Raw genomic sequence first — 72,089 nt, 5'->3', positions numbered from 1 at the left:
TATGGATAACAAACTCTTTTGGCCATAAGTAATGTTGCCAAACTTGTAAAGCCCTCACAAGTGCATGGAGTTCCTTGTCATAAGTTGGGTAGTTAAGCTGTGCTCCATTTAGCTTCTCACTAAAGAACATGATTGGCCTTTTTTCTTGCATCAAAACAGCTCCTATACCTATCCCACTTGCATCACATTCAATCTCAAAAGATTTGTCAAAGTTAGGCAAAACAAGACAAGGTGGATTGCTCAATTTATCTTTCAATTCATTGAATGCATTTTCTTGCTTTTCTTTCCACTCAAATTTAGCATGCTTCTTAACAAGTTCATTTAGTGGTGAGGCTATGCTACTAAAATCTTTAATAAACCTCCTATAAAAACTAGCCAACCCATGAAAAGACCTTACCTCGGTTGCATTGGTGGGTGTTGGCCACTCTCGAATAGTCTTTACCTTTTCCTCATCAACTTTCACCCCATCCTTTTCAACAATGAACCCTAAGAAGTTGACTTGGTCTTGACAAAAACTACACTTTTTGATGTTGGCATAAAGCTTTTCTTCTCTAAGTTTTAGTAAAATTGTCTTGACATGCAAAATATGATCATTCAAGCTTTTTTAGTAAACAAGAATATCATCAAAGTATACAACAACAAATTTTCCAATATATTCTCTCAAAACATGATTCATTAGCCTCATAAAAGTACTTGGTGCATTAGTAAGGCCAAATGGCATAACAAGCCATTCATACAACCCAAACTTTGTTTTGAAAGATGTTTTCCACTCATCTCCCACATGCATTCGAATTTGATGGTAACCACTTTTAAGATCTATTTTTGAAAACAGATTAGCACCATGTAATTCATCTAACATGTCATCCAATCTAGGAATAGGATGTCGATACTTTACCGTGATTTTGTTGATGGCTCGACAATCAACACACATCCTCCATGTGCCATCTTTCTTGGGTACCAAAATTACCGGAACTGAGCAAGGACTCATACTTTCTCTAACGTAACCTTTCTCCATGAGTTCTTCCACTTGCCTTTGAATCTCCTTGGTTTCGGTGGGATTGGTCCTATAGGCAGCCATGTTTGGGAGAGTTGCACCGGGTATAAAGTCAATTTGATGTTCAATCCCTCTAAGAGGAGGTAAACCCGTAGGTGCATCTTCATGGGGAAACATGTCATTAAATTCTTGCAAAAGAGACTTAAATGCACTTGGCAAAACATCATGAGATTTTGGTTCAATTGCTATGCACATAAGCATAAAATGTGGCTCTTGGGTTAACAACACATTTCTCAATTCACTCTTTCTTACAATCAAACTCACATTCTTTCTTTTCAACTCATCTTTTTTTTCTTCTTGGTTTTTACTCTCATTTTGCCTTTCACTCTTATCTTTTTTTTCACTAGTCTGACTTTTGCTCTCTTCTCTCCTCTCTTTTTCTTCAAATTCTTTTCTTTTCTTCTCTAATTTCAAGTGGTCACAATGTACTTCAAATGGAGACAACGGAAGTAAAGTAAATTTCTTTCTGTTCAAAGTAAAACTATACTTGTTCAACAGCCCATCATATGTGACCTCTCTATCATATTGTCATGGTCGGCCCAATAGTATATCCCCCGCATGCATAGGGACAACATCACACAGGACTTCATCTTTGTATCTTCCCAATGTAAAAGGAATAAGAGCTTGGGAGTTTACCTTTAGTTCTCCTTTGTTTGTCAACCATTGAAGTTTGTATGGTTTTGGATGTGGACGTGTAGCAAGTTAAAGTCTCTTAACAAGAAAACTACTTACCACATTTGTGCAACTTCCACTATCAATCACCAAGCTACACGGATTTCCTTCAATTAAGCATCTTGAGTGAAACAAGTTTTCCCTTTGATCTTCAACTTTCTCTTCCTTGATTTGTACACTAAGTACCCTTCTTGTTATCAAGGATATGAAGTTACCTTCTTCAATATACTCTTCATCACGTTCTTCAAATTCTTCATCATGTTCCTCACAATCATCATCCGAGTCAACTACGCCATTTCTTATCACCATAACTCTTTTATTGACACAATCTTTACTCATGTGTCCAAACCCTTTGCACTTCCAACATTGAATAGAACTAGTCTTTTCCCTTACCTCCTTTGGAGCTTCATTCTTTTTAGTATTGGAACTTTCTCCCTCCATTATTTTGGCAGCTACGAACTTTCCTTTTGGTTGCATTGATTCATTCCTATTCACAAAACCAGCCTTGTTCCAAACATTAGAATTGGAATATGTATTAGCTTTATATGTGTACCTTTTTGAATACTTCTTTTCTTCCTTCAATTGATCTTCAATTTTGACAGCATAATGGTACATATCTTCTAGGTAAGGCGGTGGATTTCTATCAACAACATGAGCAATTTCTCGATTCAAACCTCCAAGGAATCTAGACATGGTATCTTCCTCTTCTTCTCGGATTTGGGTTTTTAGCATTAAGGTCTCCATCTCTTGATAATACTCAGCAACACTTTTCGTTCCCTGCCTCAAAGCTTGCAGTTTAGTTTTCAAATCTCTTTCATAGTGTTTTGGAACGTACCTCCTTCTCATGGCTTCTTGGAGATATTCCCAAGTGTCTAATGGATCCTCCTCCTTCCTTCTTCTTTCTAATTTGAGATTTTGATACCATTCACCGGCATGATTGGTGAATTCAGCAATGGCGAGTCTCATCTTCGTATTCTCACTATACGTATAGCAATCAAACACATGTTCTATCTTCCTTTCCCATTGCAAGTAAGAATCGGGGTCCGCCATTCCACTAAAGGGTGGATTTTGAGTTTAACTCTGCCATCCCTATTTTCATTTAATCTTTCCAATCTTCTAGGTTGCATAGTGTTGGCAAAGTTATTTCGTCCTCTTCCTCTCCCATTTCTTCTTCCTCCAACTTGTCTTTCTTGTTCAGCAAGGTCAAACACATCATCTTCTTATAAGGCTCGTTCTTCTCTTTGCTGTTGCGCTCTCCTTTCTTGTCTATCTTCCATCATCATTTCCATCATTCCTTGAATTGCTTGAAGAATCACCGCGTTAGGATCTTGCGGTACTTGTGGTACTCCATCCTGTGCCATTTTGTTAGAAACAATAATAATGATAATAAGGACCTTACCACTCTTCTCACCAAGATTCCACTCAAGGACACTCGTGTTTATCAGTCAAGGGTAGGCTTTTGGTACTAGGTCAAAGATGTAAGGGTTGGCTTAAATTTTGGTGCAATCTTGCTTAAAGCTTGATATAACTAATTCAATGATCAACTCTCACAAACTAAGGCTACAGCAACTCAATCTTAGGATAAACAACTTGATAATTTAAACAAAACACAACATAATGAAAAGAACTTTTCGTGTGCCTCGGATCTTCGAATGCATTCTTTTTTCTACGGTTTTCATTCTTTTTGCTACTGTTTTTTTTTCTTTCTTTTGCTTCTGTTTTTTGTTCCTTTTTTTATCTTTTGCTTCTAATTTTTTTTTCTTTGCTAATGATCCGAAAGCAAAATACAGGAATTTCAAGACAAGTTATGTCTTGTTACACTTTGTAAGAAACTACTTTCGAAAAAGGAAAATAACAGAAAAATAAACTTACATAAAGTAAAGATATTTCACCTATAGAGCCGGCCAAAGGATGTCGACCAATGCTTTGATACCAAATGATAAGCGCCAAGGTTGCTCGGGTTTACAAAGCTAGAGGTCCTTCTAGGATCCTTGCAAACATTCACAAAAACGACTAACTTACCGAATGATTCCAACCAAGAGTAAGGTTAGAAGATGAATCACTCTTAGATCGGACTTAGAATCTACGATGGTCACTCCTAGATCCTAAGACTACTCACTCCAGAATTAGCTTGATCGAGACTAATCCAATGAATCGGTTTAACATCAAACCTAAAGCAAGATTTGAAAGAAGCAACACCAAAAGTGTTAAGGAACAAAAGTTCTTGAATTTCAATATGTTTAATCTGTCAAAACAAGGTGATTACAAGCCTTTAAATAGGCCAAACGGTCGTTCAACATGAGGAACACCAAAAGTCTTTCAAATCCTATTTAATGCAAATTGTAGAAAATAAGACATGCAAATTAAAACATGATTGCACATCAAACTAGACAACTAAATGTGAATCCAAAAACGTAGAATTGCTTTAAATTGTCTTGGAATTCACATGTAGGAGGCGCTTTACGTTTCGATGAGATTTGACAAGCTTTGACATCACAAACTCCCAAGAGGTGCAATCTGCAAAGGCACCTGTTCACCAATTTGCACACTTTTTTTTGTCCTCCGTGCCATCTCTCAAAATAGACAACTTTTCCCGTGCCATCTTTGCTCCATTCTCTTCTTGACTCATTAAATTAACATTGTAAAGAATTTTGGCCTCAGAAATCTTTGTCTCCTCGTGTGTATTAGCTAGCCTTTGAAGATGTATTATGAAAACCTCTTGAATCTTCTTTGCTTTGCTTCTTGTAATTGGTCCCTCGGGTACATTCAATGGATCTGTGGTTGGATTTGCATCACGTGGCTCTCTCCCAAGATACCCAAACATGTTTAACCCCAACTCCCGTTGTAGACTAAACAAGCAATACGAACAGTTTATAGGCACGAAAGGGTGAGTCTCATCCATGAGTACTCACCATTCTACTTTAAAGTCAGAAATCTTACGGAAATAGAGGCAAACACGAACTACAAAGACTTTTCCAAGCCTCAAGTGAGCATAGCAAATCAATAATATTGGCCAAACAATATTAGTGGGATGAAAGAATAAAAACACCTCTATTAAATCAGTATAAATATATATGAGTTACTAAAGCATAAATAAACGAGCGCTACAACGAGCTCATCCTCCCCTCTTGAAGATGGGGTTTAGTTCATGTTAAAAGAAAATAAAAGAGTGGGTAGAGAAGAAATGTAGCCCATTGAGTAAGGAAGCTTCAGCAGTAATGAATTTTCCTCCAGCTCAGTGAAGACGCAAGGTTCTGCTTCTTTTTCGTCGACTTCTCTTCGAAATGGAAGAGGAATGTTATCTAATTTCAATGCCCAAATGGATTTTCTGTTCTGGGCTCTATGTGGCGGGCAGTTCTCCTATTTGAATCGGGTCCTTAAAATTAGGGCAGCACCTGGAAGATGTATGGACGTGGTAAAACTGGTGCAAATTAGTTACTGCATAGTCACACGTTTTAGTGAATCCTGAGTCGCTTCATGCCCCAGCATAAATGCATCTTCCTGCTATGCTCCAACAACACTTTCACAGCCTTAGAAGCAGTTGGCTTGTCCTAAACAAATTCTCCAATTCCTACACAAAACATCCATAATTAAGCATAATTCATTCAAAATGAGGGAATTGAGAATTCTTACAGCTTAGAGACCTAACTAAATGATTTCTTCTATTTTCCACGGTCTTTTGATAAAGACTTTCACATTTACACACCAAAATTGCCCAAATTTTACCACAAAACACTCTCTTATGTAGGGGTGATCATCGATCGGTCGGGGTCGATTTTTGGCCAAAATCGGTGCTGAACCAACCTTGTCGGTTTTTAGAAAATAAAAACCGACTTTTTTTTAAATACTGATTATGTCGACCGCCCGAATGGTCTGTTCGGTTGGTCAATTTGTCGGTTTAAATGACTTCTCTCGTTTTTTTTTCATTATGTTAATTCATTTTTCTATAAGATGAATAAGAAACTCAGAATAACTCGAAGAAAAAGGGGAATAGAGAGTAACGAAACGAACTCAAAATCAGAAAGGATGAATGATAAGGCAATCCTAATTCTCAGCCCAATGATCCAAGCTTTTGTTGAGCAAGAACCCTTGAATCAAAGAAATTAACACCTCCTTAAACAAGTTAGAATCAACCAAGAGAAAGGCTAGAAATTGATTACCTCTATGATCAAAGATCTAGAAGCAAGAATTGAGATCTTGTTCTAGAATAAGTCATTCCACAATCAAACTTGATCAAGGCTGGATTGAATGGCTCAAAATGCAATCTATCACAAGAATTGCAAGAAACCTTAGAAATGGCAATGGGATTTCTAAAGAAAATGTCTCTTGAGAGATCAAATTTCATTCAGCTAAAATCTGCCTTTTACATAGCTTGGATGGGGCTTTTTATAGCCATTATATGAGTGAAACCCCCAACCCTTCACTTTCCAAAATAAAACCCATAAGTAGTAATGACCACAATTGGTCTACTTAATAACCTCTCAGAATTGAACTTTAAAGTTGAAACCATAATTTGGAAGACCAAAAACTCAAAAATTACAAGCAACATTTGATGACTTAGAAACAACAATTCAATCTTTAAAATGTTGGCACAACGTCAATCTTGTAAACGTTGACCTTCACAACATCGTCCTCTCTTGGATTATTTTGCAGCATCTGAAATAAAGGTTGAACTGAGCCTATCCAATTTTGTACGTGAATAAGCAATGCTTGTTGAAGCTTCTTAGCCTTGGCTCGTGTAATAGGTCCAGTGGAGACGTGCGGAACACCATGATCCTTATCAATGACGAATGATAATGACGCAAAAATTCTAAAGACAAATAACAAATCAACACAACTTGAGGGAGATTTAGGGAGGGGGATTTGATGCACATGTGATGTGAACCAAGGAAGTGATGTGAACCAAGGAAGCACCATTGTCATGTCTCAAGGACCCATAACGAGATCAAGAGCCAAGAAGCTACAACAAGCTTTACTTTCTCATGTTCAATACTTGGTGAGCTCGGCTAGGGATGATCAAGAGAGAGATGGAACTTTTCAAGTCAATATCTTCCAAGTAGAGCTTAAGGGAGGCGTTGCACTAAATGAACTCTAAGTTCATTTAAAGGAGCTGAAGTTGAAGTGGAGTTTAACTCAAGTTGCATTCAATAAAGCCAAGTTCAATTCAAGGAACTCAAGTTGCATTAAATGAACTTAAGTGCATCTCAAGCTTCATTTATTGCAAGTTATCCATCAATTAATGGAACTACATTTCAAACTACTTCAAGTGAAGCTTCATTTATAATTGGGAGGTTACAAAGACTTTGAAGGGTGACCAAGACTTCAATTCTCGGATTTAAACCTCTTTTTATTATATTTTTAGTTTTAAACATTTCATTTATATGTTTTAAGTTACATTTTAGCTAGTGGATGTTATGGCCATCATGTAATTGGGAGTTACAACCTTTCAAATGCTTTAGGTTACTTTTAGGGTTGTTTTGGAGGCTATAAATAGTCCAGCTTGTTTTCTTTGAAAGACAGATTTTGATGATTAAATGAAGTTGCTATTTTGCTTCAAAAAGCCTAGAGCTTGTTTTTCTTTGCAATTCTTGAGTGTTAGATTTGCATGCTAGAATCATTCAAGTAATCTTGATCAAGCTATTTGTGGAGTGGTTCGAATCTTGAGTTTATAAACAAGTTTTCTCTACTCTTGATATTGATCATCAAGGTAAATCCGTTCGAACTTCTTCCTTGGGTTGACATCATCTCGATTTGGGGGTTTTAGTATTTGTGATCTAGGGGTTTGCATAACCATAAGGGTTCTTAGATCCAATTGGCTATTGTTTTCTTATCATTTGGTATCAGAGCTCTAGGCTCTAGATCGGATATATGTTTCCGTTTTCGTATTGTTCTTCTTGATCTTTGTTTTGAAATTTTTGTTCTTATTGTTCATCTCGTTACATTCTGTCCACGTATCTAAAATATAAAAAACGTGTCATTTCCATTCTTCTTTTCGTCTTGTTGTCATCTATGAGTTTGTAGATCTCTGTCTTATGTACAACTTTGTCTTCTAGTATATCTTCTGATTCAATTTGCTTCTGAGTGAAAAGTTCGAAAATTGACATTCTATTCTGGAAAACTGCTATACCCGAGAGCATGTGTTATTCTTTGTTCTTTACATTTTTACTTCCAAATCATGCTAGATCTGAGTTGTGCTGTTGAAATTGCCTATTTTTGTTAATCTAGCTGTTGTTAATAACTCATATCAATTATGTTTTGATTTATTTCCACAACTAACCGTTACTCATTAAATTTTTGGCGGTTACAATTGTCTCAATTAATTTCCAGCAATTTGTTTTTCATTTCTCATGATGTTTTTCTTGTGTAACTCATATCTATTGTCAAGGCTAAATTAAACTCCATAAATTCTCAAAATAGCCTAATTCTTCAAGAGTTACATTTTCTTGTCTTTTGAACTTCTTGTTCCATCTTAATTATCATGTTCCAATTCTGTCACTTTCTTCTTTAGCTTGTTTCTAATTTGAGTTTTGAATTTACTCCTATATCAAGTTATTTGAGTGTTTTATTTGTGTGTTTTATCTAATCACATGAGTTGCAGTCTTGCTCATCGGCTTACTTTTCAATATTGGAGTGTAATTTGCTGAGAGGGTGAGATTGAGCGTTTGTGAGGGAGTGATTCATTGTTTGAGTGTTAAACACGAGTTAAATTCATTAACGAGTGGAAACACGTGAGGGAGTGCCTGTGAGGTCCATTTCTTGTTAGCAAGTCCGTGGAGCAAAGGGACACGGCGCAAAAGCTACAAGTGTTGAGACAAGGTAGCAAGTCCGTGGAGGACTATTACAAGGAGATGGATTTGATGATGGATCGACTTGATCTTGAAGAGGATATGGAGAATCTCATGGCACGATTTCTGAATGGCTTAAACAAGGAGATTGCTGATAAGGTTGATCTACAACCTTACTATAACATAGAGGAGATGTTGCATATTGCCATAAAGATCGAGAAGCAACTCCAACGAAAGTCCCAAAGGTATTCTACTAAACCTTCTTCAAGTACTTCTACATGGAAAAGGGATAGTAAGCATGCTGAATATAAGTCTAAGACCCGAGAGTTAAGTGAGAAACCTAAGGATAAGGGAGAGACTTCTTATAAGGGGAAAGAAAAGGTTGATGAGACTAAGGAAAGAAATAGAGACATTAAGTGTTGGAAATGTCAAGGGGTTGGTCACTATAGTAGAGATTGCCCTAATAGGAGAACTATTGATACGAATCCATTTGTGACCAATTACATATATCAAAGGAGCAATTATTACAAGAAAGGCAAGGAAGATTCAAGAGGCTTTCACACTGCACCTTCAAAAGCTTGTTAATGCACAAGAACCAACAAAGAGTTTTGAGCCCGAATTTATTCATAATGTTACTTCAATGAGTCAAGAAGAGAATGGAGCAAAGATGGCACCGGAAAAGTTGTCTATTTTGAGAGATGGCATGGAGGACAAAAAAAGTGTGCAGATTCGTGAACAGGTGCCTTTGCAGATTGCACCTCTTTAGAGTTTGTGAAGTCGAAACTTGTCAAATCTCATCCAAACGTAAAGCGCCTCCTACATGTGATTTCCAAGACAATTTAAAGCAATTTTACATTTTTGGACTCACATTTAGTTGTCTAGTTTGATGTGCAATCATGTTTTAATTTGCATGTCTTATTTTCTACAATTTGCATTAAATAGGACTTGGAAGACTTTTGGTGTTCCTCATGTTGAACGACCCTTTGGCCTATTTAAAGGCTTGTAATCACCTTGTTTTGGGGGATTAAAAAAACATATTGAAATTCAAGAACTTTTGTTCCTTAACACTTTTGGTGTTGCTTCTTTCAAATCTTGCTTTAGGTTTGATGTTAAACCGATTCATTGGATTAGTCTCGATCAAGCTAAATCTGGAGTGAGTCGTCTTAGGATCTAGGAGTGACCATCGTAGATTCTAAGTCCGATCTAAGAGTGATTCATCTTCTAACCTTACTCTTGGTTGGAATCATTCGGTAAGTTAGTCGTTTTTGTGAATGTTTGCAAGGATCCTAGAAGGACCTCTAGCTTTGTAAACCCGAGCAACCTTGGCGCTTATCAACTATGGTCCTTAGGGAGGGAGAGTTGGTGACGGACGATGAGGAGGAAGATGAGGTAATAGAGAAAGAAAATGAGGATTGTGATAGTGAGGAGTATAGTAAAGAGGACCCTACACATATGTCCTTAGTCACTAGGAGAGCTTTAAGCACCCAAGTTAAGGAGGATAGCTTAGACCAAAGAGAGAATTTATTTCACACTAGGTGCCTTGTTCAATCTGTACCTTGTAGTATGGTGATCGACAGCGGTAGTTGCACCAATGTTGTGAGTTCAATTCTGGTCAAGAGACTTAATTTAGAGACTAAACCACATCCTAGACCGTATAAGCTTCAATGGTTGAGTGATTGTGGGGAGGTAAGGGTGAATAAGCAAGTTCTTGTTTCTTTTACCATTGGAAAGTATGCTGATGATGTTTTTTGTGATGTTGTCTCAATGCATGCCGGAGATATTTTGTTAGGGAGACCATGGCAATTTGATCGTCGGGTAATGTATGATGGATATGCTAATCGTTATCATTTTACTCATAATGGTAGGAAAACTACTCTTGTACCTTTGTCTCCAAAAGATGTATATGTTGACCAATGTAAACTTGAAACGAAAAGGCAAGAGGTCGATGCAAAAGCAAAAGAAATGAAAGAAAAAGAATTGAGAGAAAAAAAGAGTTTGAGTGAAAAGCAAGAAAGTAGCAATCGACCTAGTGAGAAAAATGAGAGAAAAGCCAAATGTGTGAGCTTGTGTGCTAGAATGGGTGAGGTTAGGAATGCTTTGATTGCAAAACGAAATATCCTTGTACTTCTGTACAAAGGATCTCGTTTCCTTACTAACGAGCTTAACTCTTCTTTGCCTAGTGTTTTTGTTGCCCTTTTGCAGGAATTTGAGGAATTATTTCCCGAGGAGATGCTAAGTGGATTGCCACCACTTAGGGGGATCGAGCACAAGATTGACTTCATTCCGGGAGCAACCATTCCAAACCGTCCGGCTTATAGGACTAATCCTAGCGAGGCCGAAGAGATACAAAGGCATGTGAATGACCTCCTTGCCAAAGGGTATGTACGCGAGAGTTTGAGTCCATGTTCTGTTCCGGTTATTCTTGTACCTAATAAAGATGGGTCATGGCGTATGTGTGTTGATTGTAGGGCTATAAACAAGATAACTATTAAGTATAGGCATCCAATTCCTAGATTAGATGATATGCTTGATGAGTTGCATGGATGTAGTCTCTTTACTAAGATTGATTTGAAATCGGGTTATCATCAAATTCGCATGTATAATGGGGATGAATGGAAAACTGCTTTCAAAACTAAGTATGGTCTTTATGAATGGTTAGTTATGCCTTTTGGATTGACTAATGCACCTAGTACATTCATGAGGTTAATGAATCATGTCTTGCGTGAATACTTAGGGAAGTTTGTGGTTGTATATTTTGATGATATTCTTGTTTACTCTAAGTCATTAAATGAGCATGTTGAGCATGTACGTTCTGTTTTGAATACTTTAAAAAAGGAGTGTTTGTATGCAAACTTAAAGAAATGTAGCTTTTGTATGGAAAAAGTTAACTTTCTTGGTTTTGTAGTTTCATCTAAAGGTGTTGAACTTGATGAGGAAAAGGTAAAGGCTATAAGGGATTGGCCTACACCTAAAAGTGTAAGGGAGGTAAGAAGTTTTCATGGACTTGCGGGTTTCTATCGTAGGTTCATAAAAGACTTTAGTACAATTGCTTCACCTTTGAATGAACTTGTTAAGAAACATGTTACTTTTGTGTGGGGAGAGGACCAAGAACGTGCTTTTACCACTTTGAAAGAAAAATTGAGTTCCGCTCCACTACTTGCATTGCCTAATTTTGACTTAACTTTTGAAATTGAATGTGATGCTAGTGGGGGTAGGTATAGGTGCTGTTTTAATGCAAAATCAAAGACCTTTAATGTTCTTTAGTGAGAAGTTGAATGGTGCTTCTTTGAAGTATCCCACTGATGACAAAGAACTTTATGCTTTGGTTCGTGCATTACAAACATGGTAACATTATCTTTGGCCTAAAGAGTTTGTTATCCATACTGATCATGAAAGTTTAAAACACTTGAGAGTTCAAGATAAGCTCAATCGTCGTCATGCTAAGTGGGTGGAGTTCATTGAGACATTTCCTTATGTCATTAAGTATAAACAAGGTAAAGAGAATGTGGTTGTTGATGCTTTGTCTCGAAGGTATGCTCTTTTTAACACTTTGAATGCTAAACTACTTGGATTTGAGCATATTAAAACCTTGTACCATGATGATCCTTCTTTTGGTTCTATTTTTGATTCTCTTGAAAATGGTATTGTTTTGGATGGGTACAACTTGTTTGATGGATTTCTTTTTAGGAAAGGTAAGTTGGCATTCCAAATTGCTCTATTCGTGAATTGCTTGTTAAAGAAGCTCATGGAGGAGGATTAATGGGGCATTTTGGAGTAGCAAAAACATGTGACATGCTTTCTGAACATTTTTATTGGCCTAGGATGAGACATGACGTTCATAAAGTTTGTGAGCATTGCATTTCATGTAGGCAAGCTAAATCTAGACTTAAACCGCATGGCTTATATTCTCCTTTGCCCGTTCCAATTGCTCCTTGGTTGGATATATCAATGGACTTTGTCTTAGGTTTACCAAGGACTAGGAAAGGTAGAGATAGTATATTTGTGGTTGTTGATAGATTTAGTAAAATGGCTCATTTTATTCCATGTCACAAAACTGATGATGCTAAAAACATTGCGGATTTGTTCTTTAGAGAGATTGTTCGATTGCATGGCATTCCTTACAGCATTGTTAGTGATCGGGATGTAAAATTCTTGAGTCATTTTTGGCGTGTCTTATGGAGAAAGTTAGGTACTAAGCTAGTCTATTCTACTACATGTCACCCTCAAACGGATGGTCAAACTGAGGTAGTAAATAGAACATTGATTACTATGCTTAGGGCTGTTATTGATAAAAATATCAAATCTTGGGAGGATTGTTTGCCATTTGTTGAATTTGCTTACAATAGGGCTGTCCATAGTACTACTAAGTGCACTCCTTTTGAAATTGTTTATGGCTTTAATCCTATAACACCTCTTGATTTGCTACCTTTGCCACCTACTGAATTTGTGAATTTTGATGCTAATGCTAAGGTTGAATACGTTCATAAGCTACACAAGGAGGTCAAGGAGAGGATTGAGAAGCAAAATGCCAATATTGCTTCCAAAATTAATAAGGGACGAAGGCATCTTATATTCAACCCAGGAGATTGGGTGTGGGTGCACTTTCGAAAGGAGAGATTTCCCGTCCAACGACATTCTAAGCTCAATCCTGAGGAGATGGTCCATTTCAAGTTCTCTAGCGCATCAACGACAATGCTTATAAAATTGATTTACCAGGTGAGTATGGTGTTAGTGCAACGTTTAACGTTGCTGATTTGAGTCCTTTTGGTGTAGGTGATGGCTATGATTCGAGGACGAATCCTTCTCAAAAGAGGGAGGGTGATGTAAACCAAGGAAGTGATGTGAACCAAGGAAGCACCATTGTCATGCCTCAAGGACCCATAACGAGATCAAGAGCCAAGAAGCTACAACAAGCTTTACTTTCTCATGTTCAATACTTGGTGAGCTCGGCTAGGGATGATCAAGAGAGAGATGGAACTTTTCAAGTCAATATCTTCCAAGTAGAGGTTAAGGGAGGCGTTGCATTAAATGAACTCTAAGTTCATTTAAAGGAGCAGAAGTTGAAGTGGAGTTTAACTCAAGTTGCATTCAATAAAGCCAAGTTCAATTCAAGGAACTCAAGTTGCATTAAATGAACTTAAGTGCATCTCAAGCTTCATTTATTGCAAGTCATCCATCAATTAATGGAACTACACTTCAAACTACTTCAAGTGAAGCTTCATTTATAATTGGGAGGTTACAAAGACTTTGAAGGGTGACCAAAACTTCAATTCTCAGATTTAAACCTCTTTTTATTATATTTTCAGTTTTAAACATTTCATTTATATGTTTTAAGTTACATTTTAGCTAGTGGATGTTATGGCCATCATGTAATTGGGAGTTACAACCTTTCAAATGCCTTTAGGTTACTTTTAGGGTTGTTTTGGAGGCTATAAATAGCCTAGCTTGTTTCCTTTGAAAGACAGATTTGATGATTGAATGAAGTTGCTATTTTGCTTCAAAAAGCCTAGAGCTTGTTTTTCTTTGCAATTCTTGAGTGTTAGATTCGCATGCTAGAATCATTCAAGTAGTCTTGATCAAGCTATTTGTGGAGTGGTTCGAATCTCGAGTTTAGAAACAAGTTTTCTCTACTCTTGATATTGATCATCAAGGTAAAGCCGTTCTAACTTCTTCCTTGGGTTGACATCATCTCGATTTGGGGGTTTTAGCATTTGTGATCTAGGGGTTTGCATAACCATAAGGGTTCTTAGATCCAATTGGCTATTGTTTTCTTATCAACAAGCCATGAGCCAAACCACCGGCACGAACAAATGCTAGAGGAGGTGAGGGATTGAGATTTGAGGAGGGGTTCATGTAAGAAGTCGTGAAGCCACAAAAGTGTGGGGATTGAGATTTGGTGGAGGATTTGAGAGTTTTTTCCTTCTCCATCTCTTGATTCTTGGGGTAGGATGCGGTGCAGAAAGCGATATCTAGGGATGCGGCGCAGAAAGAAAAAAATTAAGGGGATGGAAGAATGTGCCATAAGCTGGTTATATACCAAATAAAAAAAAAATATTTTAATATTAAAATCGGTTGGTCGGTCAGTTTTTACAGGATCCTTGTGAACCGATCGACCGATTAATCGATTCTAAAAATTCAGAACCAACCACTGATTGACACCCCCTTAAAACCGACCGCCCGACCTTTTTTCGGTCGGTTTTTGTCGGTTGGCTTGATTTTTCGGTTGTGTTTGCTCACCCCTACTCTTGTGGAGAGTTATCACACCCTCAAACTTAAAACCTTCCTTGTCCCCAAGCAAGATTGAATCTTGCATCCGTAAAATATGAAAAGAACCTACATCTCATGAACATACATCTTGCTTCAAGCACTACTTTCTGCTTTCACACCTACTGCCAGAACATATTCTAGCCTATGAATTTGTTTTCGCTAAAAACATCTACAAGAGAGCAGCTAAATTATTGTTCCAACTTTAGTAAAGGTTCTTTCCTACTGCTATAGCATCATCCTGCTTTCCTTCTCAAAAACTTCAACTCACCTAGAGATGCACTTCTCGAACTCCCTTTCACTCGCCTAACCACTACCCTTTTAGGGCCTCTTCAAGTTGTGCATGTTTATCCCCACAGAGCTATAACAGTAAATGAGTTAAAATCTAAAAGAGAATTCACTGTTAACGGGCAGAGACTAATCATTATTGAGGAGAAGGTTTGGAAAGAAATGCTGGAGCACACTAGCTTACCCCTGCCTAGAGTGTGGAAAAATTCAAAAATAAAGGAGCTCAAATTTAATTGCATCCAACATTAGCTCACTTTGATTTTATTTTATTGCATTTTTAGCAAGTAGTTTTTAATCTCTATAATTCTGGTTTGGTTTCAATAAATGGGGTTGGTGAAGATTTGTGGGATATTTAATTTACAAAGGAAGAAAGAGAGAGAAAGGTAATGATGTGGCAGACGTGTTGAGCTTGAATAGAGAAGCTAGCAGGCGAATAAGGGCGCAACAGAAGGGTACCCTACCCAATTAAGGAAAGGTGGTAGGTGAAATTAAAAGAGGGGCGATAAAAATAATTTCAGTTATGAGGTAATTTTGAATTTCAAATTAAAATTAATTTGAAGAATGTGGGGAAGTGGAAAAATCACGAGGGTGAATTTTAATTTCTCTATTTAAGACCCATTCCCCGAAACCAACCATCCTCGTTTCATCTTCCTGTTGCCCCTAAAAATATGTTCCAAACCCTTCCTCTTCTGCTTTAAATCCCACCCTTATCCTTTTTGCCTTACCTTAAGCATTCCCCAATACAAAACAAAAGCAAACAAAAAGAGAGCTATGGAGCTTCCCTTATCTGAGAGCCCTTTAGAGGACTTCGCCGACGCCTATGACCAATCGGTAGCAGCGGAAGTCTCTAAGACTCTGCAAGCCTCTAGTCAAACCACCCTCGACGATGCCCCCTTCCCCTAAATCCGACACCAAGTAAGTCCCCGACGACCATTCTGAGAAAGAAGAGGCACCGGCCAACCCCACCCCTTGTTGGGTTTTATGCCCTAAACTCATGGTTTGTAAACATAAAACAAATATTCATTTAATAAAGTTGTTATTGATAGAATTGCATTAACCCAAATCCAATAAACTAACATCCGAGCTAATGTCATGTAACTGAAACAGTATATAACAGATATACAGTATATATTTAATATATAGCGTACATATTTGATATACAGTGTATATATATACAGTATATATTTGATATACAGGTGGATAATGTTCTAGTAGTAACCTAGATGGTCTATAGTATATGGATAAGGTTGGGTATCTTATCCTGCTAACACTATGGATACGGCCCACTTTGTAATAGTTATAAATGACTTGATCCAGGTCATTCGTGTGGAGACATGAGAGTGGAGGTATCCTACACAATGAGTTTGTATAAGACCGAACCACGAAATAATTAATCTTTAGTTATAACACCGTTAGCTAATAGATTAACATTTCAATAAGATGACCAGGTAACTCGATCTCAATCTTGAGTGAGTTATTGACTCCTGTCTGTTTGGGCTCGTCCTTTGATTTGTATGGGTGAGAGTGGCTCGAGTCGCCGACTCAATATGCCTATCATTTTGGGGATGAGACTGAGTGGGGATCTGGGAACATAACTAAACAAGATGGAATTCACTCCTTCCCGACTTCAGGGTAAGTAGATGAGTGTTCTCTTGAGTGCTAACTCCGGTACTTAAGGTACTTAAGGTACAAGATGTAACACAGGGGTAAAACGGTAATTTGACCCAACTGTGGGTCTTTAGTGGAGTGACCGACAGTTAACGAATGTTGATTAATTTGGTTAATGAGTTTAATAAATTAATCCTGTATCGTTGGAGCTTCTGATTTGTAGGTCTATTAGGTCCCCTTGCTACCTCGTAAAGGATGGTTAAGAACATTTAGTCTTTAAAAGAATTTGAATTGTTCAAATTGGTTAAAGAGAATTAAGATTAATTGTATGAGATGCAATTAATGTAATGTATGTTGATACATTATAATATAAAGTTAATTTTGAATTGGGTTCAAAATTATGAGACAGAAGGATATTAGAATTTGATTCTAATATGGTTGATTAATTTAAATTTAATTTAATTAAATATGATTTAATTAAATTAATGTGATATCTTAATTTGGTTAAATTAAATTAGATTTAATTTAATTAAATAATTATTATTTTATAATTAATTAAATTGAATTTAATTAATTATTAATTTAATTAAATAATAAAATAAAATAAAAAAGAGAAACAAGGGGAAAGTGGAGTTCCCAGTAGGAAGTAGGGAAATGGTGGGAAGTGGGGAAGTGGGGAAGTGGTGACTTCCCCCTCACTCTTCCTCCCTTATATAAGGGAGGATCTCCCCTTCCGTGGTGATCCGATGGCCGGTTGGACGAGTTTCGGAAACTCTAGTTTGAAAATTGCTCTCTCAACCTCTCAATTTCCTTTCAATTACAAGACGATTTCCACAAAAACGAGTTCTTAACTTCTAGAGGATAGCGATGAAGACTTTGTGGTGTCGTTGGTGTCTACATTGAAGAGGTGTCTTCAAATGTATGTATCACTAACTTCCTTCTATTCATGCTTATATGTTTTTTCTTTGTTATAATTCTAAGACAAGATCGAAGCACACGCGTTCACGTGCTTCCGCTGCAGGATCCGATCCCTTCACCCCGTACTACCACAACTACCCCTCCCCTCCCGTTCATGAACCCACCTGTTAAGAAACCCTTGAGAGTTGGATCTAAGAACCTTGCTAACGAACAAGACCCATAGAACTCAATCCCAAAAACCCCGAAAACAAGTATGGAATCAACCCAAGGAAAAGTTTTAGAACGGATTACCTTGATGATCAATATCAAGAGTAGAGAAAACTTGTTTCTAAACTCGTGATTCGAATCACTCCACAAGAGGTATGATCAACACCGCTTGAATGATCCTAAGATGCAAATTCTAAAGACACAAGAAATTGCACAAGAAATGGGAGATAAATCTCTCAACCAAGCTAATGAGAAAACTCACTTTTCATTCAACTTCAAATTGTGTTACAACAAGACATCTCAAGGCTATATATAGCCATCCTAACAAGCCATATGAAAAGTCTTAAGCAAATGAAAAGACTTGTAACTTACAAGAAATGAAAAGACTTGTAAATGAAAAGACATAACTTACGAGAAATGAAAAGACAAGCAAATGAAAAGGTTAAGAACATGGAAAGCCAACCAAAATAATTGCAATCCCGTCCATAATGAGGGATGTGAGTGTTTGACTTGGTTTTTGAATTGAATGAGTTGACTTTGACTTGTCTTGATGGAGTTGACTTTGACCTTGACCAAGTGGACTTTAACTTGCCATAAAAACACTTAAAAATGCATAACTTGCACCAAATTGAAGTGCATAGTTCTAACTTCTTGCACATCTTCCTTTATTTCTCTTGTCGAGTTCAAGAACGCTTGGACACGAAGTAGCAAAGCTTGTTGAAGTTTCCTAGCTCTCGATCTTGTAATCGGTCCATGAGGCATAACAACGGTAGCTCCTTGGTTCATATCACCACCCTTACTCCACTCTCCACATCCACTCCACCACCACCATCCCCGATACCACCCACTCAAACCACTAGTACCACAGCTATCAATGACCCACCCCCGCCATAAATCCCTAAAAAACCACCCCAAGCCTCCTAAACCTCTTACATCATCTAGACCGGCCTCCCATATGAGAAAAACAAAACCCCACCGAGTCCTCCACAGCTCCCCCTCCCAGTAAGAAAGCAAATCATCTCCTTCTTTAAAGCCTCTGAAACCAGCGTCGACCCTATCTTCATATGATTCAAATGGGAAGCAGAAACAAAAAACGGTCAAGATCATTTTCTCATCATAGAGGAAACGACAGCCTTCTGTGTCTTCTATGCAGATACAGGCTACCCCGCTTCCCCTTGGTAACAAAAAGGCCAATTCCATCGCCCCCCAAGAAGCCACATTTCAGCAATTTCATTCGACGGATGCTGTAGAGGCATATGAGAAGCTACAAAAAAGGGACTTTTTCGTCGAAAAGGACTTCCAACTGGCACAGCGCCCCATTCATCCAGAGGGTTATCGGTAGGAATGGCTGGGCATATTTCTGCAGACCGCCCGGGCCCTTGCTCCCAAGATTGGTAAAGGATTTTTTTGCCAACCTCGATGCTGACAGCATCGGGAAGATAGTGGTAAGGGAAGTCGAAGTCGACTGGAGCCTAGAGAATATCAACAAAGCCCTATATTTGCCCACCAACCCTACTGCAGAGTTCAACCGGATGCTCGAGCGCCCAACAGAAAAGCAATTTGCTCAAACACTAACAATTTCACTCACCTAGGAGCATTTTGGAGCATCATCCAACAAGGAGCCAGCTCTCTGCCTTCCAATTTTCTCACTCGAAGCCAGTACTTGGCTTTATTTTTTGAAGAGTCAGATCATGCCCATAATGCATGATTCCTCCGTGACGAATGAAATGGTTCTGCTTCTGGCATGCTCGAATGAGGGAAGGAGGATTGATATCGGCCAACTTATCCACAGGGAAATTGCTCAGTGTGCATTCAAAAGAATGGGGCGCTTGTTTTTCCTGAATCTCATCTCTAAAATGTGTATAAAGAACAACGCGTCTGTTGTTCATAAACAGGTAATGACGGAGAAGTGGTTCATCGATAGCCCCTACTAACAGATTGATGGCCAACTACATCTACCGCTGCAACACTATACTAATTGGGGCCATCAATGAAATGATGGCCCACCAGACCCCTATTTCGCTGAGCTCGTTGAGGTCAAATTAATGGTGGCTGCCCTAGTCAAGCAAATCACTGCCTGCGATGCTGAACTCAAGAGCCTCCTAGACAAACTGGTGAAGTCGGATGCCCCAGCTTCATCTGCTCCACATCATGCAATAGACTCATTGCTGGAGCATAGCTCCAATTCGGTAAACGATGAGGCGTAGCAACGCAAAGGCTCAGAAGAGGAGGAGAGCGAAAGTAGCTCTATATAGCCAGTGGATGCCCCTTCGGAAACCCCACCCACCAATAACCAATCAAATCAAATGGAACTTTTAATTGTAGATCTCTGATCATCATGTCTCCCCCCCCCCCCCCCCCCAATATTTTGACAGTAAAAATTGAATAGAAATACGACAGTTCTACATCTGCTGTGTTTTCTCATTTTACAAGAGCATCCAAAGTTTTGAATTTAGTTTTAGGCTAAAGCATCCGCTTGCGGGCAGCAACAATCTTGTTTTCTGACATAGCATTAGCCCCGATATGAAAGCCCTCTTACCTGTGAGTACAATTAAAGAACAGAGAGCACCTTGTAATAACCTTCAATAACTATCCTATCAAGGCCTACCTTTACCCTAGTATTTCTGATTAATTATCCATTGTAATTTCACACCAGTCTAACTAAATTCTTTCAACGGAGGCTGCAGGTCTAGGAAGGGCTAGTAGCCCATAGTAAGAAGCTAGAAGAAAATATCAGGGTAAAAAAGTTTAGGCGAATGAAAGGTGGTTTGAGAAGTGCATTACTAGGTAAGTTGAAGTTCTTGAAAATGAAAGCAGAATAATGTTAGAGCCATTGGAAAGAGCCTTTGCTATAGTTGGAACAAGGATTTAGCTACTCTCTTGTGGATGTCTTTAGAAAAAAAATCACTGGCTTAGTGTATGTGCTCGCAGTAGGTGCGAAAGTAGAAAGCAGAGTTGATACAACATGTATTCTCATTGGATGCGGTTCTTGTCATATTTCTTGGATTTTAGAGTAGTCTTGCTTGGGGACAAGCAAGATTTTAAGTTTGAGGGTCTGATAACTTTCTATGAGATAGTGTTTTGTGGTCTAATTTGGGCATTAAATGTGTGAAAATGCAACCCTTGCTCGTTTTCTTTCTCCTTTTTGTAACCGACGTGCACTGTTGTTTTCATGCCACCGCATACGACAATTGTAACCCCTTTTTCATAGTGAATAAAAAGAAGTTTTGTTGTTTGCATCTTCGCTGCTTTAACTCTTGCCTATACGCTTGTTTTTTCTGTGCTCCAGCCCCATCCCGATGGTGTTTGCAGTTGTTTTGTTGTTTTTTCGTGCTCCAGCCCTCATATTTTGGTGCAAAGTTCAACCACTTTGTAAGCTTATATAAAGGAGCCTCTCCTCAGTAGCTCATCATCCCTTTTTCATCCCTTTTTCATCCTCATTTGTTTCAATCTCAGCTTTAGTTTTCGTTCTTTAGCTTTAGAGTTTGTTGGAGTTATTTTCTAGTTGTTATTTCCTTGTATTTTCAAACTTCTACTTATTGTATTACTTTTAATTCAAGTTATTTCCTTTATTCTTCATTTATCTTTTTTCTTTAAAGTTCTTAAGCGAGTTTAAACTCCCTTCAAGCTCGAAAGAGATGAAGGTTAAGATAGAACTCCTTGTTGGGACTTTCTCTACCTTCAGAAAAGATTAGAGACTAGTGCAAACGCACACGGTCACAAGTAATACTCGGAAGTAATACAAGGTCGAATCCTCAAGGACTTGTTGCTTTTCAAAATCAAGTAATATCATGAAATGGTTCAAATATGCAATTGTGATTTAGGATGAAAAATGTGATGAAATGTTGTTGTTTGAGATTTTAACTATCAAGCAATTTAATAAATCTCAACCTCTTTTGATAAGGCAATTCTAATTCTCAGCCGAATGATCCAAGCTTTTGTTGAGCAAGAACCCGTGAATCAAAGAAATTAACACCTCCTTAAACAAGTTAGAATCAACCAAGAGAAATGCTAGAAATTGATTACCTCTATGATCAAAGATCTAGAAGCAAGAATTGAGATCTTGTTCTAGAATGAGTCATTCCACAATCAAACTTGATCAAGGCTGGATTGAATGGCTCAAAATGCAATCTATCACAAGAATTGCAAGAAACCTTAGAAATGGCAATGGGATTTCTAAAGAAAATGTCTATTGAGAGATCAATTTCATTCAGCTAAAATCTGCCTTTTACATAGCTTGGATGGGGCTTTTTATAGCCATTATATGAGTGAAACCCCCAACCCTTCACTTTCCAAAATAAAACCCATAAGTAGTAATGACCACAATTGGTCTACTTAATAACTTCCCATAATTGAACTCTAAAGTTGAAACAATAATTTGGAAGACCAAAAACGCAAAAATTACAAGCAAAATTTGATGAATTAGAAACAACAAATGAATCTTTAAAATGTTGGCACAACGTCAATCTTGCAAACGTTGACCTTCACAACATCATCCTCTCTTGGATTATTTTGCAGCATCTGAAATAAAGGTTGAACTGAGCCTATCCAATTTTGTACGTGAATAAGGAATGCTTGTTGAAGCTTCTTAGCCTTGGCTCGTGTAATAGGTCCAATGGAGACGTGTGGAACACCATGATTCTTATCATCTTCCCCCTCTTCAACAGGATTCGTCCTCGAACCAGATAAGTCATCACCTACATCAAAAGGACTCAAATCAGCAACATTGAAAGTAGAACTTACTGAAAAGTCACCTGGAAGATCAATCTTGTATGCATTATTGTTAATTCTTTCAAGAACTTGATAAGGACCAGCCCCTCGTGGATGTAACTTTGTGTTCCGTTTCGAGGGAAAGCGCTCCGTGCGAAAATGTATCCAAACCCAATCACCCGGTTGAAAAATCAGTTCTTTCCGTCCTTTGTTAATACGTGAAGCAACTTTCGAATTCTGTTCTTCAATCCTCTCTTTGACCTCTTTGTGTAAGGTTTTGATCAAATCGGCCTTACTTTGTGGCTGCATCACTCACAAATTCATTAGATGGAATAGGAAGCAAATCAAGGGGTGTAAGTGGATTGAATCCATAAACAACCTCAAAAGGAGAACAATGAGTGGTACTATGAATTGCCCTGTTATATGCAAACTCTACAAATGACAAACTTTCTTCCGAAGAGTTAATATTCTTAGAAATAATAGTCCTAAGAAATGCTCCCAATGTTCTATTAACCACCTCGGTTTGCCCATCAGTTTGAGGATGACATGTAGTTGAGAACAACAATTTAGTACCCAACTTACCCCACAACACCTTCCAAAAGTGGCTTAAAAATTTAACATCCCTATCACTAACAATAGTTTTAGGAATGCCATGCAACCTTGCCACCTCCCTAAAGAATAAGTCAGCCACATGCTTTGCATCATCTGTCTTGTTACATGCTATGAAGTGAACCATTTTACTAAATCTATCTACCACAACAAAAATACTATCTCTACCCTTTTTAGTTCGAGGCAAACCAAGAACGAAATCCATAGATATATTAGTCCAAGGTTCATTAGGTACATTCAAGGGAGTATACAAACCATTTGGATGTGATCTAGACTTAGCCGATTTACATTTAAAACATTGGCTACAAACCTTATGCACATCATGTTTCATCTTAGGCCAAAAGAAGTGTTCATGCAACATATCATAAGTTTTATGAATCCCAAAATGTCTCATCAATCCACCCCCATGGGCTTCTTTCACAAGCAAATCTCTTATAGAAATTACTTCAATGGAAATTACTTCTCTTATGTTTTCGTGTAATTTATTTCCTTTAATTACATACTAATTTAGTTTTCAACCTCTCTGTGGAATGCCTTAGCCAAAATAATTTTTATTTTCAACATGCTTGAGAAATTTCCTAGAAAGCGCCTAGCGCATAGTTGGATGGGCTTCTAAAAACTTCTCTTTATATATTTTTTTCCATTTGGCCACTAAAAAACTGATTTATGCACCAAAGCCCAACTTTGAGAAGATTAGGTTAGGTAAAATAATAGGAAACCAATATGGGATGAGACTTAGACATAAGCACATAAAACACAGTCTTAGACTGATTAAACTTTAGACATGCACAACGGAAGCTAAGGATCATAATACACTTAATGAAGCAATTTAACTAAAATAAGCATGCTGGAAAATATGATGAAAAAGGTAAGAGGAAGTGATTAACTTTATACCTTTGAAGACCTCCACTATAACTTCTTCCCCTAACTCAATCGGACCACCAACGACAAATCCGTGCTATCCTCGGGTTGATGAACACGGTTGTGGGACCGAATTATGAGTGAAAGCAAACCCCACTAGCATGTAAAAGATATGTGTCATTGCCTTGAAGAAACACTTCAAAAACCACTAGTTAGTGGGAAAATCCAATTTTGAAGTTGGATTTTTCCACTTACTTGTTTTTTTAAATAAAACTTTTATAAAACTAATTTTTATAAAAACAAAAATTGAAATATCAATTTTATATTAAAACAAAAACCAAGCCAAAGTAATATCTCATATTAATTGGTCTTTGACACCTAAGCTTGATTAACCACATTAATCAAATTATAACTCTTTTTCATGCTTTAAACTTATTTAAAACTAATTTAAATAAGTCATACTCTCCATAATAATTAATTGAGAATTATTAAATTATATATTATATCTCATATAAATACAATATTCCCTAAAAAACCGAATTTGAACACTTTAAATCCTTGCTTCACTTAGTTCATCAATTTTATCCTTTATGAGCTAGCATGGAGACCCGATGGACCTACAGATCATGGGCTCCAACAATTCGAGACTAATCGGTCAAACTCCTTAAATTAGTTAATCAACATTCGTTAACTAACAGGACTGTACACTATAGCCTGTAGATGCACTCCCCTCACTGTAGTTATATTTGTGTCCATTCGATATAACCGACATCAGTAAGTTGATCCTTCACAGGCCGTTCATAACCTCAGCTAGGTCAAAAAAATCATTTTACCCCTGAGTTACATCTTTTCTCCTTAAGTACCATTATCCCTCTGATGAACAATTGATTTATGAACAAATCACTAAATCCAATTCCTCTCAGCCAGTGAGACGATGGGGCCCCTTGTTCAAGACCTGGGATCAGCCCTTAAGGGAACAACCTCTCTACTATCCCTAAATCAGGTAGGAGTGAATTCCATCTTGCTAATTCTATGTCCCCAGCTATCTACCCAGTGTTATCCCTGAAATGAGAGGCATATTGAGCTGCGCTAAAGAGCTTACTCTCACCTATGCAAATCAAGGGAGAATCCTAAATAAATAGGAGTTCATAGATGGCTCAGGATTTAGATCAAGTTATCTAGGTCATCGATAAACGAAATTAATCAGTGTTATCCGTAAACGGTGTTAATACGTAACAGTGATTATTTCAGGGTTAGTCTTACACAATCTCATTGTGTAGAACACCCTCGCTCACATGTTTCTACATGAACGAATCAGAATCACTTCGTTTATGATACCTTACAACATTTGTAACAATCATAAAACGGGTCGTATTCAATAGTGTCTCCAGGAAAAAGTTCCCAACTTGATTCATGTACTATAGACTATTTAGGCTATTTATTTGAACTTTATCGAGTTTATGTCTCCACATAAAGTCCAAGTACTCATTATAATAACCAAGGGTTCGTAGTTTATTGGATTTAGAGTTATTAAAAAACAAATTCACTTTCATTTAACAACACTTGTGTAAATACCTCACATTAATGTTCACTGTTTACAAAACTACGAGTTTTATGACAAAATACCCAACATAGACATAGACCCTCTGACCCATAAATGAAAATAAGTTGATAAATATATTTTAGGATTGTACTCACACATAGAAATATGATTGTAGGTTACCCTAGGCTTTGCAGCAACTTACAGCGGTTCGTGAAAGAGTAGAACTAATATCTCCAATTATAGCCAGAAAGTGACCGCGTTTTTTCCTCAAAGTATGTATCTTCCATATTTTCAATCAAAACTAAGGTAGGAAGTAAAAAGGTTGTGTTTTATAAAAAAGCTTGAGATTTGCAAACCCAGACAACAAATTTTGTCACCATTTTCTTCATAAATAACAATTGCATTTTGATCAATTTCACTTTTTAAAATCCATTTTGAAAGCAAAAGTCCCTGAGGATCCGACCTTGGAATTATTCCCAAGTATTACTTGTGATCGTATATGCTTGTATGTGTCTGTTATCGTTTAAGGTACAGAAAGTCCCAACAAGTTTTTGGCGCCGTTGCTAGGGACTTAATTTCCAAGACCATTTTCTTTTTAAGTGAATTGTTTTATATTGTGATTGTTGCATGTCTCTGTTCCTTGGGATCATTTGTTATGTCTAATATTAAAGGGCAATGTTTTTTAGCACTAAGACATTCTTGCAGGAGTCTCTAAGGAGGTTAAGGTGAGAACACAGGTCAAGAAAACAAAAGAAAAACTAATAAAAGAGAGGGAAACGAAAAGTAGGAGAGATTACTTGTCTTGAGCCAATAACTAGCATGAGTGTTGAAGTGGATCCTCAATTTATGTATAATCTACCAATGAGAATTAGAACACCCATAGCTCCTGTTAATCAATTATGCTGTTTATATTGTGGCGATAGTCGTCATTCAATTGAATATTATCCATCTAATCCTTCAACTTTTTATTATCTAAGTCTGCGAGGAAACAAACAAGATTTCGATTCTTAATCAAATTAATACAACCAAATTGGAAGGATCATTCGAATTTCTTTTGGGGAGAGCATCAAGTGAAAAGTATCCCTCCATACGAGCATGCATTCCTTCAAGAATTTCTGACACAACCTCAATAGGATTACGAACAACCATGGATGCCAGAGCAAATACAATCGTAAAAAATTTCTAGCCTTCAAGAGATAATGATAGATTATATGGCGAGAAATGATGAAGCAGTATGCAGGTTGAAGATCAAAATTGAGCATATGGTCGATAAGTTGGGGAATAGTCCACCAGAAGCATTGTCTAACAATGAGTTGTTGGGTGTGTTGCCCTAAACTTGTAGTTTGTATTTATGTAAAAACAAACTTATATTAAATAAAGTTATATTCAATAAATTTGTTATTGAATTCATAGCATTGCATTGTCCAAATCCAATAAACTAAACATCTAAGGTTATAATCCTATCACTGGAACAGTATATATACTGGGTATATATTTAATATACCCTCGATATACAAGTGGATAATGTCCTGGGAATAACCTAAAGGGTCTATAGTAAATAGATAAGGTGGATACCTTATCCTGACAACACTATGGATACGACCCGCTTTGTAAATGTTACAAACGACCTGAATCAGGTCATTCGTGTGGAGACATGCAAGAGGGGGTACCCTATACAATGAGTTTGTATAAGACCGAACCACGATATAGCCAATCTTTAGATGTATCGCCGTTGACTAACAGATTGCTATTTCATAGGATGACAAAGAAACTCATTCTCAATCCTGAGTGAGTTATGGATTCCTGCCCGTGAGGGCTCGTTCTTTGATCTGTATAGGTGAGAGTGGCACGAGTCGTAGAGTCAATATTCCTACCATTTTGGGGACAAGATCGAGTGGGGAGCTGGAAACATAACTTCACAAGATGGAATTCACTCCTCCTCGACTTTAGGGGAGTAGATACTCTAGGACTTGAACAAGGGGCCCCACCCTCTCACTGGCCTGATAGACACTTCCAGTTACTGGTCGGACCATAACCAGATTGTTAATTAGAGGAGTAGTGGTATTTAAGGAGTAAGATGTAACTCAAAGGTAAAACGATAATTTGATCCAGCTTGAGTTAAGAGCATTCGTGAAGGATTGACTTGCCATTAATGGTTGTATATCTATGGACACGAAAACAATCTGCAGTGAGAATAGTGCAGCTGCGGGTCTTTAGTGGAGTGACTCGTAGTTAACGAATGTTCATTAACTAGGTTAATGAGTTTGACCGATTAATCTCGCATCATTGGAGCTTTTAATGTGTAGGTCCATTAGGTCCTCTCCCTAGCTCACAACGGGTCAAACAAGGATCAAGAATTATGAAATAATTTAAAATGTTCAAATTATATAAGGGATTGTATATAATGTATGTTGATACATTATATATAGATATATATTAATTTTAGATAAGGTTTCAAAATTAATACTATATATTATGAGAGAAATATTTGAATAAGATTCAAATAATAATATGAATTGGATTCATATTAAAACAATAAGTTGAAATTAATGTGCATAAGATGTACACTAAATCTATAGGTTATACAAGAAAGAAGCAAATTAAATATGTGATATTTAATTAAATGTTATATAATTAATTGTTAATTTTTTAATTATTTACTTATTAATTAGAATAATAGTTAATAATTAAATTTAATTAATTATTAATTTGATTAATAATTATTTAATAAATTAATTATATTAATTTTAATTAATTAATATTATTAATTATTAACTCCCCTACATTTTAGCAGGGGAGTGGGGAGTTGTGACGTGGGGTAACTCCCCACATCACTTGTCAATTAAATACAAAACATGTATGTAGTTTGCTTCTTCTTCTCCTGCAAAAGGAAAGCAGAAGAATAGTTATTGTTTTTTTTCTCTCTCTCAAATCCCTGTATTTGTTATTGGTTCCCACAAACTGGATCTTCGCTGGAGACATAGCAAGGAAGATCGTTTGGTGGTGTCAATTGGATTTAAATTGAATAACTGTTTATCAAAGGTAAAACTCATTCCCCAGTATTTAGTTTATATGTGTTTTTCAATTTCAAAAGAAAAATCGAAACAAGCGATAAATCGCTTCCACTTAGGATTCAATCCCATCAATTGGTATCAGAGACAATGTTATTGTTCTGAGTTTTCTTTTGAATTACACAAAATATTGGTGGGTTATTTCTCTGCATTTTGATGTATGGGTTTTGTGGGTTTGATGGTTTTGAATTTTGAAACTTTAGATTGTTTTCCCATTTATTTGATGTTTATAAGGGCCTGTGTTTTGGGCATTTGTTATTAAATATCGAGTCTGTCAGTCCGTGTCGCTCAAATTTTGTTCGTGGTAGCGGATTTGGTGAAGAAATTAGCGGTTTTTCGAAGAAAATGTTGCAGACCTGAGGCGGAGGGTTAAGATGCGGAGGAGCTCCTCAGTGCTGTTCATAATCTGGAAAAAAGTCACACTGGGGCGTCGTAGCGTTGAGACGCTGTCACAAACGTCTCAACGCTTTCCCCATTCCATACGCATGCTTCAATCGTCGTAGTGTTGAGATGCTATCACAAGTGTCCCAACGCTGTGCTTTGTAGCGTCTCAACCCTGTCCAGAGTGTCTCAACACTGTCCAGATGCAACACCGAAGGTCATGGGTTCGACCATCCACAGAGGCATTTTTTTCTGGTTTTTCCTATATTAAATTAATATACGGTTGGTTATGTTAATTTAATATAAGGTTTAGGATGCCAAAATTCGGTCCAAGTTTGCTATTTAATTATTTTATGCATTTTGAATGTATATTTGAATTAAATGTATATTGCATAATGTACGCCATATAGTTTTAAAATCTCACTATAGACTACATGCATCATATGTATATTTGATATATAGTATGTATGTATAATAATCATGCATGATGTAGTTATAAAATATTATAATGTATGAATGCTTGTTTTATTTTCATGATTAATTAATATAAATATTGTATTAATTAGATGAAAATAAAGTTGCATTGAGCATGACATTACTTTAGTTAATATAATTGTTATATTAATTTATGCTATGTTTAATTTCTTGAATTTTATAACAGTTATAAAATTTTGGGAGATAGAAATTAAAATCTATAATAAAGAGTTGCATGCAAACGTAGGGTCTAAGTTAATTAATTTTAAACCTTTAAAGGGGTTTAAAATTAATTAGACCTTAGGTTATATCTTCTAATATGATTAGGGGGTAGTCTTTTATTTTGTTTTAACTAGGTGTAAAATGAAATAAGACTAACTATAAAATATTGCTTATAAGAGAACCTTGTCTAAGCAAGGTTCATCTACGTTGAGGTACTTAAGCTGACCGTAAGGGAATACCTCTACTTGGGAACCAAACTGGGGGTTGAATTAGTCAATATTTTATATGCATACATGTAACGCCCCGCGTTACTCAGGTTAGTTATCTCGAGTCCCCGTACCTTTTTTTTTCTTAGAAATTTCTTTTTATTTAATTTCATTGTTCATTTCATTTTTTTTCGAGCCGCTGTGGTTATTGTTATAGTGTGAAGTGTACTTACGTATCAAATTATTGTGTAACGAGGAAATTGCTTTCTCTATAATTGTTCCGGTCCGTTGGGCCCAAATTAAGTATCTAAGTAAGTGAGCCTTTCTTGTTTTAAAACAAGAGGGAATGAGAAAAGGGCCTAGCCCAAGTGGGTCCCTTCTTGTAAAAAAAAACAAAAGGAAGGTAAGAGGAAACCCTAGCCCCCAACATCCCTTCTCATTCGTGAGCCTCTTCTTCCCCTCCCCGTTTTGGTTTTCGTGTTCCTTCTTCTACCGGTGCCTCAACCCTCACCGAAACACTCGACGGACGGCGACCACCGGCGACAGCAACGGGCAGCAGCTGCGCGTGGGTGACGGCAGTAGTAGTTTGCGAACGACGGCAGCAGCGGTGCGCGGGCGTCGGCAGCAGCGTCGCGCGGGTTCCGGGCAGCGGCGAAGGTGCACGGCGTGTCGGACAACAGCAGTGGGCGCGGGTTTTTATAGCAGCAGGTCGTGGCGCAGGTTCTTGCTGCGCGCAGCGTTGTGGGCATCGTTTGATGAATTTTTACTGCTAAATTAGTCCGGACAGAAGCAATTTCCGATCCCGGCACCTACCCATACCCATTTGAGGCTTGATTTGTGCAACCCACAACCATTCGAGTTAGGCCTGAGTTACCCACACCTAGACGAAGTCGATTTTTGGCGGTAATGAACATTGCAAAATCCCTTAGAGTGAATTTAGATGGCTGGAAATTTTGTATTATACTTCATTGTCTATTGTTGTTTAGGTGGTGAGTTGACATAGGATATAGAAGCATAGCGGTGGGTAAGTAGCCAGGGGGCGAGTGCGTGTGTTATCTTGTGTTAACGGAATGGTTTGGTGCTGATTTTTTTTTATTTATTTAGTTGAATGGATTTTGGTGCTGATTTTTATGTAGTTGTATGGTGTTGGTGCTGATTTTTAATTAGTTGAAGGGATTTTGGTGCTGATTTTTATTTAGTCGTATGGTGTTGGTGCTGATTTTTATTTAGTTGAATGGTTTTGATGATGATTTTTAATTGGAATAATTTATTTCGTGCATTAGGAAAATTGTTAGTCGTGGTTGTGCACTCACAGTAATTATCGTTGTGTTACGTGTTGTCATTTCATTGCTAGACTTTATGAGAATGCATGATTTCTTGTTGTTGGTTGTGCTTGGTTAGTCCTGATTATTGTAGTTGGAAGTAGCTAAACCATGACGTTGTAAACGTGTCGGAGACAAAATGCATGTGTTGATAGGCTGTCATATAGTTTTATATTATTTTGTTGGAAGCTGTTGAAGTGATGTATTGTTGGGTACGAAGGAGAGCATGCTGGTAAAATTTGAGTTGTGAATTGAAATGTGGAAGACTTATTTATAGGTTGTCATTGGAAGGTTAGTGGGGATTGTCACGAGCGACGGGTCGGGTTAGTGGGTTGTTGATCTGTGGGGTGTCTGAACTGAAGATGCTTACTAGTCGTATGGTTATTCAAAGCTTGAGTGGGTGCCTTGGGGATAAATGGCAAGGCCGAACAACAGGTTTCAATGGAGGGGTATTGGGGTCTTGGGAATAAATGTCAAGAACCAATACGTCGGGTAGTCGTCGGTACCTTGGGAATAAATGTCAAGGACTGGTGCACAGTTCTAGACCTTGGGAATAAATGGCAAGGTCGAACCTCAAGTTCTGGAGAAAAGTATTGGGGCCTTGGGAATAAATGTCAAGGGCCAGAACGACTCGGAGGACTAACGTGAAGGGGGTGCTTAAGGGTAACAGTTCTAGACCTTGGGAATAAAAGCCAAGGTCGAACACCAAGCGTTGTAAAGAAAGGTCGGTATCTTGGGAATAAATGTCAAGAGCCGTTACGCCTCGAAAAGTTAGACTTGGAGTACTAACATAGTGTGGGGGTCCCGGAAGTCTAGGCGTTGGGTTGCTTGTATGTAATTGTTAATCCATTAATATTGTCTCGTGCTACCTATCTGTTTGTTCTGCTATTGTCTTTGATGTGGTTGTGTTTACGAGCCTGTTGTGGTGTCTAGTTAGGGTGGGCTACTTACGGAGTAATTATGTACTCACCCCCCCTTTACCTTATTGTTTCAGGTGTGAACCGGGTCGGCCGTGGTGATGGAGGAGGTCTGACCGAGGCGGGATCACTAGCGGTGTCGGTTAGGCTAGGGAATGGACCACTAGTTGTGTCGGTTAGGCTAGGGATTAATGTCGTGCAATGAATTACACATTGGGCTAACGCCAAGAACACCTTCTCTTATTGCTTTATGGGTATTTGTTTTCTTTTTGTGTTTTTCTTCGAATTTCTGTCGTGTTGGGATTACGAGACAAAATGACTATATTCTTGACTGGAGACCTGACCACTGAGGCGGGGATTATCTCCTAGATATTCTATTATTGCGTATCTCCATTTTTTTTGTTATGTTGCATTAGAAGAACATTACTTTTCATCACTTTAAACGGGAGGGTTCAGTAAGCTTTATAGGACCGTTACTTCGTGAACCTTGCCATAAATCTGGGTCATTACAATACAATAATGTCATTAGTTTATTAAAACGTTTAATAAACTAAAACATGAATGTACAACTACCAATATAAATAGTTATATTGGGCCAACTAAAAGTTCACTTAGTTAATTTCACTTATATGTGATTTACCTAAGGAATATACCCTAGTCTTAGAATACTAAGTGAAGGCAAAAGAGAATATGTAATATACTACGTATATTTTTGATATACAAGGTATATATAACGTTTTTTTCTTACTTTTCTCCTTAATGTTCACACTATGAGTTCCATGCTCGACCTCGTGTCGCTTTGGGCGCAGCCTCCCTACGGAAGGTGTTTGCATGGTTCAATATCGAGGTGAATGAAGATAGTATTCATAGTAAGTGGAAGAAGGACTTGTGACAACAAATCCTACGGTCTCCACCATTGGTTTGCAACGTGAGATTTCATACATGACCTGGCTGTCGTCCTTGAGTGACCATCCCTACGGAGGGTTCATTGTGTAGAATCAAAACCAAGGCAAACCCCAAAAATGGATAAGAGTCTCTTAGGTTTTGCTCCAATATTTTCCTTCCCTACAGTGGGATTATTGAGGCGAACGTCTAAGGTCTGAAAATGGTGGGTCACACTTACAGAGAGTTGTTAAGTTAGTTAGCAATTTTCTGATCAAATAAACGATGACTAAAAATTTTAGGAATAAGAGTTATTCTGGTGTAAGACTTAGCTGAGAACGTCGCAATTCAGTGAAGGAGTAGTTGCCTGCCCTACGGTAGCTGCTGCTTTAAATCACTGAAGCTTGTTGCAAAATAATTTTGTTAGGGTGCTTAATTAGTTTTGCTAAAATTTAATTGGGTTTGAAGGATAGTGCATAAAATTAATATAGGTTTGTTTTTATTTTCAGCACGTCTACTTCAATAATTGCAATCTTAGCCGCAGAAAAACTTAACGGTGAAAACTATAAATAATGGAAATCGAGCCTAAACACTATACTAGTGATAGATGATCTTAGGTTCATCTTGCAAGATGAGTGTCCTCAAGCTCCTGCGCCTAACGCCGCTGTAGCGGTGCGCAACGCCTATGACAGGTGGATCAAAGCCAACGAAAAGGCCAGTGTGTATATCTTGGCGAGCATATCTGATGTGCTTGCTAAGAAGCACGAGAACATGGTCACCGCCAACGAGATCATGGACTCGATGCAGAGCATGTTTGGACAACCGTCCTTGATATGAACCAAGGAGCTACCGTTGTTATGCCTCATGGACCGATTACAAGATCGAGAGCTAGGAAACTTCAACAAGCTTTGCTACTTCATGTCCAAGCGTTCTTGAACTCAACAAGAGAAATAAAGGACGATGTGCAAGAAGTTAGAACTATGCACTTCAATTTGGTGCAAGTTATGCATTTTTAAGTGTTTTTATGGCAAATTAAAGTCCACTTGGTCAAGGTCAAAATCAACTCCATCAAGACAAGTCAAAGTCAACTCATTCAATTCAAAAACCAAGTCAAACACTCACATCCCTCATTATGGACGGGATTGCAATTATTTTGGTTGGCTTTCCATGTTCTTAACCTTTTCATTTGCTTGTCTTTTCATTTCTCGTAAGTTATGTCTTTTCATTTCTTGTAAGTTACAAGTCTTTTCATTTGCTTAAGACTTTTTATATGGCTTGCTAGGATGGCTATATATAGCCTTGCGATGTCTTGTTGTAAACACAATTTGAAGTTTAATGAAAAGTGAGTTTTCTCATTAGCTTGGTTGAGAGTTTTATCTCCCATTTCTTGTGCAATTTCTTGTATATTTAGAATTTGCATGTTAGGATCATTCAAGCGGTGTTGATCATACCTCTTGTGGAGTGATTCGAATCACGAGTTTAGAAACGAGTTTTCTCTACTCTTGATATTGATCATCAAGGTAATCCTTTCTTAAACTTTTCCTTGGGTTGATTCGATACTTGTTTTCGGGGTTTTTGGGATTGAGTTCTATGGGTCTTGTTCGTTAGCAAGGTTCTTAGATCCAACTCTCAAGGGTTTCTTAACATTTTGGTATCAGAGCATTAGGCTCTTTGATCGGATATATGTTTTCTTGTATTTATCTCTTTGAATTCTATGTTCCTTGCTTATGTTTGATTTTATCTAAGCATATGCATTCTATCAAAAAAATTACAAAAAAAAGTATCAATCTCGTTCATCTTTTTCAATTTTTGTCTTCTGCATTATTATAGACCTGGGTCTTATCTACAAATCTGTCTTCTTTGAAGTCTTCTAATTCGACTTGCTTAGTGGTGAAATTCGTGCACTTTGCTGATTGATTCCAAAAAACGAAAAAAAAAAGAGAAAAAAAACTGAACGTGAAAGCATTTATTGTGAACATTATTGTACTTTTACTGACCCCATTTGTCATTACTTCTTTGTGTAGCCTTGGATTGAAATCTCATGCTACTTCCTTGTTGCTTAATTCCCAACCATCTTAACTCTACTTTCGTTTCTTTCTAGCTTCCATTATTTTTTTTTATTAACTTGTTTCTTTGTTGTTATTCGGGTTACTCCTAAAATCACACTCTTGTTTGAGTTCTTATGTGATTTTAGGAGTCCTCACAGGCTCAAGGGTTTCTTAACAGTCCTCACAGGCTCCACATGAAGCTCTTAAGTTCATCTACAACTCCCGCATGAAGGACGACTCATCAGTGCGAGAACACGTTCTCAACCTGATGGTCCACTTTAATGTGGCAAAGTCGAACGGGGCTGTCATAGACGAGCTGATATGAACCAAGGAGCTCCATTTGTCATGTCTCATGGACCGATTTAGATGTGCAAGAAGTTGGAACAATTCACTTCAATTCGGTGCAAGTTATGCATTTTTAAGTGTTTTTAAGGCAAGCCAAAGTCCACTTGGTCAAGGTCAAAGTTAATTCCATCAAGACAAGTCAAAGTCAACTCATTCAATTCAAAAACCAAGTCAAACACTCACATCCCTCATTATGGACGGGATTGCACTTGTTTTGGTTGGCTTTCCATGTTCTTAACCTTTTCATTTGCTTGTCTTTCCATTTATTGAAGTTATGTCTTTTCATTTGCAAGCCTTTTCATTTCTTGTAAGTTATATCTTTTCATTTACAAGTCTTTTCATTTCTTATAAGTTACAAGTCTTTTCATTTCCTTAAGACTTTTCATATGGCTTGTTAGGATGGTTATATATAGCCTTGAGATGTCTTGTTGTAAACACAATTGGAAGTTTAATGAAAAGTGAGTTTTCTCATTAGCTTGGTTGAAAGCTTTATCTCCCATTTCTTGTGCAATTTCTTGTGTCATTAGAATTTGCATGTTAGAATCATTAAAGCGGTGTTGATCATACCTCTTGTGGAGTGATTCGAATCACGAGTTTAGAAACGAGTTTTCTCTACTCTTGATATTGATCATCAAGGTAATCCGTTCTTAAACTTTTCCTTGGGTTGATTCGATACTTGTTTTCGGGGTTTTTGGGATTGAGTTCTATGGGTCTTGTTCGTTAGCAAGGTTCTTAGATCCAACTCCCAAGACTTTCTTAACATTTTGGTATCAGAGCATTAGGCTCCTTGATCGGATATATGTTTCCTTGCGTTGATCTCTTTGAATTCCTTATTCATTTGCTTATGTTTGATTACACCTATGCATATTAGCATTCTGTCTAAAATTACAAAAAAAAGAAAAAAAGTATCAATTTCGTTCATCTTTTCCTACTTTCGTCTTCTGCATTCTTATAGATCTGGGTCTTATCTACAAATTTGTCTTCTTTGAAGTCTTCTAATTCGACTTGCTTAAGGGTGAAATTCATGCACTTTGTTGATTGATTCAAAAAAAAAAACTGAACATGAAAGCATTTATCGTTAACATTATTGTGCTTTTGCTGATCCATATCTGATTAAAAAACAAGAAGAAGAAAAAGCATAGAAGACTCCATTTGTCATTATTCCTTTGTGTAGCCTTGCATTGAAATCTCATGCTACTTCCTTGTTGTTTAATTCCCAACCATCTTTATCTTTAACTCTACTTTCGTTTCTTTCTAGCTTACAATATAATTCTGTCCATTTTTTTTTAACTTGTTTCTTTGTTGTTATTCGGGTTCCTCCTAAACTCACACTCTTGTATGAGTTCTTATGTGCTGTCTAAACAACTTGAAATGCACATTGCTCTTTGACTTTGCTACTCACTTACCAATTTGTTTGATGTGTGTAAGAGTGTACTAAGTCGTGAGGGAGAGATTGAAAGTAAGTGATACATTATTTTTGAGTGTTGAGTGTTAAACACGAGTGAACTTCATTAACGAGTGGAATAGTAAGGGAGTGCTTGTGAGATCCATTTTTCTTTGTTACTTTAACTTTGTTTTGCAGCCATGTTTCACACTGGACGTTCACAGAAATCGAAGTTCCACAATAGTCGGAGATATCATGATAACCACCATGGCGAAGATCCATATACGAAGGAATTGGCCGGGATTCGCAAAAACATAAATGACCTCAATGAATTGTGCCAAGAGTTCAAAATGCGATACGAAGACATGAAGAGGCATGCTGCAAAATCGATTCAAAAAGAGGAAGATTGTCCTATGCCTCAAGCGGGTATTCATCAACACATTCCAAATGAGGGAGAGAATCAAGATGTCGTTGATGATACGAATGTTGAGACTGTTATGCATGCCCACCAAGACGATTTTAATATTGATGTTGTTATTTATGATGCTGAAGAAGATGTGCATGTTGAGGTTTTGACGCCTGATGAGTACACAACCACAGAGGAGGTACTTATTGAGAAAGCGATCGAGATTACAAATATTGTGCAACTTGGGGAGAGTAAGGCAAGCACGCAACTGCAAAATGCAGACCTCAGCAACATTCACTCATTGCTTCGTTGCCCTCGGAAAATCAAATACCATGGACTCATGGTCCAGTGTATTGGGGATTTCAACCAGGAATTTGGAAAAATACTGCAAGGTTTTTCTTTACTACAAGCAATTACAAGTTTATCATACAAATTTATTATCTTATCAACATGTTTGAACGAGCTCAAGATGCTGAGTACAAGGTTGCATTGCAAGGAGATCCTATAGATTCGAGGACGAATCCTTCTAAAGAAGGGGAGGATGATATGAACCAAGGAGCTCCATTTGTCATGTCTCATGGACCGATGTGCAAGAAGTTGGAACTATGCACTTCAATTTGGTGCAAGTTATGCATTTTTAAGTGTTTTTAAGGCAAGTCAAAGTCCACTTGGTCAAGGTCAAAGTTAATTCCATCAAGACAAGTCAAAGTCAACTCATTCAATTCAAAAACCAAGTCAAACACTCACATCCCTCATTATGGACGGGATTGCACTTGTTTTGGTTGGCTTTCCATGTTCTTAACCTTTTCATTTGCTTGTCTTTCCATTGAATGTATTCCTCCGGGTTTGTCCTACCATAGAACATATGAAGTTTAGGCTTGATGCTTCCCAAGGTATGATCAACATTATGAACTCCTCTTAGATTTCTCCTTTGGACAGCATTGAAACATCCACCATATACCCTTCCTTCGGTCTCCCAATACTCCTTGTGGTGTAGTGAATTATTACTCCTCTTTTGCTTCGGTTGTGTTGGTTGTCTTTCAATAGATTAGAGTCTCGAATCCAACCTTTGGAGCGTGTTTGTCAAATGCTCCATGTTGTGGAAAAACTTTGTAAAATTGACTTAGGTCAGCTTCATTATGGAATCTCTTCTAAAGAGTTTCCTGCAATTCTGCAGCAATGCGGTTATGAACAAGCTGAACTATACTCTTACCACGCTGTTAAACGAGCTTCAGACTTACTAGTCACTTATGAAAAATAAGGGACAGGAAGTGGAGGCAAATGTTGTCACCTCAAAAAGGTTCCACCGAGGATCGACCTCTGGAACAAAGTCTGTGCCCTCTTCTTCTGGAAGTATGACTTTCAAAAAGAAGAAGGCTGCTGGTAAGTGTTAAGAAACCCTTGAGAGTTGGATCTAAGAACCTTGTTAACGAGCAAGACCCATAGAACTCAATCTCAAAAACCCCCGAAAACAAGTATGGAATCAACCCAAGGAAAAGTTTAAGAACGGGTTACCTTGATGATCAATATCAAGAGTAGAGAAAACTCGTTTCTAAACTCGTGATTCGAATTACTCCACAAGAGGTATGATCAACACCGCTTGAATGATCCTAACATGCAAATTCTAAATACACAAGAAATTGCACAAGAAATGAGAGATAAAACTCTCAACCAAGCTAATAAGAAAACTCACTTTTCATTAAACTTCAAATTGTGTTTACAACAAGACATCGCAAGGCTATATAGAGCCATCCTAGCAAGCCATATGAAAAGTCTTAAGCAAATGAAAAGACTTGTAACTTACAAGAAATGAAAAGACTTGTAAATGAAAAGACATAACTTACAATAAATGAAAGGCTTGCAAATGAAAAGACATAACTTCAATATATGGAAAGACAAGCAAATGAAAAGGTTAAGAACATGGAGAGTTTAACAAAACAAATTGCAATCCCGTCCATAATGAAGGATGTGAGTGTTTGACTTGGTTTTTGAATCGAATGAGTTGACTTTGACTTGTTTTGATGGAACTGACTTTGACCTTGAGCAAATGGGCTTTGACTTGCCATAAAAACACTTAAAAATGCATAACTTGCACCAAATTGAAGTGCATAGTTCTAACTTCTTGCACATCTTCCTTTTTTTCTCTTGTCGAGTTCAAGAATGCTTGGACACGAAGTAGCAAAGCTTGTTGAAGTTTCCTAGCTCTCGATCTTGTAATCGGTCCATGAGGCATAACAACGGTAGCTCTTCGGTTCATATCATCATCTCCATCTTCAGAAGGATTCATCCTCGAATCGAAGTCATCAACTACATCAAAAGGAGACAAATCAGAAACATTAAAGGTAGCACTCACTCCATACTTACCTGACAAATCAATCTTATAAGCATTATCATTGATCCGTTCAAGGATTTGAAAAGGACCATCGCCTCGTGGTAGCAACGTAGACCTTTGTTGAGCTGGAAACCGTTCCTTTCGAAAATGTACCCAAACCCAATCCCCTGGCTGGAAAACAAGGAGCTTGCGTCCTTTATTGATGCGGGAAGCAACCTTAGTGTTTTGCTTCTCAATTCTTTCTGTAACTTCTTTATGTAGCCTATGGACAAGATCAACCTTTGTGCTAGCATCATAACTCACAAATTCATTAGAAGGCATAGGCAACAAATCAAGTGGGGTGATAGGATTGAAACCATATACAATTTCAAACGGTGTGCATTTAGTAGTACTATGGACAGCCCTATTATATGCAAATTCAATTAATGGCAAACAATCCTCCCAAGTTTTAAGATTTTTATCTATGATTACTTGAAGCATGGTAACCATTGTCCTATTTACTACCTCAGTGATGTGAACCAAGGAAGCTGATACGAATCCATTTGTGACCAATTACATATATCAAAGGAGCAATTATTACAAGAAAGGCAAGGAAGATTCAAGAGGCTTTCACATTGCACCTTCAAAAGCTTGTTAATGCACAAGAACCAACAAAGAGTTTTGAGCCCGAATTTATTCATAATGTTACTTCAATGAGTCAAGAAGAGAATGGAGCAAAGATGGCACGGGAAAAGTTGTCTATTTTGAGAGATGGCACGGAGGACAAAAAAAGTGTGCAGATTCGTGAACAGGTGCCTTTGCAGATTGCACCTCTTTGGAGTTTGTGAAGTCAAAAGTTGTCAAACCATATCCAAATGTGAAGCGCCTCCTACAGCACATAGATAAGACCATTTGAAGCATGACTACGTTTTCTGATCCGCATTTAAGTGTCTAGAATGATGTGCAATCAAGTTTTAATTTGCATGTCTTATTTTCTACAATTTGCATTAAGTAGTATTTTGAAAAACTTTTGGTGTTCTTATGTTGAACGACCATTTGGCCTATTTAAAGGCTTGTAATGCTCTTGTTATGGATAACTTAAGATCAAAACATATTGAAATTCAAGAACTTTTGTTCCTTAACACTTTTGGTGTTGCTTCTTTCAAATCTTGCTTTAGGTTTGATGTTAAACCGATTCATTGGATTAGTCTCGATCAAGCTAATTCTGGAGTGAGTCGTCTTAGGATCTAGGAGTGACCATCGTAGATTCTAAGTCCGATCTAAGAGTGATTCATCTTCTAACCTTACTCTTGGTTGGAATCATTCGGTAAGTTAGTCGTTTTTTTGAATGTTTGCAAGGATCCTAGAAGGACCTCTAGCTTTGTAAACCCGAGCAACCTTGGCGCTTATCAGAAGCACCATTGTCATGCCTCAAGGACCCATAACGAGATCAAGAGCCAAGAAGCTACAACAAGCTTTACTTTCTCATGTTCAATACTTGGTGAGCTCGGCTAGGGATGATCAAGAGAGAGATGGAACTTTTCAAGTCAATATCTTCCAAGTAGAGCTTAAGGGAGGCGTTGCATTAAACGAACTTAAGTGCACCTCAAGCTTCATTTATTGCAAGTCATCCATCAATTAATGGAACTACACTTCAAACTACTTCAAGTGAAGCTTCATTTATAATTGGGAGGTTACAAAGACTTTGAAGGGTGGCCAAGACTTCAATTCTCGGATTCAAACCTCTTTTTATTATATGTTCAGTTTTAAACATTTCATTTATGTGTTTTAAGTTACATTTTAGCTAGTGGATGTTATGGCCATCATGTAATTGGGAGTTACAACCTTTCAAATGCCTTTAGGTTACTTTTAGGGTTGTTTTGGAGGCTATAAATAGCCTAGTTTGTTTCCTTTGAGATACAAATTTTTGATGTTGAATGGAAGTTGCTATTTAGCTTCAAAAGCCTAGAGCTTGTTTTTCTTTGCAATTCTTGGGTGTTAGATTTGCATGCTAGAATCATTCAAGTAGCCTTGATCAAGCTATTTTGTGGAGTAGTTCAAATCTTGAGTTTAGAAACAAGTTTTCTCTACTCTTGATATTGATCATCAAGGTAAATCCGTTCTAACTTCTTCCTTGGGTTGACATCATCTCGATTTGGGGGTTTTAGCATTTGTAATCTAGGGGTTTGCATAACCATAAGGGTTCTTAGATCCAATTGGCTATTGTTTTCTTATCACTCAGTTTGTCCATCGGTTTGGGGATGACAAGTAGTCAATAAACAAGTTTGGTTCCCAACTTTCCCCATAAGAAACGCCAAAAATGACTTAAAAATTTTACATCGCGATCACTAATAATAGTTCTAGGAATGTCATGCAAACGAACAACTTTCTGAAAGAACAAATCAGCAATCAATTTAGCATCATCAGTTTTATGGCATGGTATGAAATGTGCCATCTTGCTAAACCTATCAACCACTACAAATATATTATCCCTACCCTTCCGAGTTCATGGTAAACCAAGGACAAAATCCATAGAAATATCAACCCAAGGAGTAGTAGGAATAGGCAAAGGTGAATATAAACGATGTGGTTGTAACCTAGACTTAGCTTGTTTACATGCAATACAATGCTTACACACTTTATGCACATCATGCTTCATCTTAGGCCAATAAAAATGTTCAGCAAGCATATCATAAGTTTTAGAAACACTAAAATGAGCCATTAAACCACCCCCATGAGCTTCCTTTACAAGCAATTCACGAATTGAACAAGATGGAATGCAAAGTTTTCCTTTTCGAAACAAAAATCCTTCAAACAACATGTAATCATCAACAACAAGTCCTTTTTCACACGATTCAGCAAAAGGAGCAAAGAACACATCATCTGGATACAAGGACTTGAGATGTTCAAATCCTAAAATCTTAGCATTGAAAGTATTAAAGAGAGCATACCTTCGTGATAAAGCATCTGCAACAATGTTTTCCTTACCTTGTTTATACTTAATCACATATGGAAATGTCTCTATAAACTCCAACCACTTGGCATGTCTGCGATTCAGTTTGCTTTGCCCTCTCAAGTGCTTTAGGCTCTCATGATCCATATGAATGATGAACTCCTTTGGCCAAAGATAATGCTGCCAAGTTTGCAAAGCTCGGACCAAAGCATAAAGTTCTTTGTCATAAGTTGGGTACCGCAAAGAAGCACCACTCAACTTTTCACTAAAGAACATTAGTGGCTTATGGTTTTGCATTAGTACAGCCCCAATTCCAATCCCACTTGCATCACATTCAATTTCAAAAGTCAAATCAAAGTTCGGTAAAGCAAGTAGAGGAGCATTGCACAACTTATCCCTTTGTCATGCCTCATGCTACGAATCATTCGTTCAACAGTTCCTTCTAGCGCCTCTCTCCTCTGGACATCAGAAATATTGCCTTCATCTCCAAGATTACCCATGCCGTAAAAACAAAATAAAGTGACAAGAAATGGACCTCACAAGCACTCCCTCACTAATTCACTCGTTAGTGAAGTTCACTCGTGTTTAACCCTCAACACTCAAAATAATGTATCGCTCCCTTACAATTTCTCCCTCACAACTTAGTACACTCTTATGTACTTCAAACAAATCGGTAAGTGAGTCTAGCAAAGTTAAAAGCTATGTGCATTTCAAGTGGTTTAGACAGCACATAAGAACTCAAACAAGAGTGTGATTTTAGGAGTAACCCGAATAACAACAAAGAAACAAGTTAACAAAAAAAATAATGGAAGCTAGAAAGAAACGAAAGTAGAGTTAAAGATAAAGATGGTTGGGAATTAAGCAACAAGGAAGTAGCATGAGATTTCAATTCAAGGCTACACAAAGAAGTAATGACAAATGGGGTCAGCAAAAGTACAATAATGTTAACAATAAATGCTTTCACGTTCAGTTTTTTTTCTCTTTTTTTTTCGTTTTTTGGAATCAATCAGCAAAGTGCACGAATTTCACCACTAAGCAAGTCGAATTAGAAGACTTCAAAGAAGACAGATTTGTAGATAAGACCCAGGTCTATAATAATGCAGAAGACAAAAATTGAAAAAGATGAACGGAATTGATACTTTTTTTTTGTAATTTTTTTGATAGAATGCATATGCTTAGATAAAATCAAACATAAGCAAGGAACATAGAATTCAAAGAGATAAATACAAGAAAACATATATCCGATCAAAGAGCCTAATGCTCTGATACCAAAATGTTAAGAAACCCTTGAGAGTTGGATCTAAGAACCTTGCTAACGAACAAGACCCATAGAACTCAATCCCAAAAACCCCGAAAACAAGTATGAAATCAACCCAAGGAAAAGTTTAAGAAAAGATTACCTTGATGATCAATATCAAGAGTAGAGAAAACTCGTTTCTAAACTCGTGATTCGAATCACTCCACAAGAGGTATGATCAACACCGCTTGAATGATCCTAACATGCAAATTCTAAATATACAAGAAATTGCACAAGACATGGGAGATAAAACTCTCAACCAAGCTAATGAGAAAACTCACTTTTCATTAAACTTCAAATTGTGTTTACAACAAGACATCGCAAGGCTATATATAGCCATCCTAGCAAGCCATATAAAAAGTCTTAAGCAAATGAAAAGACTTGTAACTTACAAGAAATGAAAAGACTTGTAAATGAAAAGACATAACTTACAAGAAATGAAAAGACAAGCAAATGAAAAGGTTAAGAACATGGAAAGCCAACCAAAATAAGTAATCCCGTCCGTAATGAGGGATGTGAGTGTTTGACTTGGTTTTTGAATTGAATGAGTTCACTTTGACTTGTCTTGATGAAGTTGACTTTGACCTTGACCAAATGGACTTTGACTTGCCTTAAAAACACTTAAAAATGCATAACTTGCACCAAATTGAAGTGAGTTGTTCCAACATCTTGCACATCTTCCTTTAATTCTCGTGTCGAGTTCACGAACGCTTGGACACAAAGTAGAAAGGCTTGTTGAAGTTTCCGAGCTCTTGATCTTGTAATCGGTCCATGAGGCATGACAAAGGGAGCTCCTTGGTTCATATCATCCTTCATATCAGTAAGGGGCCTAAACCTAACGCTGGTGCTGCCGCTTCCAAGAAAGGCAAGGCCAAGGTTGCAGACAAAGGAAAATGTTTCCACTGCAATGTGGACGAGTATTGGAAGCACAATTGTCCGAAATACCTGGCCGAGAAGAAGAAAGCCAACGAAGGTAAATAAGATTCACTTGTCTTAGAAACTTGTTTAGTGGAAAATGATTAATCCGCCTTGATACTTGATTTAGGAGCCAATAACCATGTTTGTTCTTCATTTCAAGGAATTAGTTCTTCGAGGAAGCTTGAAGCTGGAAAGATGACTCTCATGGTCGGAACAGGAGAAGTCGTCTCAGTTGTGGCAATAGGAGAGTATGTTGTTTTTCGTAACACTCCGAGTTTTTAGGATATTTTATTATAAGATTTAAACCTCGCCTTTGGACTTCTCCCTATTTCGTTAGTGAAATTTTTGGATCTTCTTATTTTGGAGTTCAAATTTTTCAGTAAATTAAAATTAAGTTTAATTTTGTTATTAAATGTAAATTAAGTTTTTGAATTTTGGGAGAGATTTTTAATTAAATCTTAAATCCAAGGTTTTGGAAATTTAATTTTTACTATTGGATTTTATTCATGGATTTTAAAACTAAGTTATTCTTCCCAAATCGTTTTAAGAACGATATTTCTTTTAACAAAAAGAATTAGAATTTACTCCTCTATTTTAGGTCTTTAGCGTTTTATTTTTGTTTATTTCGATTTATTTTGTTAAAAACAAAATAAAAGGGAAAAGGAAAAGAAGGAAAAAAAAGGGGAAAATAAAACAAACAAAACCCTAGCCCTCTTCCCCTCTTCTTCCTTTCTCCTTCTCGTGTAGCAGCCTCCGCCCCCCCTCGATTTCTGCCGCCGGCCATTATAGCTCCAACTACCTAGCCACACGAACAACGCCCCATGACAGCAGAGTTTCCGGTGGTGTTTCTCAACGCGAGCTGCGACGACTAGTCATTCCAGCGGCGACCCGACGGTGGTACGACCCCAGAACCAGCAGCGTCTTCTTGAAAATATGGCGTGCAGAGGCTGTTTTATGTGATGGCGATTTGCTCTCCGACGTCAGTTGCACCAGATCCGACGAACCGGTGCGGCAGCGAAGTCACGAACACCCACGACGGCGTTTTTCTGCTACAGGACCTCAACCGCGGCGTTCTGACGACCCTTCGTAGTGGCGCACGGCGAACAGCTCGATTTTGTGGCGTTTTCTTTATTACAGCAACTTCCTATGATGACCCACTCGTGCTCGGAGCTAGATTAATGTTACCCACCCGATTTCGATGCCGGATAGGAAGCCCGAGGCCATACGACGTCAGTGCCGTGATACCCAAACCTAAACTGATACGAATCCATTTGTGACCAATTACATATATCAAAGGAGCAATGATTACAAGAAAGGCAAGGAAGATTCAAGAGGCTTTCACACTGCACCTTCAAAAGCTTGTTAATGCACAAGAACCAACAAAGAGTTTTGAGCCCGAATTTATTCATAATGTTACTTCAATGAGTCAAGAAGAGAATGGAGCAAAGATGGCACGGGAAAAGTTGTCTATTTTGAGAGATGGCACGGAGGACAAAAAAAGTTTGCAGATTCGTGAACAGGTGCCTTTGCAGATTGCACCTCTTTGGAGTTTGTGAAGTCAAAAGTTGTCAAACCATATCCAAATGTGAAGCGCCTCCTACAGCACATAGATAAGACCATTTGAAGCGTGACTATGTTTTCTGATCTGCATTTAAGTGTCTAGAATGATGTGCAATCAAGTTTTAATTTGCATGTCTTATTTTCTTCAATTTGCATTAAGTAGTATTTTGAAAGACTTTTAGTGTTCCTATGTTGAACGACCCTTTGGCCTATTTAAGGGCTTGTAATCACCTTGTTTTGTGATATTAAAGATATTGGAATTCAAGAACTTTTGTTCCTTAACACATTTGGTGTTGCTTCTTTCAAATCTTGCTTTAGGTTTGATGTTAAACCGATTCATTGGATTAGTCTCGATCAAGCTAATTCTGGAGTGAGTCGTCTTAGGATCTAGGAGTGACCATCGTAGATTCTAAGTCCGATCTAAGAGTGATTCATCTTCTAACCTTACTCTTGGTTGGAATCATTCGGTAAGTTAGTCGTTTTTGTGAATGTTTGCAAGGATCCTAGAAGGACCTCTAGCTTTGTAAACCCGAGCAACCTTGGCGCTTATCATAAACGAAGTCGATTCTTTTGGTAATGAGCCTTTGAACCCCTTATAATTGATTTCAAAGGCTGGAATGTTTAACTAACTTGCTGTTTTTATGTTTTTAATGCTTATGTGCGGGATCGACGCAAGAATTAGGGGCATGGTTGTGTGTAAGTAGTAGCAAGGGGTGAGTGTATGCGTTAGTAGGTGCTTTTGAATGGTTTCTTGTCGAATTTTCTTATTGTTGTGCATATCTTGTATGAAAAAAATTGTTGATTATGGTTTGAGGGCTTGTCGATACTATTGATGGGTTGCATTCTTGCTGAAAGTTAGTTTTGAGGTTACTGATGTTGTTTTTCTTGATATTATGTGTTGGAAAAATGTGTTATGAGATGTTGGAATATTCTTGGTGTGGTTCTTCATGTTGTTATGTGTTGAAAATTAGTTGGTGATATATTTGAACCCTCATGACGCGATCTTTCACGATATAAAGTGCTGAAATTTATTTTCTTAAGATATGTGCCGACGCTTCCGTTGTAATTCTACCTGGTAGGAAGTGTGGGAAATAGTTTGTATGTATTAGTTGGACGTTCTTGTCGTAGTTTGTATGATATTTTGATTTATTCAAAGAATTTGCTTGAGCATGTAGAGCATGTTAGATCCGTTTTGATTACACTTAGAAAAGAGAGGCTTTATGCTAATTTTAATAAGTGTAGCTTTTGCATGGAAAAAATTCACTTTCTTGGCTTCATAGTTGGTAAAAATGGAGTTGAAGTTGATGAAGAGAAAGTTAAGGCAATTAGGGATTGGCCAACACCAAAAAATGTCAGTGAGGTTCGGAGTTTTCATGGTCTAGCTAGCTTCTATAGAAGGTTTATAAAGGACTTTAGTACCATAGCTGCACCATTGAATGACTTAGTGAAAAAGAATGTTGTTTTTGAATGGGGGGAAATGCAAGAGAGAGCTCTCAATGAACTTAAGGGAAAATTAACCAATGCACCATTACTTGTCTTGCCTAACTTTGATAAAACTTTTGAAATCGAGTGTGATGCAAGTGGTTTGGGCATAGGTGCTGTTTTGATGCAAGATGGAAAGCCCTTAATGTATTTTAGTGAAAAACTAAATGGGGCTTCGTTGAACTATCCTATCTATGATAAAGAATTGTTTGCTTTAGTTCGTACATTGCAAGTATGGCAACACTACCTGTGGCCGAGAGAGTTTGTTATCCACACTGATCATGAAAGCTTGAAGCATCTTAAAGGTCAAAGCAAGCTAAATCGTAGGCATGCAAAGTGGGTAGAGTTTATTGAAACATTTCCCTATGTTTTCAAATATAAGCAAGGTAAGGACAATGTGGTTGCTGATACATTATCAAGAAGGTACAATCTCCTTACTTCTCTTAGTGCAAAAATTCTTGGATTTGAGCATATTAAGGAGTTATATAGAGATGACCATGACTTTGGAACTATTTATGCATCTTGTCTTGGTGGGAAAGCTGTGGATGATTATTATGTGTTTCATGACTTTTTGTATACTCCCTTGAATGTACCTAATGAACCTTGGACTAATATATCTATGGATTTCGTTCTTGGTTTGCCTCGAACTAAAAAGGGTAGAGATAGTATTTTTGTTGTGGTGGATAGATTTAGTAAAATGGCTCATTTCATAGCATGTAACAAGACAGATGATGCAAAGCATGTGGCTGACTTATTCTTTAGGGAGGTGGTAAGGTTGCATGGCATTCCTATAACTATTGTTAGTGATAGGGATGTAAAATTTTTAAGCCACTTTTGGAAGGTGTTGTGGGGTAAGTTGGGTACTAAATTGTTGTTCTCAACTACATGTCACCCTCAAACTGATGGCCAAACCGAGGTGGTTAATAGAACATTGGGAGCATTACTTAGGGCTATTATTTCTAAGAATATTAACTCTTGGGAAGAAAGTTTGCCATTTGTAGAGTTTGCATATAACAGGGCAATTCATAGTACCACACATTGTTCTCCTTTTGAGGTTGTTTATGGATTCAATCCACTTACACCCCTTGATTTGCTTCCTATTCCATCTAATGAATTTGTGAGTGATGCAGCCACAAGTAAGGCCGATTTGATCAAAACCTTACACAAAGAGGTCAAGGTGAGGATTGAAAAGCAGAATTCGAAAGTTGCTTCACGTATTAACAAAGGACGGAAAGAACTGATTTTTCAACCGGGTGATTGGGTTTGGATACATTTTCGCACGGAGCGCTTTCCCTCGAAACGGAAAACAAAGTTACATCCACGAGGGGCTGGTCCTTATCAAGTTCTTGAAAGAATTAACAATAATGCATACAAGATTGATCTTCCAGGTGACTTTTCAGTAAGTTCTACTTTCAATGTTGCTGATTTGAGTCCTTTTGATGTAGGTGATGACTTATCTGATTCGAGGACGAATCCTGTTGAACAGGGGGAAGATGATAAGAATCATGGTGTTCCACACGTCTCCACTGGACCTATTACACGAGCCAAGGCTAAGAAGCTTCAACAAGCATTCCTTATTCACGTACAAAATTGGATAGGCTCAGTTCAACCTTTATTTCAGATGCTGAAAAATAATCCAAGAGAGGACGATGTTGTGAAGGTCAACGTTTGCAAGATTGCTTGTAATTTTTGAGTTTTTGGTCTTCCAAATTATGGTTTCAACTTTAGAGTTCAATTATGGGAAGTTATTAAGTAGACCAATTGTGGTCATTACTACTTATGAGTTTTATTTTGGAAAGTGAAGGGTTGGGGGTTTCACTCGTATAATGGCTATAAAAAGCCCCATCCAAGCTATGTAAAAGGCAGATTTTAGCTGAATGAAATTTGATCTCTCAAGAGACATTTTCTTTAGAAATCCCATTCCCATTTCTAAGGTTTCTTGCAATTCTTGTGATAGATTGCATTTTGAGCCATTCAATCCAGCTTTGATCAAGTTTGATTGTGGAATGACTCATTCTAGAACAAGATCTCCATTCTTGCTTCTAGATCTTTGATCATAGAGGTAATCAATTTCTAGCCTTTCTCTTGGTTGATTCTAACTTGTTTAAGGAGGTGTTAATTTCTTTGATTCAAGCGTTCTTGCTCAACAAAAGATTGGATCATTGGGCTGAGAATTAGGATTGCCTTATCATCCGGTCTTATACAAACTCATTGTATAGGATAGCCCCACTCGCATGTCTCCACACGAACGACCTGGATTGGATCGTCATATAACATATACAAAGTGATAAGAAAACAATAGCCAATTGGATCTAAGAACCCTTATGGTTATGCAAACCCCTAGATCACAAATGCTAAAACCCTCAAATCGAGATGATGTCAACCCAAGGAAGAAGTTAGAACGGATTTACCTTGATGATCAATATCAAGAGTAGAGAAAACTTGTTTCTAAACTCAAGATTCGAACCACTCCACAAATAGCTTGATCAAGACTACTTGAATGATTCTAGCATGCAAATCTAACACTCAATAATTGCAAAGAATAACAAGCTCTAGGCTTTTTGAAGCAAAATAGCAACTTCATTCAATCATCAAAATCTGTCTTTCAAATGAAACAAGCTAGGCTATTTATAGCCTCCAAAACAACCCTAAAAGTAACCTAAAGGCATTTGAAAGGTTGTAACTCCCAATTACATGATGGTCATAACATCCACTAGCTAAAATGTAACTTAAAACACATAAATGAAATGTTTAAAACTGAAAATATAATAAAAGAGGTTTAAATCCGAGAATTGAAGTCTTGGTCACCCTTCAAAGTCTTTGTAACCTCCCAATTATAAATGAAGCTTCACTTGAAGTAGTTTGAAGTGTAGTTCCATTAATTGATGGATAACTTGCAATAAATGAAGCTTGAGATGCACTTAAGTTCATTTAATGCAACTTGAGTTCCTTGAATTGAACTTGGCTTTATTGAATGCAACTTGAGTTAAACTCCACTTCAACTTTAGCTCCTTTAAATGAACTTAGAGTTCATTTAATGCAACGCCTCCCTTAAGCTCTACTTGGAAGATATTGACTTGAAAAGTTCCATCTCTCTCTTGATCATCCCTAGCCGAGCTCACTAAGTATTGAACATGAGAAAGTAAAGCTTGTTGTAGCTTCTTGGCTCTTGATCTCGTTATGGGTCCTTGAGGAATGACAATGGTGCTTCCTTGGTTCACATCACAAAGTGAGCCGTATCTATGGTTATTCCCGAGATATTATCCACTTGTCGAGGGTACATCAAATATATACTCAGTATATATACTATCAAGGTTACATGGTAATATTCTTGGATGTTTAGTTTATTGGATTTGGACAATGTAAATGTTATAAATTCAACAACAAATTGATTGAATATAACTTTATTGAATATAAATTTGTTTTTACATAAATACAAACTACGAGTTTAGGATAACACATCCAACAAACTCCCACTTGAACTAAACTCTAGTGGGATGTACATCATCATAAAACAAAGGGAAAATACAATAAATAAGGGCAAACACTACCCATTACATTTCTCCCATTGGCCATAGACTAATCGTACAATTCTCGTTGTTAAGAAACCCTTGAGAGTTGGATCTAAGAACCTTGCTAACGAACAAGACCCATAGAACTCAATTTCAAAAACCCCGAAAACAAGTATGGAATCAAGCCAAGGAAAAGTTTAAGAACGGATTACCCTGATGATCAATATCAATAGTAGAGAAAACTCGTTTCTAAACTCGTGATTCAAATCACTCCACAAGGGGTATGATCAACACCGCTTGAATGACCCTAACATGCAAATTCTAAAGACACAAGAAATTGCACAAGAAATGGGAGATGAAGCTCTCAACCAAGCTAATGAGAAAACTCACTTTTCATTAAACTTCAAATTGTGTTTACAACAAGACATCTCAAGGCTATATATAACCATCCTAGCAAGCCATATGAAAAGTCTTAAGCAAATGAAAAGACTTGTAACTTACAAGAAATGAAAAGACATAACTTACAAGAAATGAAAAGGCTTGGAAATGAAAAGACATAACTTCAATAAATGGAAAGACAAGCAAATGAAAAGGTTAAGAACATGGAAAGCCAACCAAAATAAGTGCAATCCCATCCATAATGAGGGATGTGAGTGTTTGACTTGGTTTTTGAATTGAATGAGTTGACTTTGACTTGTCTTGATGAAGTTGACTTTGACCTTGACCAAGTGGACTTTGACTTGTCTTAAAAACACTTAGAAATGCATAACTTGCACCAAATTGTAGTGAATTGTTCCAACATCTTGCACGTCTTCCTTTAATTCTCCTGTCGAGTTTACGAACGCTTGGACATGAAGTAGTAACACTTGTTGAAGTTTTCGAGCTCTTGATCTTGTAATCGGTCCATATGGCATGACAAAGGAAGCTCCTTGGTTCATATCACTCGTACAGCAGCGCCATGGCGCTGCGGAAAAGAATCATCGAGCGCTGCGGCGCTGTGTGAGTTTTATGTCCTAAAACTCATAGTTTGAAAATGATAGATATACTTTTATCATTCAATAAAGTTGTTATTGAAGGTTTTAATCAATTAGTAGTTATTGATCCAATAAAATGTTCTTACTATATCTAAATCCAATAAAATAAAGGATCCTAGACTGTTACCTGAGACTCAAACTCTATGTAAGAGACATAAATATGGATCAAGTTTGAGTTAACAGTCTAAATGGTTTATAGTATAGGAATAAGGTTGGGCGCCTTATTTTGGGGACACTATGGATGCGGCCCACTTTGTAGCTAGTACAAACGATGTGATCCTAATTCATTCATGTGAAGACATGCGAGTGGGGGTGTCCCGTGCAAAGAGTTTGCATAAGACCGGACCATGAGATAGTCACTTTTACTTTATAATACCGTTTACTGTTTGAAACTGACTATCTCAACTTTGATGGCCTAGGTAACTCGATCTTAATCCTGAGCTAACTATGAACTTCTGTTTACTCAGGATTATCCTTAGATCTGCATGGGTGAGAGCAGCTCAACAGCGCTGGCTCAATAAGCCTCCCATTTCAGGGGTAAGACCCGGTAGATAGCTAGGGACATAGGGTGCAAGAAGGAATTCACTTCTACCCATTTTTGGGATAGTAGAGAGGTTGTTCTCTTAAGGGCTGAATCCAGGTCTTGAACAATTGGCGCCACCCTCATCAAAAGGTTTGAGAGGATTTTTTGATTTGATAGTTGGACAACAAATCATTGTTCATCAGAGGATTAGTGGGACTTAAGGAACAAGAGATAATTACAGGGGTAAAGCGGTATTTTGACCCAGCTGTAATTACGAACAACCTGTGAAGGATCGACTTACCGATCATGGTTATATAAAATGGACATAATATATCTACAGTGAGGAGAGTGCAGCTACGGGCTTTAGTGGAGTGACCGCGTAGTTAACGATTGTTGGTTAACTAGGTTAAAAAGTTTAACCGGTTAATCTCGGATCGTTGAAGCTCATGATCTGTAGGTCCATAAGGTCCCCTGGCTAGCTCATATAGGAATAAACTTGGAATAATTTGAAGGAATAATTCAAATCGTACGAATTAGGTTAATCATATGAGATATGATTAAGTAATTGATATATGATATCAATTTGAGAAATTTGGACAAAATACTTAAATAGGATTTAAATATTAAAATTATGAATGCGGATTCATAATCGGAGGCATGGATTTCATCAAACATCGGATTTTGGAAAAAGTCAAATAGTTGACTTTGACCAGAGAAAGTCTAAAGTTGACTAAAGTAGATTAAAATAATGTTTTTAACCATGTTGGTGGAAAATTTCACTAACTTGTTGAGTGGAACATTTAAATAATCTCAAAAATCCACTTTTTGACACTTAGCCATGCCATGCATGAGTGGAATGTGTGTTGTAAGCTTTTGGTGAACTTAGACATGCATTTTGACACTTAGTCATGCCATGCATGAGTGGAATCTGTGTTGTAAGCTTTTGGTGAACTTTGACATGCAAGAGTTGCATGTAATTTGCCTATTTAAGAAGGCTTTTGTTCAAACATCAAGCTCTCTTGGAACCTTTGGTCATTTGATGTGTTTTCAAAAAGCTTACATAACTCTTTTTAGCTCCACTTTTCTCTAATTTTTTCCTTCTCTAAAAAGAGTCCCACCACTCTATTCCAAGCCTTGAGAATAGCTAGGAAGATCTCTCGGTGGTCCTTCATTGGAGCTATTTGAAGATTTTTGAAAAGCTACAAAGGTTTGTATTTTTCTCTACTTATCTCTAAGCATCATAATGTATGATCATGCATGTTTAATCCTAGGTTGTATTATGCATCTAGATTGTTATTTCGATTCTTGCTCACTTCCGTTGCGCATGTATGTATTTTCTCCATCACTGTGTTGCGTCCACACAACCGTGTTGACAACACGTGCAAGTATACATGAAAATTATCGATTGTAGCACGAAACTAGGCCGAATCCACAGGGACTTTGGATTATATTTCAAACCATGCTCGCAGATACCATAAATATAAAAATAAGAAAACATTGATGTTTATGTAGAAAGTAAAAGAAAATATCATAAACAAACAGTAACTGATCTCAACAGCGGACACACTCCAAAATGTTGATAACAGAAAGAAGTTACAGCACAGAACAACGAAAATGAGGGTTAACAGATATGGACAAGAAGGGGAGACAACACTTGCTTTCACCGAATTCTAACCTACACTCTAGCAAGACAACATTCATTAGTGCTCAACTTGACATGGTTCCCTTTCTAGACACCCAAACATGGATACCCACGTTGTTAAGTTTCCAAACAATATACACAAGGTCTAAACATGATTAGAGGACACCATTCCTTAGTATCCAAAAATTACTAGAAAAAAGTAACTAATAACAATTAGAGCAAGTCAGCTACCTGTAAGCCCTCCCGAATCATACAGACGCTAGTATACAGAACACAGTGGCCAACAATGTTAAGTAAGATTTAAGAAATAAATGCAGCTCTATTTAAAAACAAATGAAATCACCTAGAGTTTTGGTTGTTCATTAGTTACAACATGTAAATCTCCCCCAAGAAGAAGAAAATACAATGGGTAAAGAGAGGCTACAACCCATTTTCCAAAAAGAGAAGAAAAATCGAGAAAGACGTTTATAGCTTGAAGCAGAAGCCAAATATCCTCATCTGCTGTTAGATCTTCCCCGAAAATGGTGAGATTCTTCTTCCTTGTCTTTTCCAACCTTCTAAAATGTGTCTCTATTGGGATCTCTATGTGTCAGCCAGGGTTAAATGTCCCTTTTATATCAGGTCCCAATTTTAGGGCACCCAGCTGAAGGTTGTACGGGCATGGTAATTTTCCCGTGTCTGGGTCATTAACTGCGCTGTAATTCCATGCTCCGGCGTTGCTTCGCCCCAGCTCTCATTTGCTCTGTATTGAAAATGTTTCATCTACTTTTCTCTGGACTTAGCACTCTCTTTATGCTTTAGCTTCTCTTTCTAAACTCGTGAAATTAAGCCATAAATAGGGGAGTTTAGCACAATTTTTAGCCAAAGCATTCAAGACCTAGGACTTTTAGCTCGAACTTCACTTTCTAATGTTATCTATGATATTTAAGAGCTAAAATGGACACACTTTGTCAATTCTTTGCACAAAACACCCAAATATACACTAGACTAACTCTCTTTTGGAGAGTTATCATGCTGCACTATAGCGTAACGGCACTGTGCCACTCCATGGTGCTGTGCTGCAGCGTCACGACCCTGACCTATGGCACCGTGGCCCTATCCCTGGTGTTTTTCAACCCCCTATTCGTGCGTTCGAGGCTCCGCATGCGTTTTCTTGGTTTCTTTAAATTAATATGAATTAATTTATGTTAATTTAATTGTAACATAGGATGCCAAAAACTGGACTACTCAGCTATTTATTTTATTGCATTATGAATGTAATTATTTTATGAATTATAAGTTGCATAAAAGATGCCATATAGTTTTAAAATCTCACCACAAGTTAAGCATGATCATGCATCATATGTATATAATAGTTATAATGTATGATGATATGTTTTATTTTCATAATTGATTAATATAAGTGTTGTATTAATTACATGAAAATAAAGTTGCATTGCTTTACTTAATATAATTGTCATATTAATGGATGTCGACAATGCATGTTTATTGATTTAATTTCTTGAATTTTATAAGAGTTATAAAATTTTGGTAGATAGAAATTAAAATCTATAGTAAAGAGTTGCATGCAAACGTAGGGTCTAAGTTAATTAATTTTAAAGGGGATTAAAATTAATTAGACCTTAGGTTATATCTTCTAATATGATTACAGGTAGTCTTTTATTTTCTTTTAACTAGGTTTAAGATGAAATAATAAAAGACTAAATATAAAATATTGCCTATTACGGAACCATATCTAAGCAAGGTTTTGTCTAGGTTGAGGTACTTAAGCTGACCGTAAGGGAACACCTCTACCCGGAACTGACCTGGGCGTTGAATAAGTCAATATTTTATATGCATGAAATAATGTCATTAGTTTGGTAAAATGTTTAATTAACTAAAACATTAATGTACAACTACCAATGTAAATAGTTATATTGGGCCGACTAATAATTCACTTAGTTATTTTTATTTAGCCGAGATTGACCTAAGTAATATACCATAGTCTTAGAATACTAAATGGGAGCAAAAGAGAGTATGTAATATACTATGTATATTTTTTTATATATAAGGTATATATAACATTTTTTTTCTCACATTTCTCCTTAAAAGGGTTGAAAATTAGCATGCTTGTACATAATTATGTATTGTTTAATGGATGCTAATGAGTATATTACTAAAATGTTTACTAGATTTACAAATATTGTTAATGCTTTGAAAGGTTTAGGAAAGTAATATACCACAGCTGAGAACGTGAGGAAGATTCTCAGATCTCGACCAAAAAGTTGGGAGCCTAAAGTGACGGCGATTCAAGAAGCGAATGATCTCTCAAAACGTCCATTAAATGAGCTATTAGATCTCTCATGACGCATGAAATAATCATGAAAGGCAATATGGAAGAGGACGTCGAAAAGAAGAAAAGGCTAGCATTAAAGTCTACATCCTTCCAAGGGGCTTCTGAAAGTGAGGAAGAATTGAATGAGGAAGAGCTTGCCTACTTATCCAAGAAGTTCAAGAAGCATTTCAAGAAGAGACTTTCCAAAGAAAACCAACAGTCAACATGCTAAAGGAGAAAAGAACATTAGAGACGTCATCATCTTCAAGGAGAAACAAGAAGGCTATGAAGGCTACTTGGGATGAAAGTGATGAAGGAAGTGATTCTGAAAGCGGAGAGGAAGTAGCTAATCTTTGTTTCATGGCTCTTGGAAATGAAGATGACAACGACAAGGTATGTTTTGCAAATACATCTTTTGATGAGCTTATGGATGCTTACAATGAGATTAAAGAAGAATTTGAAAAATTAGGTAGTAAATAGTTCTTGAAAAGAAGAAAACTAAGCTAGCTCATGAGAACCATGATTTATTAGTTGAGCATGATAGGTTAAATAAAGAAAATGAGATGTTTAGAAAAGATCTTGTTATGTCTACGTCAAATTTGCATGCTTTGAAAAAGAAGTATAAATTATTACAAGTGATAAATAAAGATATATCTACTGTTTTAAAGTTTACAAACGGTAAAAATAACTTAGACATGATGATGGGAAAACAACAAACGATCTTCGATAAAAGTGGTTTAGGCTATAAACCTCATAAAAAAACAAAAGAAATTTGTAAACTACTTTGTTAAATAAAACTCAATGTCTACTACTGTTTGCAATGCATGCGGAAAATTTGGTCATGACATTTATGCTTGTAAATTGAGGAAAAATGGTGCATTCAATGAAAAGAGATGGAACCCTAAATTTTTTCCTACTAACCCTCAAGGACCCAAACAAGCTTGGGTACCTAAAGTTACATCTTGAGTATCATCTTTCTTCTAGGTATGTTTGAGATCAATAAAGAACAAGTGGTACTTGGATAGTGGGTGTTCAAAGTACATGATCGGAGACCACACAAAATTCACACACCTAGAAATGAAAGATGGAGGTTACGTTACTTTTGGCGATAATAAAAGAGGTAAAATCATTGGCAAATGTAACATAGGTAATGGTTCAAAATTTATGATTGAGAATGTGTTGCTTGTTGATGGTTTAAAGCATGAGCTTTTAAGTATTAGTCAATTATGTGATAAAGGTTATAAAGTAGTATTTAATGATAAAAATTGCATAATTGAAAATGCTTGTGATGGAAAAATATTGTTTGTACGAAATAAAGATAAAAATGTTTATACTATTGAATTGAATGACTGCCCTGTTGTTAATAAATGTTTGTCTGATATGCATAATGATTCTTGGTTGTGGCATAGAAGATTAGGTCATGTTAGCATGTATTTGATTTCAAATATTTCCAAGAAATCTCTTGTTCGAGGTCTTCCAAAATTAAATTTTGAAAAAGACAAAAGTTTGTGATGCATGTCAAATGGGTAAACAAACTAAGTCATCCTATAAACCAAAGAAAATGATTCCTACTTCTAGGCCTTTGCAACTATTACATATGGATCTATTTGGCCCTACTAGAGTTTCAAGTCTAAGTGGAAAACATTATGCTTTTGTTATAGTTGATGATTTTTCAAGATTTACTTGGGTTTTATTTTTATCTCATAAGGATGAGGCCTTAAAAACCTTTATTAGTTTTTCAAAGAAAATTCAAAATGAAAAAAGTTTTACAATTTTGAAAATTAGAAGTGAACATGGAGGAGAATTTGACAATGTAGCTTTTAAAAAGTTTTGTGATGAAAATGGTTTTTCTCATGATTTTTCTTCTCGAAGAACACCATAACAAAATGGTGTTGTAGAAAGGAAAAATCGATCTTTGCAAGAATTAGCTACTTCTTTGTTAAATGAGTATACTTTACCAAAATATTTTCGGCTGAAGCTGCTAATACTGCCTCTTATATGATGAATCGTGTTTTAATAAGGCCAATTTTGAATAAAGTCCCCTGTGAGTCTTTTAATGATAAAACTTCTAATATCAGCTATTTCAAAGTTTTTTGTTGCAAATATTTTATTTTGAAAAATAAAGAGAAACTTAGAATGTTTGATTAAAAACCTGACATTAGCATATTTTTATAATATTCAGCATGTAGTAAAGCATATAGAGCTTTTAATAAAATAACCTTTGTAGTTGAAAAGTAAATGGATGTTGTTTTTGATAAATCTCATATTACTACTAATCAGGTCTCAGCTAGTGATGAGTTAGAAATGCCTTTTGAGAATTTGAACTTTAAAGATAATAACTCGAAAGTTGAAGTAACTGAGACTCAACTTTTTGACTTCCTTGAAGTGCAATCTTGAAGTCTTGATGTAATATCATCCTTCTGAGTCGTCTCATGTTTGGACTTGGACAAATTTTTCGTTCCTTCCAAAAGTGCTTCCAAACCCAATCACTTGGTTTGTTTACATTTTTCTTGGATTTGTTTTTCCTCCATTTGGTACTTTGCATTTGCATTCTCCAACATACAATTCTGCGTTCTCGGCCATGGAATTCTTTATGCGACTTCTTAGACAAATACTTTTCCACAATGCCTTTCACTTTAGGTTTCTTTTGTTCATGGTTACCTACACAATGCCTTTCAAAATCAAAATCTATTTTATACTTACCTTGTAATACAATCTTTAGATCATGAGTAGATGATAGGATAACTCTCGTTGGCTCCATCATAGCTTCCATCGTTACTTGTGTTCGACCACACTTGATTTGAAGAGTTGGAACTTCCTGCAAAAATCTTAGAAAAGTAGAAACACTAGGATAAAGTATGTTACCTTGATAGTAAGGGTCCTTATGCAACAATGTCATAAGATTTGGCTTATATGGACAAATGGATTGGATCTTGCTCTTGTCCTCTTCTTTCTCCTTTGAATTCCTTTCTCTTAACTCTTCTCTTTCTCTCTTTTCTTTCAACTCACTTTCATCAACATCAGAATGTTTGCTATCTTGTTTAATAAATTCATCAACATGTGCTTTAGATTCTTCCTCAAATTTTGCATCATATTTCTCACAACCATCATTTGAATCAACGTCACCATTTCTTATTACCATGACTTCTTTATTGACACATTCTTTGCTCATGTGTCCAAACCTTTTGCACTTCCAACATTTAAGAGAATTAGTCTTCTCCCTTACCTCTTTTGGAACTTCATTGTTTTTGGCATTGGAGCTCTCGGCCTTCACTCTTTTGGCAGCACCAAACTTCCCTTTTGGTTGCATGAATTCATTCCATTTGGAATGCTCCTCTTCTTTCCTCAATTGATCTTCAATTTTGATAGCATGGTGATACATATCTTCCAAGTAAGGTGGTGGATTTCTATCAATATGATGAACAATTTCCAGATTCAAACCTCCAAGGAATCTAGACATGGTGTCTTCCTCTTCTTCTCGAATGTGTGCTTTTTCCACTAAAATCACCATCTCTTGATAATACTCATCAACACTTTTTGTTCCCTGCCTCAAAGCTTGCAGTTTAGTTGTCAAATCATTTTTATAATGTTTGGGAGCATACCTCATTCTCATGGCTTCTTTGAGTTTTTCCCAAGTTTCTATTTGATCCTCATGTTTCCTTCTTTTCTCGGATTTGAGATGTTGATACCATTCATTAGCATGATTAATGAATTCGGCAATGGCAAGTCTCATCTTCTTATTTTCACTATATGTAGAGCAATGAAATACACGTTCTATCTTCCTTTCCCATCGCAAGTAAGCATCGGGGTCCGCCGTTCCACTAAATGGTGGAATTTTGAGTTTAGCTCCGCCATCTCTCTTTTCATTTACTCTTTCCCATCTCCTCGGTTGCATAATGTTGGCAAAATTATTCCTTCCTCTACTCCCAACTTGTTCTTTTTGTACATCGAAGTCAAACATACCTTCATCTTCCTGTAAGACTCGTTCTTCTCTCTGTTGTTGCACCCTTCTTTCCTGTCTATCTTCCCTCATCATTTCCACCATACCTTGAATTGATTGAAGAATAGCCATAGTAGGATCTTGCGGTACTTCCTGTGACATTTTGTTAGAAAAATAAAATAACAAAATAAGGACCTTTCCACTCACTAGGATTTCACTCAAGGACACTTGTGTTTATCACTCGAGGGTAGGCTTTCGGTACTAGGTCAAAGATGTAAGGGTTGGCTTAAATTTTGGTGCAATCTTGCTTAAAGCTTGATATAACTAATTCAATGATCAACTCTCACAATCTAAGGCTACAGCAACTCAATCTTAGGATAAACAACTTGATAATTTAAAAAAAAAAACACAACATAATGAAAAGAACTTTTCGTGTGCCTTGATCTTCGAACTACAGTTTTCTTTCTTTTTGCTACTGTTTTTTCTTTCTTTTGCTTTTGTTTTTTTTTCTTTTTCTTTTCTTTTGCTTCTAATTTTTTTTTTATGCTAATGATCCGAGAGCAAAATACAAGAATTTCAAGACAAGTTATGTCTTGTTACACTTTGTAAGAAACTACTTTTGAAAAAGAAAAAATGACAGAATATAAAATTAGACAAAGTAAAGATATTTCACCTCTAGAGCCGACCAAAGGATGTCGACCAATGCTCTGATAAAATTAGACCAAAGGATGTCGCCAAGGTTGCTCGGGTTTACAAAGCTAGAGGTCCTTCTAGGATCCTTGCAAACATTCACAAAAACGACTAACTTACCGAATGATTCCAACCAAGAGTAAGGTTAGAAGATGAATCACTCTTAGATCGGACTTACAATCTACGATGGTCACTCCTAGATCCTAAGACGACTCACTCTAGAATTAGCTTGATCGAGACTAATCCAATGAATCGGTTTAACATCAAACCTAAAGCAAGATTTGAAAGAAGCAACACCAAATGTGTTAAGGAACAAAAGTTCTTGAATTCCAATATGTTTAATCTTAAGTTCTCCCCGTAACAAGAGCATTCCAAGCCTTTAAATAGGCCAAATGGTCGTTCAACATAAGAACACCAAAAGTTTTTCAAAATACTACTTAATGCAAATTGTAGAAAATAAGACATGCAAATTAAAACTTGATTGCACATCATTCTAGACACTTAAATGCAAATCAGAAAACGTAGTCACGCTTCAAATGGTCTTATCTATGTGCTGTAGGAGGCGCTTCACATTTGGATGACATTTGACAAGCTTTGACTTCACAAAACTCCCAAGGGGTGCAATCTGCCAAGGCACCTGTTCACAATTATGCACACATTTTTTGTCCTCCGTGCCATCTCTCAAAATAGACAACTTTTCCCATGCCATCTTTGCTCCATTCTCTTCTTGACTCATTGAAGTAACATTATGAACAAATTTGGGCTCAAAACTCTTTGTTGATTATTGTGCATTAACAAGCTTTTGAAGGTGCAGTGTGAAAGCCTCTTGAATCTTCTTGTCTTGCTTCTTGTAATTGCTCCTTTGGTACATGTAATTGGTCACAAATGGATTCGTATCATGTATATATATAAGCTTATAGAGGTATGATCGGATCCTTGCTTCACTTAACTACGAGTAGACCAGATATTATGTTCAATGTATGCATGTGTGTTAGATTTAAATCATGTCCTAAAGAATCACACTTGCATGCTGTTGAAAGAGTTTTTAAATACTTGCTTGGAACTGTTGACTTGGGTTTATGGTTACCTAAAATACGTCTCTTGAATTGATTGCTATTCTGATGCTAATTTTGCTGGTAGCTTAACTGATAGGAAGAGTACTAGTGGAACTTGTCAGTTTTCCTTGGCGGTGGATTTCGTGCACGTCTGGGTGGTTTTGAGTGGTGGGTCCGTTTGGTAGAAGCACGGAGTGCAGGATCTCAAACGACTGAGAAAAATTCGAAACAAACGACCGAGAAAAATCCGAAACAAAGCTGAAACATAGTAAAAACAGCATCTAAAACCTTCTTTTTACGCATGTAAACAAGCGTAATCAGTTTCTTTCTTGGTCGGCCATTTGTGATCGCCTATCTACGCGTGATCGTCTTTGCCAGTGGAATGCGTTGGTGCCCGCTACTTGTGTTTTTTGTGCTGGTTGGGAGTCTAGGGATCATCTGCTTTTTGATTGCCCTTATAGTCTACCAGTTTGGGCTGGTATGATTTTGTGGGCCGGTTCGTCTCATCGGGTTTCATATTGGTCTACTGAGCTTACTTGGATTTGTCATGTTAGTGCTGGGTCGTCTACTCGGCGGCATGTGTGGCGATTAGCTTGGACTTCGACTGTTTCTCTCCTTTGGCGGGAGCGAAACCTTCGTATTCATGGTGGTCAGGGTCGCTCGTCGTCTGTGCTCCTTAGGGTTATTAAAGCAGAGGTGTATTTTCGTTGCCTACTTGGCTAGGGAGTTGTTGTAGGAGCTCTGAGCCCATGCTTGTCTCTGCTTGGGACTTATTTTCGTGATTTCTATTGTTCTCTTTACCGTTTTGTTTTGTTGCCTTGATCTCAGGCTGTGAGATCCTCCTTTTCCTTTTCTTGTTTTTATATATTTTATTTACCTTTGCAAAAAAAAAAAAAAATGGGGCCACTCCACGCTTCCTCTTGACCATAGTGGGTTCTTTATTGGCTTTCAAAATAGTCAAAATTTGATGATAAGTACAATGAAGTCTCCTTCGTTTGGGGGGTCTTTCCTCAAGCTCTTCTTCATTGTTGGTGTAGGTATCATCTTGGAGTGTATGGTCAAATATGATCACATCAGTGGGGTTTGCTCAGACGTTCATACCCACGCCGGAAACGCTGGGGAAGAACGCGGCTATTGCAGATTTCGTCAGACAGGCTCGCAGACGCTGCTGCTGAACGGATAAGATAAGCTGTCGTGGATGCCGGAAATTGTGAATGAAAAGAAGCTGGCCGCCATTGCCACTTCGAGGAACATTGGCACCAGTCTTCTACTGTTACTGGTTCACGGATGGAGAAGTGCCGCCAGTCGCCGCCGTCGCTGTCATGAGGTGCTGTCGTTGGAGAAGAAAATCGGGGGGGGGGGGGGGAGGACGTTGACGACTATACAAGAAAGGGAGTGAGTTGAAATTTGGGAAATTGGCACATATAACCTAAAAAAGTTTATTCTTTACTCAACATACCTCAATTAGAAAAGTTAACTCAACTTACCCAATTTTAACTTTTCTGACATTTCAGATAGGATGTCATGATGAATATACCCCCGAATTAATTAAACTACAACCAATTCTACACAGAAATAGTTTGAATCACGTAGGTCGATGTAATTAAAACTATGGGCGAATTCGATTTGATTCATGGCCATGAATTTATTAAAGTACCACCAACTTATTAATTCCCCACCAAAATTTTGTACTATCATTTAATATATACCCACACATTCCCACAGATTGTAGAGACTAAAAGTATGTTTCAATCCTTATTGTCCTCATGCACATCTTTCACGTTTTTCTCAAGAACTTCCATACCTTTTTCAACATGTTTCACATCTTGCATACCTTAAAGGAAGGCAATTTTTCATCTTTGACATCTTGAACGAGGTTAGTTTTGTTGGGTGTGTTGCTCTAAACTCGTAGTTTGTACTAATGTAAAACCAAATGTATATTCAATAAAGTTTTATTCAATCCATTTGTTGTTGAATTCATAGCATTGCATTGTCCAAAATCCAATAAAATAAACATTCAAGCTTATTATCTTGTAACCGGGACAGTATATATATTGGGTATATTTTGATATACCCATGATATACTGCGTATATATTTGATATACCCCTGATATACTGGATATATATTTGATATATTCGTCATATGCAAGTGGATAATGTCTCGGGAATAACCTAAAGCGTCTATAGTATATGGATAAGGCTGGGTACCTTATCCTGGCAACACTATGGATACGACCTACTTTGTAAATGTTACAGACGACTCGATCCAAATCGTTCGTGTGCAGACATTCGACAGGGGTATCCTATACAATGAGTTTGTATAAGACCGGACCGCGAAATAGCCAATCTTTAGATGTAACACCGTTAACTAACAGCTTCTATTTCTTAGGATGACCAGGCAACTCATTCTTCATCTTGAGTGAGTTATGGACTCCTGCCCGTGAGGGCTCGTCCTTTCATCTGTATAGGCTAGAGTGACTCGAGTTGCCAACTCAATATTCCTACCATTTTGGGGATGAGACCGAGTGGAGAGTTGGGAACATAACTTCACAAGATGAAATTCACCCCTCCCCGACCTTAGGGGAGTAGACAAGTGTTCTCTTAAATGTTGACTCCGGGACTTGAACAAGGAACCCCACCCTCTCATTGGCCCGAGACGAAGTTCCAGTTATTGGCTGGACCATAACCGAGGAGCAGTAGTATTTAAGGAGCAAGATATAACAGAGGGGTAAAACGGTAATTTGACCTATCTGTGCTTACGAATGCTCGTGAAGGATTGACTTGTCATTAATAGTCGTATATTCGTGGACATGAAAACATTATGCAGTGAGAAGAATGCAGATGCGGGTCTTTAGTGGAGTGACCCGTAGTTAACGAATGTTGATTAACTCGGTCAATAAGTTTGATCGATTTATCTCGTATCATTGGAGCTTCTGATCTGTAGGTCCATTAGGTCTCCTTGCTAGCTCACAACGGGTAAAACGAGGATCAAGTTTCTTTGAAAGAATTTGGAATGTTCAAATTACTCAAGGATGTATATTGATACATTATCATATACAGTTTATTTTAAATTAAAACTATATCTTATGAGATAAATTATTTGAATAAGATTCAAATAATAATATGAATTGGATTCATATTATAGGTTAAAATTAATCCACATAAAATGTACATTAAATCTATAGGTTATACAAGAAAGCTCTCTCAAGCAAAATCTCTCTTAATCTCTCTCTTGGCTTCCGATATTTGCTCCCACAAGCAAGAACTCGTTCCAAGAGCATAGCCGGGAAGATCATTTGGTGGTGTTCGTTGGGTGATTCATTTGAAGAAAAGTTCTTCAAAGGTAAGAAAACACTTTTTCCCCTGTATTTCACACTTTGCATTATGAGTTTTGTTCTTCTAAAATTCATGAACGAAGATCATCGCTTCCGCTACGGGATTAACATCTCATAAAGTTTATTTTTTTGATTGGTTCATAATATTATTTTCATTCGTCCAGAATATGATGTATGTAGTTGGAGTGAATGGAATTTTTTAACGTTTATGTGTATTTTTGTGGGTCAAAATTTTCATAAGTGAATGAAACTCGATCATGTTTCTTCGTTTAACGGTCGTGGTTAATTTTTGTATGATTCACGGCAGTGGTATTAGGTTATTTCGGCCGTGGTTGAATACAGATACCTTTAATCGCCTCACAGTCATGGTCGGTGTTCGATTCACGACCGTGGTTTTAGGTTCCCTTGGTCGTGGTTTTACACAGACACTATTTCATTGTCTCACAGTCGTGGTCCTTTATTGTTCGAGTCACGACTGTGGTAGCATGTTCCTTGGTCGTGGTCCTTTATTGTTCGATTCACGGTCATGGTAGTATATTCCCTCGGTCGTGGTCATTTATTGCTCGATTCATGCTCGTCGCAGTACATTATCTCAGTCGTGGTTGTGTGTGCCCCCAACCGTGGTTGTATACCTTTATATTGTTGGGCGTGTCTTAAACTATCACGACCGTGGTGTGCAACTTTGATTACTAAGTACTTGTGTGTTATTATTATTATTTATGTATGATGCGTCGACTATTTGTGATTTATGGTGGCAAGTTAAACGAGGCTGGTACGGTGTATAGAGGTGGCGTCATGGGTGGGCTAGATGTTGATGAAACGATAACATGTGTTAATCCTAGTAAGTGCCTTGCACATGCTTACTAAAATTGATCCTGACTAATTTGATCTTGTTGTACAATGTGTATATATGTTTGATTTTCAGTACGAAGTCTCGAACTATCTGATATTTGATGACACTAGTTTGAGATTATATTTGAATGGCCCTCCCGATCCATCACAAGTACCCTTGTACGTAACCGTCGTACCTAACGCATCATATGGTAGTGGGAGCAGGAGAGGAGATATTTTTTTGGAAACCCATACATCATCTTCATTCCCATACTACCCAGGGAAGAATGATCCATGTTTTGGCCCTTCTTTTTTTATTGACTCTCCTCTGGACGATGTTGGTCCCCCTTCATTTGTCCCACAGATTACACCATTGACCGATAACGTTGTCCCATGTAACCTGGACGATGATGAATCTCCATATTATGGTCAATTGTACGATAATGAGGTTGAGTATGAATTTCAGAGCAATGAGTTGATAATTATTCTCTATGATTGTAATCACACATGGACATATGATTGTAGGTTATCCTAACTTTTGCAGCAACCAAAAGCGGTAGTGAAAGAGTATAACTCAGTTTCCTAAGAAAAACTAAAATTGCGCCTGGTGCATTTCCCAACGTTGTGTAGTTTCAATTGTTTGCATCAAAATTAAGGTAGGAAGCAAAGATGTTGAGTTTTATTAAATTGCTTGATAGTTACAACCCCAAAGAACAATCACGTTTTTCTTCCTGAATCACAATTGCATATTTGAACCATTTCACGACATTACTTGATTTTGAAAAGCAACAAGTCCCTGAGAATTCGACCTTGAATTACTTCTGAGTATCACTTGTGGTCTCATGCACTTGCATGAGTCTCTAATCTTTTCAAATGTAGAGAAAGTCCCAACATATATGATTCATTTAATTAGAATCTTTTCGTTAACAGATTGTTATTTCATAGGATGACCAGACAACTCATTGTAAGGCCATTTATGTATTTTTTAGAGGGAAAAAAACAAACAAATTCAGTGTTGTGTAAAAAAAAGGAAATAGAAAATAAAAAAGGGTGCTTGTGAGTGAGATGTGGAAGAGAACACGTGGAAAGGAAAGAATAAAAAGAAAAGAAAAGAAAAAGAAAGGAAATGAAAAAAAAATCGGACATTTTATGGGCTGTGAAATCAAAGAGAGAAAGGGCTACAAAAAATCGGGGTTTCGACTGTTGAGGAAGCAAAGGTTGAAATCAGAAGTTGATGGTGATTTTGCAGCCGAATTGAAGAGCCAACAGTAGCAATAAATCAAAAGTGGTAATTAAAGTTGTTCATTTGAAGATTTTGGAAGAAATATAGGTTGAAGAGAAATAGTTTATGGGTTCTTTATTTTGCCTAAGAAATCTTTTGAAATAGATGGAGAACTTGGATTTCTGATTTCCATGAGTATACGTATTGACGAATGTAGCTTCAGTTTATGTGTTTTTTGTCATGGATCTGGGTTAGTAGAATTTGCAGAAAAAAAAAGAATAAGAAATGGAAGGGGAAGAAGCCACTGTTTGGTTGATTGAAGTTAAAGAAGATGATGATGAATAGTAGAGGAGAGAGAATGAGTGGATTTAAAATAAATAAGAATGAAAAAGAAAATGTTGGGAGGTTGGCTAATCACGTGAGAAATGGGTGTTGAAAAGTAATGAATGTAGGACGTGGGTCCCACTCTCAATGAAGATGAGAAAGAAAGAAGTGTAATTAGATTGAATTTTGTGGTTTAATTTGAAGAATTGTATATTTAAATTGGTATTAAGCATGTATTGAAATTTGGTTGGTTATTATTTCATGACAAACATAAATTGGAGCAGCGTACCATCCAAACTCACCCCGTTCATAGAATTTGAGAGTGGTTATTTTACTAAATATTTTAAGATATCTATTATATAACATCAATAAAATATATATTACGTATGTTTGATCATTTCTGTTGAAAAATTGGGTTTGTTGACAATTTAGAAATGTTTTTGAGAATTTATGAATGTTTTTTAGAACTTAGAAATGCTTTATGATTGTCTGAAAAATTGCTGTGTTGAATGAGTATGGTTAGAAAGAAATATATTTAGAATGAATTGAGAAAGAAAAATTCTTATAAAGAAAAAAAGAAGAATTTTAGAACTGTTTATGAGATTGAGAATTTTATGCAGAAATAGGTTTTCAAACCACCATGTTATTGTATCCCGGTGATTACCCGTACACTGTATGAATGTGTTTCTATAGTATACCCAGAAATAGAAGGTCTTTGGGACCATTTTACTCCGCTCGTTGAGAGAATTATTCTGCTGTGTATATTGAGATTCCTTTATGCCAGTGGCCAGAAATAGAATTATTCTATTGTGCATATTGAGATTACTCTACACTAGTAGACCATAATAGAATGTGGATACATATATGGTGTTGAGTTTTGTAACCTATTTAGATTTGAAAGAAGGTATTTGATATGTATTTAGAAAGTGGTTTAAGAAAGTACATGTTGTTACAAGTTACGTTTAGAAAATTACTGAGTTTTAGTTGCTCAAGTTTTATGAAATCTGAATGAGAATGTTTGTTACTTCAGTTTTATAAAGTTTGTTTTAAGTGTTGAAATTTCAATTGTTCATGAAATAAGTTTTACGAAACTACTTTCTTATGAAATTGTCACTCACTGAACTTCCTAGCTAAGTGTCTATCATTATTTTTCTCCACCAGGCTGTACCTGTAACGCCCCAGAACGTTTTACACGCTTCTAGGTAACGTTAACTAAACCACCTGTCTAATCTTATCTCTAAACACGAGATAACTAACTCCCTGTGAAATAATTATATAAAATAAAACTTCAACTCCCATCAATTCACCAAAAATCAATCCTATAGATTATCAATCAATCGTCATCCGTGGACAACTCCATAAAGCAATTCCATTATTCCAACTAAGCAAACTCAATGAATGGAAGAAACTAAAATAAACACCTATTCTGAGTCAAAATAGACAACAAATGGGAACCTCCCAATTAATCAGATAGGAACAATTAGTTTGTTGTCCAAGCAATAAAGCGTAAACCATCTAAACCTAAGCTAAGCAAAAGCAACTACGCAGCCTATGGTCCTCTCTCGTCATGTCTCCTCCACGTCATCGCCATGGTCGTCAACAACATCTCCGCCTGAAACAATAATTGCGCGGGGGGGGGGGGGGGGGGGGGGGAGATATATAAATATACTCCGTAAGTAGCCCTCACCATCTACACACAAACATCATGCTCAAAAATCATGAAACATTCATAGTCATGCTCTTCATCACATTATACGATCAAACATAGACACGCTCTATAAGATCCGGCGATAATCACAACCATGTACGATTCAACTACCAACCTCGAGGTTCCCTAACATCCCAAACACCTCTATGCTCATCACAGCTATCCTAGCTTTCCAAGGCTAACTCTTTCGAGTAGTGTCGGCCCCTAACCATTACGCAGAGCCCCGACACTGGTGCATCGACCCTCGACCATTTTTACCCAAGGCCTCGATGACTTTACAATCTATTGGCCCTTGACCATTTTTTACCCAAGGCCCTAATAGTTTTCCTTTCAAAAGACTCCTCGCATCGACCCTCGACCATTTATACCCGAGGCCTCGACATTCATCTTTATCCAATATTGGCGTATCGACCCTCGACCATTTTTACCCGAGGCCTCGATACCCAATTAGTAACGTATCAGCCCCCGACAATTTATACCCGAGGCCCTGACACTCACCCATTCACTTTCCACAAGAATCCAACGTTCCTTATCATAACCAACTCCACAACAACCCCTATACTGCGAACAGGGTCCGAACCAATAACACGCAATACGATATACATAAATTTAATTAAAATTAATTTAGAATTAAATGAAAATCTCCTAATTCGAGACTAAACTAACCTGAAAGACACGGGGCGTTACAGTACCTGAGTTTCAAAGAGATAGCCGACCAGTTTCTGTCACTCATCGTCTCAGAATTTGCATATCATTTTGTATGTACATTTAGAATTACTTATCATAGATTAGCTGCATCTTTTGTAGTTGTCCAGCATGTTTAGAAGTTGTGGAAGAATAGTTATTCCTGTATTAAATTATATTACGCTTGTGTTGTATATATAAGAGAATAATCTTAATCAGTTTTAGAAATTTAGAAAGAAGTTGACTAATCTTAATGAGTTTTAGAAATTTAGAAAGAAGTTGACTATAGACTCGGTAGTTGGTTGGGGGTCTGTGGTCGGTGCGGCTTGTCCTAGAGCTAGTAGGTGTTTAGGGCAGGTCGTGTCAGTTTGGTACCAGAGCATATAAAGATCATGCATATCATGAATAGAAGATGCATTATGGTTTATGTTATAATTGTGTGATATGCATATCATTTTATTTTATTACGTGAGGGCATTGAAGGGATGAGAATCCTGGAGCGGAAACTGATCTTCGTTACTGATTTTCGGGATACAAAACTGAAACTGAAATAAGGAAATTACAGAGGAAACTTTACCTTTGAAGAACGTTTCTTCAACGAGTTTCCCTCGAACACCACCACTATGTCTTCCTCGCTATCCTCTTGGGTCTCGGGATCGTGCTGGTGGGAGCAATCTTTCGGAACAAGAGGGAGAGATTGAGAGAGCTTTTGAGAGAAATGGTGGGAGTTTTCCGTTTTTTTTGTTCTGTAACCTCTTCCTCTCTTCTCCAACACACTTGAAGAAGAATAAGAGGGATGACGTGGGGTAACTCCCTGTTGGGTGTGTTGCCCTAAACTCGTAGTTTGTATTTTGTAAAAACAAAAGTCTATTTAATAAAGTTTTATTCAATAAATTTCTTGTTGAATCATAGCTTTGCATTGTCCAAAATCCAATAAACTAAACATCCAAGGTTATTTGTGATGTAATCGGGACAATATATGTACTGAGTATATAGTTGATATACGGGGTATATATTTGATATACTCCTCATATATGAATGGATAATGTCTCGTGAATAACCAATAGGGTCTATAGTATATGGATAAGGTTGGGTACCTTATCCTAGCAACACTATGGATACGGCCCACTCTGTAAAGGTTACAGACGACTTGATCCAGATCGTTCGTGTGGAGACATGCGAGTGGGGGTATCCTATACAATGAGTTTGTATAACACTGGACCACGAAATAGGCAATCTTTAGATGTAACACCGTTAACTAATAGGTTGCTATTTCTTAGGATGACCATGCAACTCATTCTCAATCCTGAGTGAGTTATGGACTCCTGCCCGTGAGGGCTCGTCCTTTCATCTGTATGGGTGAGAGTGGCCCGAGTTATGATAGGAAGGCAGCTTCAATGGAAGCTAGGGCGTTAAAAGTGTCCTAATGAAAGTTGTGGCTTGAAACGTTAGATGTCTTGAGGGAATGGTTAAAAGAAGGCTAGTGAAAGAGCTTTTCTTGTGGGAGAAACCGTATGTCACGATTCTTATGGAATCTAAAAAAGATGAGTATAAAAGGGAGTTGGTAAAAAGTATTT

At 37.2% G+C, this 72,089-nt stretch overlaps 2 protein-coding genes across 3 annotated transcripts; one reads left to right on the top strand and one right to left on the bottom strand.

The window, feature by feature from the left end:
- Nucleotides 1-486: 486 nt before the first annotated feature.
- On the bottom strand, nt 487-2,776 carry LOC148211903 (uncharacterized). The gene is made up of 4 exons (XM_088122946.1): nt 2,562-2,776; nt 1,942-2,366; nt 694-1,239; nt 487-551 (listed from the first exon to the last, which is right to left on the bottom strand). Exons 1-4 carry the CDS (start codon nt 2,774-2,776, stop codon nt 487-489), a joined length of 1,251 nt encoding a protein of 416 aa, XP_087979072.1.
- A 51,025-nt stretch (nt 2,777-53,801) lies between these two features.
- LOC111022917 (uncharacterized) lies at nt 53,802-63,300 on the top strand. 2 transcript variants are annotated; one of them, XM_022300224.2, is made up of 4 exons: nt 53,802-53,974; nt 56,610-57,116; nt 57,708-57,843; nt 62,506-63,300. In XM_022300224.2, exons 2-4 carry the CDS (start codon nt 56,949-56,951, stop codon nt 62,571-62,573), a joined length of 372 nt encoding a protein of 123 aa, XP_022155916.1. In that variant the 5' UTR covers nt 53,802-53,974; nt 56,610-56,948; the 3' UTR covers nt 62,574-63,300. The 2 variants fall into 2 exon arrangements, with proteins under 2 accessions (XP_022155916.1, XP_022155919.1); XM_022300227.2 differs by having other exon boundaries at nt 61,913-63,300.
- Nucleotides 63,301-72,089: the final 8,789 nt, after the last annotated feature.

Source organism: Momordica charantia (genome assembly GCF_013281855.1).
Source record: "Momordica charantia cultivar OHB3-1 chromosome 4 unlocalized genomic scaffold, Mcharantia_2.0 BLBB01000004.1, whole genome shotgun sequence".
NCBI classification, from domain to species: domain Eukaryota; kingdom Viridiplantae; phylum Streptophyta; class Magnoliopsida; order Cucurbitales; family Cucurbitaceae; genus Momordica; species Momordica charantia.
This window is presented reverse-complemented; position numbering and strand designations above follow the sequence as displayed.

Excerpts from the sequence above, each read along its gene's own strand:
- LOC111022917 (XM_022300224.2), top strand. The coding sequence starts at position 56,949 with ATGCTAAAGGAGAAAAGAACATTAGAGACGTCATCATCTTCAAGGAGA. Across the intron at positions 57,117-57,707 it reads ATGAAGATGACAACGACAAG|GTATGTTTGAGATCAATAAA; the intron begins GTATGTTTTGCA and ends TCTTTCTTCTAG. Across the intron at positions 57,844-62,505 it reads TTTTGGCGATAATAAAAGAG|GAAGAGTACTAGTGGAACTT; the intron begins GTAAAATCATTG and ends CTTAACTGATAG.
- LOC148211903 (XM_088122946.1), bottom strand. The coding sequence starts at position 2,776 with ATGGCGGACCCCGATTCTTACTTGCAATGGGAAAGGAAGATAGAACAT. Across the intron at positions 2,367-2,561 it reads CAAGAAGCCATGAGAAGGAG|AAATCCACCGCCTTACCTAG; the intron begins GTACGTTCCAAA and ends TGTTGTTGATAG. Across the intron at positions 1,240-1,941 it reads TGAAGAGTATATTGAAGAAG|CAATTGAACCAAAATCTCAT; the intron begins GTAACTTCATAT and ends TTATGTGCATAG.